This window comes from Anabas testudineus, chromosome 9 (genome assembly GCF_900324465.2).
Source record: "Anabas testudineus chromosome 9, fAnaTes1.2, whole genome shotgun sequence".
In the NCBI taxonomy this organism is placed as follows: Eukaryota; Metazoa; Chordata; class Actinopteri; order Anabantiformes; family Anabantidae; genus Anabas; species Anabas testudineus.
Genome location: NC_046618.1, coordinates 4224984 through 4275546, shown reverse-complemented (window position 1 = coordinate 4275546; position 50563 = coordinate 4224984). Strand labels below are relative to the sequence as shown.

General features: G+C 41.8%; 2 protein-coding genes across 6 annotated transcripts; both read left to right on the top strand.

Moving 5' to 3' along the window:
- Positions 1–1139: 1139 nt before the first annotated feature.
- ap3m2 (adaptor related protein complex 3 subunit mu 2) lies at positions 1140–7984 on the top strand. Its single transcript, XM_026344112.1, has 9 exons — positions 1140–1275; positions 2169–2453; positions 2573–2744; positions 3291–3428; positions 3720–3805; positions 4026–4159; positions 4308–4515; positions 4731–4875; positions 6442–7984. The coding sequence occupies exons 2-9, from the start codon at positions 2181–2183 to the stop codon at positions 6540–6542; spliced, it is 1257 nt and encodes a 418-aa protein (XP_026199897.1). The 5' UTR covers positions 1140–1275; positions 2169–2180; the 3' UTR covers positions 6543–7984.
- A 3498-nt stretch (positions 7985–11482) lies between these two features.
- On the top strand, positions 11483–45399 carry tet3 (tet methylcytosine dioxygenase 3). Of its 5 annotated transcripts, XM_026343619.1 has the most exons (11): positions 16748–17205; positions 17929–17988; positions 31367–34244; positions 36703–36793; positions 38459–38552; positions 40205–40413; positions 41375–41525; positions 41705–41794; positions 42058–42195; positions 42348–42702; positions 42963–45399. In XM_026343619.1, the coding sequence occupies exons 3-11, from the start codon at positions 31415–31417 to the stop codon at positions 44756–44758; spliced, it is 5754 nt and encodes a 1917-aa protein (XP_026199404.1). In that variant the 5' UTR covers positions 16748–17205; positions 17929–17988; positions 31367–31414; the 3' UTR covers positions 44759–45399. The 5 variants fall into 5 exon arrangements, with proteins under 5 accessions (XP_026199401.1, XP_026199404.1, XP_026199406.1 ...); XM_026343616.1 differs by lacking the exons at positions 16748–17205; positions 17929–17988 and adding an exon at positions 11483–11863; XM_026343621.1 differs by lacking the exon at positions 17929–17988.
- The last annotated feature ends 5164 nt before the right edge of the window (positions 45400–50563 follow it).

Here is a 50563-nt window from a genome sequence, read left to right as displayed (position 1 = left end):
TGGACCATGTAAAAATAAAAGCTCCTATGTCTGACAGAGTTACATATTACATCAGTTTGTTCAGCTTAGAAACTTAAGTTTCCCTGCTGCATTCAAAATGGGACTTGTTTTCATTTGTTGAAATGTGAAGTTCAATTCTATTGAATTGAATTTTATGACTATTGAAACTGCTAAATTAACTCAGTTAAATGAACTGAACTTGAGGAAATCTTAAACTTTAAACAATTAATCATACATGTATTAAGTAAAAATAATAATTAAATCCATACTAACCTTCATCATGGCTAGAAGTTATACAGAAAGTTGCCATTATAAATGGGTTCTTTGACAAAAATAGGAATTAAAGAGTTGAGTTCACTCAACTCATTAAACTAGAAATCAATAAGTTATTTCATTCAACTCTTCTTTACAAGTTGACATCCTCATCACACCAGGCTTGGTCCATACATAACTTCACTACAACAACAGGATAAATGATCACCTTTAAGTTATGCATGACTGGTTTTTATCTTTGTCACTGACCATTTTACTAGGCACGGCTATACAATCTAATGCAAACAAACAAAAACAAAATGTTTTTAATGTATTAGCAAAGGTGTGGCAATATAATTTAGATGTTACTTATTAATTGAAAATCTACGTTCTGTTTTTGATAAATGATACAGTATGACTAGATTTAACATCACAATTCTCAGATTTTCTTACACCCTTAATTCCACAGCACACAGGAAGCATTTCAACTGCTGTGTTCCCACCTTAAGATAAGATAAGATAAGATATTCTTTATTGATCCCACATTGGGGAAATTCAATTGCTACAGCAGGTCAGTGCAAAAAGAACAACAGCAATGTGCAAAAAGAATGAGAGGGTGTGCAAAAATACAAAAGTAATAAACTTTTCTTACAAGCTCTGCATGTGTTGATGTGAGTGGAGTGAGTCCACAAGATGAAATCTGATAATGGAAACAAAATGTCAGCCCGGCTCCATCCCAGAGCCAATCAGCGTCCCACTTCTACTGCTGTTTATTGTAGCTCGCTCCCTGCGGTCCAATCACACCCTAGTCACGAGTTACCTGCTTCCGTATTGTTGACCTGTGACACTGTGAAGTAGGCGGGATTCAGCGGTGTTCTCGGCTTCTCATTGGTTCGCGTTAGTCCACTAGGTTTGTCGTTTCAGGATCTGCTCCACCTAACTGGAAACAGCGACGGCTGCTCGGTCTTTCATTGTGAAAAGCAAAGGTGAAAGGCGAGACGAAAACGTAAAAGATTGTCTTTGGTAAGTCGGTTGTCATGCAAGTATCGCTCCGGTGACATATGGTGTGTTTTTCAGCCAGAACCGCGTCGTTATTTGAGTGTATTTTCATCCTGTGTACCAGGCGACAGGCTTCTCCTCTGTCATAAGACTGAGGCAGGAGGCTGTAGCATCCTGTGCAGACGAGGCCTCCACTGCTCCGCCTCGACATAGCTAGTTACTTCTCGAAATGTTTGATTTCGGGAGTCAGTCTGTGTAACTGCAGTTTGTTCAGGCTTTTTTAGGGGTCATTTCAAGTGTTAACTCGATAGCTTGGCGCATTATTAATGAAAGCTCCGGTGTCGTATTTCCCAGCCACCATAACTAACTAAGACTTAATTAACGTTAATGGTTAAACCGTCGTACTGTAGCTTTTCTCCCCTCAAGAGGAACATCCTAACTTATATGATAAATATACACGTATTGAACACTTAGACCTTAACTTTTTATAACCGAGCTCTTTGGAGCTCTGTTATCCACCATGAAATGTGTCATGTGAGTGGAGGAGGGCTCAGCCTTTCCAATAAGCTGCTGTACACCTTTATAATGTAGGTCTTGTTCAAAGATTGTGCCAGACTTTATTCAGACGTTATTGAACTGTTCAGACATTTATATTTTAGTCACGCTGAAATAACAAATAATGCAAATTATTAGCTGATACACAGATTGAGTGATCTATAGCAATTAGTGTTGTTGAATCACTGTTACTCTCTTGGATTACTCGAATAAACTAGAGCAAGCTTTCTGGTATGAGTGCATAAATCCCTGCACATCAGTTATTAATCAGTTATTTGTTTCTTGTTTCTTGTTCAATGCCGTATATTAAAATTGGTCATTTGAAATGCTTTGGTTTCCTGTTTCTCTCATTTGCCTGTCAGCCTGCAGCCAAGATGATCCACAGCCTGTTCCTTATTAACGCCTCGGGGGACATTTTCCTGGAGAAGCACTGGAAAAGCGTGGTCAGCCGCTCAGTGTGTGACTACTTCTTTGAGGCTCAGGAGCGGGCCACTGAGCCAGAGAATGTCCCACCTGTGATCCCCACACCACACCACTACCTTATCAGTGTGCTCAGGCATCGCATCTACTTTGTGGCTGTCATCCAGAGTGAGGTGCCACCACTATTCGTCATTGAGTTTCTGCACAGAGTTGTCGACACTTTCCAGGTTCAGGAACTTTCTGTCTCATTTTCACTACAGTTTTGAATAAGCTCATTCATGACTCAATATTGTGACCCATATTTAACCTCATATACCCAAGTCCTGGTTGTTTTCTATGTTCTCAGGACTATTTTGGAGTGTGCACAGAAGCTGCCATCAAGGATAATGTAGTCGTGGTCTATGAACTACTGGAAGAGATGCTGGACAATGGCTTTCCACTAGCCACAGAGTCCAACATCCTTAAAGAGCTTATTAAGCCCCCCACTATCCTCCGCACAATGGTCAACACTATCACAGGTACAACACAGCGCCCACAGTGCCTGGAAAATTTGAAATGTGTCAGACGATCCTACTGGATTGGTTAAATGTGTAAATGTAGGGTGCTGAACAAATGAGTTAACGTTGTAGTCTCTTCGGGTTTTACAGTTATTTGCATTATGACATGGTTATTACGATGCTGAGGTATTTAAGTGCAAAGCTAACGCCCATTAGCATCTTGTATACAAAACAGTTGTAGCTTGTGGACACTGCTGTTAATAACAGTAATGTGTTATGTACAGCATATACATTAGAAGTAAGTTTCTATATTGATCAGACAACACATCACTTCAAACCAAGTACTTAGAAAGCTGAGATCGCATTCAGAAAAAACAATTTACTATGACCTACTGTTGCAAAGTCCAGCGCTAAGTCACTAATGCATTCAGTCAGCGTTATAAAGAATCAGTATCAACAGTCAGTGTAAGTTATGACAGAATATAACGACTGATTTCTGCTTTCTGTCTTAGAAGCTTATGTGTAAACATCTTTGCTCTTTCACATTGGTTAATATCTGTATTCCAGGCAGCACCAATGTGGGTGAACAGCTCCCTACAGGCCAGCTGTCAGTGGTGCCATGGCGTCGCACTGGGGTCAAATACACCAACAATGAAGCCTATTTTGATGTGGTGGAAGAGATCGATGCCATCATTGATAAATCAGGTGCTGTTCTAAAAAACCTGCTCGTCTAACACTTCTCTGTGCAGTTGATTAAATATTTAGCTGATGTGTTCCACAGATCAGCTAATGCATTGACAGTAGATATCCCAGTGGATTTTTATGATTTATTTGTTTATTTGCATTAACATGAACTGAATTAATATTAGAATTTGTTCAAGAAATTGATGAGATGAAAAATATACACTGTGCATCCAAAAAAAAAAAAGTCGCTCACCCTAATATTTTGTTGGCAATTTCTCATATTAACTCTCATAACATAATATTCCTCTTCAGGCTCCACTATTACGGCAGAAATTCAGGGAGTTATTGATGCGTGTGTGAAACTGACAGGCATGCCTGACCTCACCCTATCATTTATGGTGGGTTTCCTCTTTTCTATAATTTATATGCCTTTTGTGTAGTTTTAACAAGCTCCTTTTTAACTGTATGTATTCACTGGATCCAGGCTAACATGGTGGAGTTGTTGGAACCAGTTGCTGGTTTGCTTTAAGTTAAATGCTAAATGTTCAATCTGTCATTTTTACTCACTTCATTAAACTAATCCATAAACCATCCTGACCTTTTTCCTCTCTGACCCAGAATCCTCGGCTGCTGGATGATGTTAGCTTCCATCCGTGTGTTCGGTTCAAGCGGTGGGAGGCAGAGCGGATCCTCTCCTTCATCCCTCCTGATGGAAACTTCCGGTTACTCTCCTACCACGTCAGCTCTCAGAAGTCAGTGTTTCTCAGTGACATTATGGCAGAGACATATTATTGATGTGTTTTTATTCAGTAGTTGCTTACATAGTGCCTGTGTTTTCATACAACATGATCACAAAACATCAGTAAAATAACTGTGTGTGTTGTGCTGCTTCTTCTTCAGCCTGGTAGCGATTCCAGTGTATGTTAAGCACAACATCACCTTCCGGGAGGGAAGCTCCCAGGGACGTTTTGACCTTACCCTGGGACCCAAACAGACCATGGGCAAGGCCGTGGAGTCGGTCCTAGTCAGCAGCCAGCTGCCCCGAGGTGTCCTCAATGCCAACCTCAACCCCTCCCAGGGAACATATACCTTTGACCCAGTCACAAAGGTACTGTGTACATGAACATGGGAATTTTAAATTGTGGTTAGAGACCCGTTTGAAGCTGCACATATTAATAGGCCTAAAATCACAACATCTTCTCAAGAAACCAAAATGCCACTATTTGCTGTCATTCTCTGTTGTTACTGTGTGGGTGACTTTTGCCCTAGTGATCTCAGGGAAGTGATCCACCTTACTATCTTGATGTTTTCTGTTTTGGTCAGTTGTTGACATGGGATGTTGGCAAGATCAATCCACAGAAGCTTCCCAGTCTGAAAGGCACCATGAGCCTTCAGGCTGGTGCTTCCAAACCTGACGAGAACCCCACCATCAACATCCAGTTCAAGATCCAGCAGATGGCCATTTCAGGTAAACACACCCAAACATGCTAACCACTTATCATCACACAGTCATAACTGTGTCCATGTAGGAATCCTCTCATTGCTGTACAGGTGTAATACATCTCGTCTAGGCTCTCGGTCTGGAGCAAAGGCAAAACCCACCAGAAAAGATAACATAGGGCTGTCGCAGGGCTCAACCTACACACTAAAGAGAATCTGATTACTTAGTGTGAACACCTCTGGTGAACACTATCTAATTCTGTCTTGTTCTGTGAGCACAGTGACACAGGGTCCACTAGATGGTGCTAAATGCAGTGTTATATTATTTATAATATATTATATAGCTTTCTAATGTCCACATGACATCAGAAAGCAGATATTAAATATTGATGTTTGAAAACTACATTGTAGACAATCACAGGTGAGATTAGTCCCAGTTGGTGCCTCTTATCAGAGATGTTCTGAACGCAGGATGCTCATTCTTTAACACAGTATTTTAAAAACAGATACAATAAAGTCTGTTCAAACTTGATCCTTCTGATAATTCAAGTGTTTTTAAACAAGACAATAGTAACAGCATCTAGACCACTTCTTATGGCAGGCATATTCAACATATACAAAGTATTACAGATATCTGCAGTGTATAATCTGACTAGTCAAATCTGTAATTTAAGATATTCGCAACTACATTTTGAGTAGTCACAATTCCAATTAAAGATATCTGTAATTACATTTTGACTAGTCCGAATGGCTCATTGACTAATTTAATTAATCTACAATTCAGCTTTACCTATTTGTAAATGAATTCCAGATATCTTCAATGTCATTCTGACAAGTCAAAATGCAATTACAGAAATCTTTAATTGGAATTATGACTATTCAAAATGTAGTTGCTGATATCTTCTATATTCTATCAACTGCAGTTTTGACTAGTCAGATATATTGGTATCATTTCTGATATCTGCAGAGGAATTGTGACTAATAAAAATGTAAGTGCATCTTAAAATGTCATTCTTACTGGTCAGAATGCAATTGCAGATAACTTGAATTATAAGTTTTTTTTAATTTCAACTAGTCAAAGTGCAATATTCTATATCTTTAATGTGATCAGGGATATTAAATTTAAATGGTCTGCCATACACTTGTATGGGGTTTTATTGTTTTATCATCTGATTTACTTCACCCATACAAATGCAGTGTCTCGGTTTGGCCAGCAGATGTCGCCATTTATGTCTTATTATATGTTTAACCAGTGAACCATTTCAACACAGCACTTTTATATTGATTTAGTGCTTCAGACAGCTTTGCTTTCTCCATCATTACTTCTCTCCTTCACCATTATGTTTAAGTCACTCTGCAGAGCATCAGATTTTTTCTTAAGTGTATATAGTTAGTGATCTTTGAAAACCGTACAAGGTCATTTTACTCCTTTTCAAATTTCACCAATTTCACTCTTTTATCACATGCTTTCCACTGTAAAGTGTACGAGTGATACTGATGTAGAGTGAGGTGGTGTATTAATGTTGGCATATTTTGGTGTTATAGTATTTTCTTCATGTATTAATAAGTTAATGGTGATTGTGGCCTTCAACAGGGCTGAAGGTGAATCGACTGGACATGTACGGTGAGAAGTATAAACCTTTCAAAGGCATCAAGTACATGACGAAGGCTGGAAAGTTCCAGGTCCGGACATAAAGACTGTGTGACCACTGGACCAAACCAACAAAAGACTGAAGGGAGATTTGCTGGGGGAAGGGGAGTCTCTACATTCCCTGTGTATATGCATTTCAGGATTTCCTTACTCAAATTGAAGGCTCTTGTAGCAGTTAACAATGAATAATTTCCCACAGAAATCACTTATGTAAAAGCTTAAATGTCCAACAAACAGGTCAGAAGCTTTTACTGATCCATCTCTGTCCAAGCTGAACCCAGGCCAAACCTAATTAATCCCAATGAATATGTGTCATCATACTGCATATACATACAAACACCATCTTCTCTAGTCATGCTGAGCTCAAACAAAACCCAAGCAGTTTACATGAGAACAGGCAGTGAGCAGAACAGGGATCTATCCTCCACTTTTCCACTAAGTATCTAAATGTTTATCTGGATAACTGTGTGTGTGAGCAACTAGTATTTACACTCCAAACAAGAGATTTCTCACAGTGCAGTAGTACATTGAGCTGGAGGTCTTCACGGGTCCAAAACTTTGGACCCGACACAAGCCAACCCCCATCTGACGTGAATAAATGAATATTAAAAATAGAGATGACGACTCCACAGAACTGAGTGGACCTGTGAAGACCTCCATTAAGCTAAAAGTCAAGAAACTAGTGACTGACTATGTGGAAGTGCTGTAACAGCTTATACCTGCCATTGCTCTTGCAGTCACCTGTGATGCACAGAGTCTCTGTTGTGAACTGCTGGTTACTGTATGTGTTCTCCTCCTGCTCCGTTTCTCTGATTCCCTCTTCCAGCATCTGTTTGTTTTAGCACTGGGGTCCGTACACTGACATATGAGAATGTGACACTGGAACCGTCCTTAATCTTGCACTTTTACATGTGCTGGTACTAACATTTCCTTTTCATGTATGTGACATTCCTGAAGCTGTTTGAGCTGTTTATTACCAGGAAGGTTTCCTAGGGGATTTCAGGCACACGTTTGCCTGTTTTATTCATCTTTAATTATTATTTATTAAACTAAAACTTACCCATTTTCTAAAGAAATGTCTTGTGTCCAATATTTCCCCACACTATCATTAGGTCCTGTGAATGTGGTTTACAGGATCAAAGGAGATTTCACACAGTGCTTACAGTCAGAGAAACTGTATTATGTGCATTTTAATGTCTGTTTGCATACGTCATGTAAGCATTATGAATGTCACCATGGCAACTGGACTGATCTGGATACATGAAAGGATAAAGAGTGAGTGGGATACATGCGTGCCTCTGGGCCTCTGTTGAATTCAACCCACCACCATAGTCATATCAAATCTATAGGATGTTTTATTTTTGGTATGATGGCCACGTACCTCAGAAGAAATACTGAACGTTTGCATTTTGTCTTTACCTCATTTTGTTTGTTTGTTAAACAGCCTCCAATGGAGTGTCTAAAAATAAAGGTTTGATGTGCTGTAGCCGAGTGAAAAGTCTAATTCTGAGTGTAATGAATGTGTGTTATGCTGCATCAGGTCACTTGGAAATGATTCTGTTAACTTTTGATGCATGAACGTTTGATGGAATATTCATAACAGTGTTTCACTTTAATGTGGTGAGCAGTGTCTGCGCACTGCAGTGTGGCCACGTTGTGATCCAGTCGATGTGTAATTCATTAGTGTTTTCTGTAAATGTACAACATGTCAGGGTGGCATGTTTTATCAAATATCAAACGCATAAAGGTTGTAGTCCAGGAACCACAAATAGATGCAAGGTGGGCTGAAAACCTCAGGAAACACTGTGGTTAGGATGGAACTTCATCTGAGAATTTAGATATTGAAGTCGTAATTGTGAGAAGAGTGAAACCACAAGTCGTTTCTGTTTTCTATAACTGTGCGCAGCTTGCTGGGACGTATCATGTACATGATCGTGTTTGCCACCAACTTTAGAAACTGCTTCAGTGAAACAATATGAACTGAAGATCATTTTAATAGCCTCACTGGTCATTAAGTTCCAGCTCAGAGGGAGGATTACTTCAGCATATCATGACATTGTAATAATGTTAATATTACATCATATTCAGTTGAGGTAGTTCCCCAATTGACAAAAAGTTTTTTCGCTGTCAGGTTCCTCCCAGGTCTCTTGGTTTACACTATTGAACGTACTCAAGTTCTCGTTTTCACCACCACAGACCTACAAAACAGCTTTTCAGCATTTGGAGACGACAATAATGATGATGAGGGGGTGATGAAAAGACAGCTGAGATACCTGAACTCTGTCAGCGGGGGCCGCTGCTCTCCATTCTCTGAACGGAGCGAGCCACATGTGGCCAGAGGGGATGATTTCAGACCGAAAAGCTACTGAAGCCCGTTCCTGTGATGACATCATAACATCTGGTTTAAAAGCCTAGGCATGACATCACAGGAGCCTGCATACGCCCGACTGTTGTACATCAGAGTACATCATTGAAGACGTCATGAAGGAACCACACAAGTCATCACTCATCATTTCATGGTGAGTGATGACCCAAGTGTCCCAGGGGCAACTTTGAACTATATGTTTAGTGACGTCAGCACCCCCCTCACCCCCCCACCCAGCTCCAGCTGGCAGGACTCCACTCCATAATTTACTGAGGACTTTAACCCTTCCTGAAGAGTCCTTTCTCTCTCTCTCTCTCTCTCTCTCTCTCTGTCCCCATGTGAAGCACCATCAAGCAGTCCTAGCTTTAAGTTATGTCATTAAGCCATTAGGTGTTTCCTCCCTCTCCCCTTCTGTGCACGAGTGGACAAGTGTTTTAGCTCTTTACTAACTACTTTTTCTGGTGCTAAGAGCTTGTTGTTAGCTTTTCCCACACACTTTTGATTAGTGTTTTTGTCACTGAAGAGGAGGATCGAGGCATTTAAAGACCCAGCCACCGCTGCTGCAGCTCGTCTCACGGTTTCCTCCCGCTGCACATGTTTCATAGTTGTGGGTAAACTCAACTTCAGTCTCTGTTTATCAATCTTAACATTTCATAAAACGCTGCTTGAAACTAAGCTGTTACGGATGCTACTGGTACCTGTTTTATTGGCGGAGTTTGACTTGTGTTGTGGATGTAGATCTGAACGTGTATTCACACATCGGGGAAAGTGCTGTTTTTGTCACCTGCGGCAATTAGCCGAGTGTGCTGTGTGACAGCTCTAATGCTGCAGATTACACTATCGTGCTGGAAATCTGAGGGAGCCCGCTGCTCCGGCTCTGAGAGCTTTGATCGCCGCGGGCTGCACGGACTCCCCGTCGGGAACCACGTGGACGCGGCAGCGGCTCGGAGTTAGACACAGTCCGCAGTCTGCTGCTGGATCCACACTCCCTGATGGACGACTGGAGGGCAGCAGGCAGTCAGGGCTGTGCTCTCCAAACCAGCTGTGCTCTTATATATTGAAGACACACATTTGCCTGCATGTACATTAGCATTCATCAGCGCATTACTGTTAAAGTGGACAGGTAGGGACTTCTAGTCTCATGTCATCTTCACACCTCATACTACAAATTATAAGCTACACCATGGAGCCCTCTGTGGTAAGCTTTTTAAACTTAGTTAAGATGTTTGCTAACTTCCATTATTCGCTGTTATAACGCTTTAACAATTATTTCTTGTAAAACATGGAAACACAGGCGGCACTTAGCAAGCTAAAAGTAACAAGCTAATAGTTACCGTGTAACATTTTGCGCCACACATCTTCAAGTGGCCTTTATACTTTGTCACATTGCAGTATTTTGTTATTGAGTACATGTATTTTATTTTTACTAGTTTGTTCTCCATTATCTGATAAAATGCAACAATTAGCTGTGTTGCAACAAGTCCACTTTCCCGCCTTGAAACATCCTCCCATAAATATCTGATTTCATTTTTCACATGTGTAATAATTATAAATGTACTTCCATGTGGAAGCCCACTGGGTAATGTTAAAGAAAGGTCCCCCACATGTTTACTCTAGGTAACGTGAATCCTCCATTGCACTGCTGTGTGCAGAGACATGCAGCAGCAAAGCAACACTGGGCTTCCTCAGCACAATCCACTTTATTGCTGGTTGACTGGAGCGTGCGACCACAAGACAAAGAGGACTGTCCCTGGCATCAACTCAGAACCCCCGTCTTTCATTGAGGGACACATAAGGCCCCCCAGTCTATGTGGGGTCTGCCATTAAAACACTATGTTCTCAAACTGCTCACGTAGGACTGTGTGGCTATGAGCCAACTAGATGCACAGCACTGACAGCTGTGTTTGGAAACCAGACCGTATCCAGACAGTAATCAGAGGTGCCAGACTGACTCCAGTGTAGGCCAAGGCATCTAATATTTCATTTCTTACACTGTCACTTATACCAACTATAGGCTGTAACTACATTAACATTTAGAAGTGATGATGTTTGGTCTAGTCTGATAAATGATTAAGTCCTAATGACTAATGTCTTCTTAATACCTGTTATATAATAACTGTTCAGCATGGCCATTATGATCCTAAAAAGGAAAAGGGTAGTAATACTTTTCTTCTAGTGTTCTAGTATTAATTGTATTGTCTTTGCCTTGTGCACTTCCAGACGGTGCCCACACCATGCCATGACATCCCAGGTCCGGGGAATCATCAGCCGTTCCTCAGGGTAGTTTGGAAAGATGGACTTCATGCTGGAAGTTACCTCCCAGATTCCCCTGGCCCACCTGGATGACCAAGAACACAATCTAATAATGAGGTCGTTTTTAGATCTGTCAGCCTGAAAGACAAGATGAACGGTAACTTCTTCGACAACAGACCACAGAGTGAAGGGGCTTGAAGCTTTTTTGAACTGTTAATAGAACCAGACAAACTACGGCAAGTACACCACTTAATCATTGTACATTTGGGTGGTATCTGGTGTTGATTTTAAATGCTACTTTTTAAACATAGCTGTATTTATCCACGGTTTTTAAGTCTCCGTAATTAAGAGACAGATTACACATAAGGCAAGACAGTCACAATGCCTAAACCAAGAGCATGGCCCGGTCCGCCACCTGACGACATTTATGAATTCTCCAAGGACACAGATGAAGCTCAGTCTCTCCCCATGCATAGGAAATCTTTAGAGCAGACGTCACCTCTGAGCAAATATATCGAGACAGAACACCAGCAAGGTGGGCTTTTCTCTCTGTCTCCCTTCGATGCCTCCCTTGATGCCACTGTTGACCTCCAGAAGAAAAGGAGGAAGAAATGTGGGGCCTGTGTTCCCTGTCTACGCAAAGAGAACTGCGGTTCCTGTGCAAACTGCCTAAACCGCAAGACAGGCAAGCAGATCTGCAAGCTCCGCAAATGTGAACAGCTGAAGAAGCGACAAAACGAGTGGGAGGTTAGTGATCATTACATTTCTTTTCTGGAAAAACTACAGTCTTAGGCTTTTTCTTGTTGGATTGAAATATGATATATTTGACAAAGAAATGGCAAAAAACACAGAACACAGAAAACAAAAATAACAGTTTCTCCAGTTGAAAAATAACCATTTTGAATGCTTGCTTGTGAGTGTCTCATGCCAGCATTTGTAGGTCAAAAATTCAAATAGACTTATGTCAAATATGAAGTTAAGAGGGTTTGTTGTTATGTGGACAAATATCCTAAATGCTGGTGACTGTGCAGGTAATGTTGGTTAGTTTTTTCCCAACATGAGAGACTATTTTAAGCGTTATTTGTGTACAAAGTATTTGCTTGTTCCTTTAAGCCACCTAAAACACCTACACCAGGATTTTTACCATACAAACATATACTACTTTTAGCTGGTTGTGGTATTCTAGGGCCACACTCAAGGTACTTGAGTAGCAGACCAGAATAGAATAGGGAGTGTATCCATCCATCCATCCACCCACCCATCCATTCACTTGCTGCAGTTACAGACTATTATAGCTGCTAGTGTTACCATTAGCATTCCTTATGTGTCAAGCCTCGACCCGTTTCTCTTACATAAGCAAATGGCAAATGACACAGTGTAATGTGAACGGATGTGGCAATGTATTTGAAAATGACATTTACATTTCTCCTCATGACAACGCCACTTTACCTCAGCTTTTGCAGAAACTAGCCCTCATCATAGGTCATCATATGTCAATCTCATTTTATTATGGCCTTTTAAATATATAGGAGGTTTTACACATGCTGCAGCCTGTGAAGTAACCTCAAACAGAAGTGTTGCAGTGTCATAAAGCAGCCAGTGGGCCTGTGTTCACCCACACTAATGTATGCAAAGTAGATATCTGAGCTTTGTCTTTTGTCTCTGTTAGAATAACAGAGGAGTTAACCCACAGAAAACTATCTTCACTAAAGTCAATGCAGTAAATAAATAGATGTACTTTTTCAAATGTTGCACATATCACTTAATATTCTCCTTAAGACAAACCAATGAAAAGTTTTATTCATATTGTGAGTAGGCTGTGTGTGCGGGTGTTTGCGTGGCTGAGAGACTGTGAAAGCTACCAAACAGCAGCAGTGGAGAATTCCTGCCGTTGCCTGTGCTTTGTCCTTTGACCTCTGAGGCTTAGAATTAGAGTGGGGGTTAACCTTAGGGCATCCAGTATTTGTGTGAGTGCGGGTGTGTGAAGAAAGAGAAAGAGTGCAGGTTTTTAAACTGTGCACTTGTGTTAATGGAAGTACGAACCCATTGTGTGTGACTCTGTGTTTGTATGTATACCAGTGTCTTAAACACGGGGGATGGGCTGTTGAGTCAAGAAGGAGGACGGGAAAATGCAGTAAATGGTCAGCAGTGTTGGAGGAGGACAAGGAAGACAAAAACAGAAATGGCTACTAAAGCACAACCAAAGAATGGAGACTTAACTGCATCTCCACATGCTAATAGATGAATAGAAAAAAGGCAGAGAAGAGGGAATAGAAGGAAGAAATCCTTAATAGGGTGGTCATGCATTCTGAATGACCATAATAATGACCAATGCGTGATACCAAAACACAGCTACTGTCATGTTTTTGAAGCATTCAGCATTTTGCAAATGATTTGTCTGAACACAGGCAATTGCAAAGCTGGTACAAAGGTAATGCATTTCTATCTATTCAGGTTTTCATCAATTAAAATTACCTATGAAGTTTCTATTGGCATAATTAAATAAATATATACTCAATACCTCCTCAGCACCCAGTATGTCTAGTGGTTTAGCTTAGAGGTACAGATGCCTTTGCAGACAAGAACATGTTATTGTTTTTCAGAGGAAAATGCCTGAGGTTTGGTTGCAGCAAACAGGAAGTCAGGGTTTTCATCAGCACTATTCAGGCCTGTCCTGTCCTGTCTAGTAAGATGTTTCTAATGATGTGGAATCAACACATGGAGGTCTGCACAATAACCATAGTTTTCAGTAATGAAATCAGCAAATCCAAAAACACTACACTACTCTTAAGTGGTTTATGGAATAAAACTGTTGACTATTGTCACCAATTATAAAATGAGAGACAAAACAAAAAAAAACACAGCAAGCAACTGCAATGGTCATATAAAGAATCATTAGGCAGATTCATACACATTGCAGCACAGTTAAACATTTTATTTCATGTCTTTGTCATGTGAGTGCAGCAGCTGAGAGGGAAACACTTGTTTAAACTTGTTTTCTAATTGTAATTGTAACTAATTTGCACCATTGCCTTTTTTCAGAGGCTCTCTTGTTGCTAGGGGTAATAGATGTTTACAGCCTTAGCCTTTCAAAACCTCTGACCCCAAGGGACCTCTTCCCCGAGGCAGCCAAACAATTTCCCTCTTTCCCAATTATGATTTATACGAAAACATTCTTATTAATCAACAGTCCATACTGCAATGATACAGCCAGTCAAAGCCTCCTTGTAGTTTCACTCTGCCTTTAACACTGTTAATTGAATGTACAGTTGAAACAATGTTTTTACCCTTTAGCTTTTGCCTCCACATCACGTCATCTTTTCTTACTTAGTAGTACTGAGGTTCTGTACTGTCAGTAATACTCCTAGTCTGTGCTTGAGACAGGTAAACGTACTTGTTTACATGTGTAGAATACAGACTAGGACTGTGCAGACTAGTTTAATTACTGCCAATAATTACACCAATTAGTTTAATAGCAGGCAAACTACCCTGGCACTCTCGTGGCTGGTGTGTTTCTATGTTTGAATGTGAGTGTGAGCAGGAGCGAGGTTTTATTACAGGTCCATAGGTCTGGGAAGAGACCACTATTCTATTACATGTGAGTAGATTACAGCAGCAGACGGGGCATGATTGAATGAAATGACACTCAGTGAAGGCATACGTGTGTCAAGATTATGATGCTGCTTGGGAGTAAGTGGGATTTGCACGTGTGTTGGTGATTATGTTCTGTCAGTGATTGCCATGTGTCCATTGAAGGCTGGAAACATCTGCAGGGGGAGGGAAGGTTTCCTTCAGTGAGAGATATCCTAGTTGATAGATGTTTTGTCCTTTTGATTCTGCATTTACTTAAGAGACTGGATTTATATCAGAGTGAAATATAGCAAAGCTTGTATTATTTTCTCTTCCCCCTTCTGTTATTATGTCTAGGCCTCCAATAACCTCTCCTTCCACTGTCGCACTAGTTTTTACTTGCTACACTTACACTGAAATCATTATTATTAAGTCACCAGTTGCGTGATATCATAACCACTCTCTTACTCTTGCTCACTTTACTGAAACGCTTGCGCTTAGACTACGCTGGCTGTACGTTTACTGCATCAAGTATTGTAACTACCCCGGACACCTGTAACGAAGCACACTGAAGCCAAGCAGCCGAGATCGCTGTCCAGCTTACCACAAGCACGCCCCTGCTCACACATAAACACACGCACTCACACACATTCATACACACACGTGGCCCATCTGACGTCAGCAGAGGGGATTTCCCTTGCCATATGAGAGCGTGAGACAGACACAAGAAATGCTGTGTCATCGTGTGGCTGTATCGCCTCAGCGCGCCACATTTCAGCTGCCTTTCCCTTTTCGATTCCCTCCTCTGTTTCTGTGCCTCTGTCTGCCTCTTGCTATCTGTCCGTTTTGCCTCGATCTACTTTGTCTTCGCCAGACTGCCTGAACTTTCGCTGACTTTGTCTTGTCTTTCGGAGGTTTCTAATTCAGCAGCCCTTTCACGCTCACACATCTTTGGTGTTTCCCATATCGCAACACACTGTTTGGCTGCACTGTTTTGTTTTTCTTTAATTTCCCGTTTAACAAAAGCTGATCAATGACAGTTTTTTTTAAGAGGGAACAGAAATGCATCCAGGCAGAGGTACCCGATTGCTGATTTGGACAAAACCATTTCCTCTTGGCATTTGTGGTTATGTTCAGTTCTCTGGCAAGTATGTGCGCTGATTTTTCTTTTTAAAGGGAGCACACGCTTGAGTTGATCTTTGACACAAAGTAAACATTATGAATTCAGGCTTCCAGAGTATGATAGGTATGTAATTCTCACAGAGACTGTTAAGGAAACCTAAGGCCTTGTCAGCTTTTAAATTAAAGGCTGACGTAGTGTTTCCATGTGTCTGCCTTACAGATTACTGAACACAATCATGGCTAATAGTATGTGCTATTAGAACAATATAGCAACTTAGCTTATGGCACTTGTGCAGCTTTAATGTGCACCAGCATTACTGCGCTCATTTCTCATCTTCACCTGCTTTGGGTCAGCATGTGGGCTCTGCTGTATAATTGTGCATTTTACTTGTCAGAGGGTGGCGGGGGTTGCGTGGTTGTGCTAAGAGGTTCAGTGTGTGAATGAGTGTGCGCATGCTGTGCAGTCCAGTCCAGTTATTGCAGGCAGCCGTGACACAGATGGTGCTCAGTGATACCACATACCAGAGGCATTGTTTAGGGAAGGCGAGTTCGAGAAGATAATTGACAGGCATAGAGAGAACCCATCCCCCCCTCCAACACACGCACACCTCCTGTCCACCTTCACTCAGTCTCTGTATGCAAGTCTCTCTTTTATGTTGCTGCACACTCACAAACGCACACTCACAGATTCTTTTCTTTTTTTTTTTACTTTAACCTCCTCTTTTTACTGACTCTCTCTCTTTCCCTCTCTCCTTGTCTCTCTCACCGCCCTTATGTGCTCTCCTTCAGTTTCACCCTAGCAGCAGAGCCCAGCCTGGTCTCTGATTGGTGGACAGACTGCCTTTGTGTGCTATCTCTAGTGTGACGTCTCTCCGGCAAGCTGTGTGTGTGTGTGTGTGTGTGTGTGTGTACATTTGTTCATGAGTGTATATGTTTGAAGAGGGAGAGAAGGGGGAGGGGGTGGCTGAAGGGGCATTCACATCATGTATGCAGAAGGAGACAAAAAAAAACGAGTAGGAGGAAGGAGTGATAGCGATCACAGTGTGTGTGTATGAGCGTGTGTGCGATAGACCTATTGGCATAGTACAGAGAGAGAGGGAGGGGGTTGAGCAAGAGAGTAAGCGACAGAGAGAGAGAGAGAGAGAGAGAGAACGTGCGTACGAGGGCTCATGTACAACCAGATTAAAAACACAAGATGGCTTCCTGAATGGGCTGCTGGAACACTGACGAGAGAGAACGAGAGACCGAGAAAGGAGAGTGGAGAGACAGAGAGAGAGAGAGAGAGAAGAAAGGGATAGAGGGATAGAGGTGAAGACAAGAGGGAGTCGGAGTCTTCTGATGGGGATTCGGACAACAGACGGAGGAGTACAAACCAAGGCAGCTCAGAGACTTGGAGGGTAAATATTCATCACTCTAGACTATTTTAGGAATGATGGGTGGGTGGGTAGGGGAGTGGGGGCTGGGATAAGGTTGGCGGGACTGGGGAACAGCTACAAGACAAAACATATTATTTAAAATTGAGACAGCCGGGGCTATGTAGACAGGGGGTGGGGGGGTGGTGTGTGGGGGGGTATGCTGTGCCAGAGGAGAAGCAGAAGATGCCATTGTTTTACAATAATCACATCTGCATTGATGAACCATTTCCATCTATTCCATCTTACTGTCAGCTGACCTGTCCCCTCACACTTGCGTGCATGTTTTGTCTGTTTACCTGTTTTTATAAAACTGAGTTATACAGACTTGTCTAATACATATATTAAGTAGGCTGCGCCAGGTTGGGATACAGACATTACATAAGTCTATAATTGAAATTGAATCCTTGCTTTTGCGCTCTCAGCTTTTCAGTCCCAGCAGTAGAGGGAAGTGCCGGCTCACAGTTTGAGCACAAATCAAAGAAAAGAGATTTGCATGTACAGCTGTTTTTTGATGGTTGCTGAGGAAGACAGAAATGATAAGAAAAATGCATGTAGAACATCCATATTGTACTTGGTAGTCCTACTTTCCTTAATGACAAATCAGGCCCTTGTCGCATTATTGTATTGATTGTTATCCCCCCCCGCCCCCCATCTATCTCTGTCTCCTACTCACTCCCACTTCTCTTCTGTTCAATGGCTGTAAAGGTGGAATATTTTGAAGACAACAGTCAAGGCTGTTTGGGAAACCCTGCACTGTCAGCTGAGGTAAGAGAGAGTACTGGGCGCGCTGTTGTGTGTGTGTCATCTCTGTCATCAGTGCGTAATCTCTGTCCATTTTGCTTTGATTCTCAAATGTTGGTTCATTAGCGCAGTAAGGCTCTCATGGGTTGTAAATGTGGTGGTTAGCCAAGGCAATCAACAGTCCAGTCCAGACCTGCATTTTTACACATATATTATCTTTATTGTATATGTGTGTATTTGTGTGAATCGGGTTTGTTGATCAGAAAAGGCTATCATTGACAGGATGTCATTACACCATTTACCGCTTTCTTCAGTGAAGACATAATATGGTTAAATTAGCCCAGATATTATTGAAAGGTGGAATAAAGGTGTGTTAGACACATGACAGACGTCTGTCTTCCCATCCGAGTTGCCCTGCATGGAAGGCGACTACATTAAATCAGCTGTTTCGGCTTTATGTCCAAGTGAGCCGAGCGCCTCAGTGATCAAGTGGCGGCATCTTGAGTTTAAAGTGTCCCACGCTACCCGCTGATTGGTGCCAGAGCCAGGCATGTGTAGATACAAGAGACCAAGGAGAGTAGGAGGGTGGAGGAGGAACCCTGCGCGCTGGCTCAGGAGCCAGGGGGCCGTCCTTGTTCTCCTAGGTTCTGGAGTCAAATGAGGTAAAGAGAGTAAAAGTTAGTGGGTCACGCATGCGTACGTGTTTGATTGTCGGGCGTAGTAACCTGTGGCGTGTGGCCGCTAAGAGCTGCTGTTCTGGAGCTTGCCAAGTCGGGGCACGCTTGTGTGTTTATGTGGAAAGGAAGTTTGAGCAGTGAGGTTTCCTAGAGTTTATTAAGCGCCATAACAAACGTTTGTCAGGGTTATAACAGTATAAGTGTATAAGTATATATGTGTGGAAACGACTCGGGGACATATCTCCATAACAGTCAACAGTCAATTGCAAACGTGTTGAATGGGTTTAGTTTAGTTCTACTTACATACTGATTTATGTCTAAGCTTTATTTAATCCCCATCAAGTTTCTTTATCTATAAAGGATAAGTATACGGCCATCTGCTACACAGAGAAAAAATTAATTGACCTGTCTGTTCGTGAGAGGAGCAGTTGAGCGTGTTTAACAAGTTTGTGCTCCCTGCCTTTGTGGCTTTCATGAGTTCCTGTTTGTAGAGGTCATGGTTGCTGTGTATGTCCTTGTTGAAGTGTTTGTGTCATGAACATTTTCCTGCTTACACAAAGACAAGCACTCAATAGGTTCAAGGTACTATTTTTGACATTTTAAATAAGTACTCCGACAACAAGATGTCAGAACATAAAAACATTGCGTGACAGCAGACATGGTTAGAAAGTGACTCTACAGCACTCTGAATAATTTAGTTCAGTTTTACATCACGCTGTTTGTCTGGTAGTTTTCTTTGCTGGAGGCAAAACTGAACTAGGAGGTTACCACAACAGGTCACAAGACAGACAGACAAACTTGCACGTATGTGATTTTTTTTCCACGCCCATACACAGGATTTCCTCTTTACACACTAGATGAACTTCACACGATACAGTGGTGGGAAAGAGTCAAAAGCAGAGTAGAAACACTCGAACCACCGAGTGCGTGACAGCAGATGGAACGTTTGTTAATCACATGTTTAGCCCTGCGTGGAATCCCCAGCCTCGCTCACAAGGGGTTAACACTGACCTAGTTTCCGTGGCAACACTGAATGTCTGATGACATCATTGCTTTAATTTTAGCTCAAGTCCGGCATTCAAGGTTGGTCACATGACCAACTAGCCGGCACTACATACACGTGTGTGTATTTGTGTAGTAAGTGGTTTGGTATATAGTACAGACCCGGGAAGTGGAGGGTTTGACATCATCTCTTCCATTCACCGTTTGCTTTCAGTGTATTTACCGCAGTGTTTCCACTAAGTCAGTAAAGAAATGCAGCCCAGTTAACCATATGCCATGACACACAGCTAATGATCTAATGGATACAGACACATTTATCTCATAATCTTAAGGTCATCGTGTCTCCTAGTGTATTACTCTTTGTTTGAAGATACTGGATAATAGTGACGGGTGTTTCATAATCTTTAACAGAGCTGTAGAAGGACCGACACAAGATAACAAGACTTACAAGTAATGTGTTTGCATTTTTTTAAACTGTTTCTGGTCAGTTTTTGGCATTGAATAGTGTCTGACTTCATGTTGTTATGGGCTCATGTGATTAATCCTGATTACAATGCTGGCAAAAATATAAACAGAAAAATATAAACAAAATTCTGTGTCCTGAGAAGCATTTATTTATTGTATGTCCTTAATACTACTGTTCCTTAATCCTATTATCACTAATTATATGAATTAACTTGAAGAATCTAGCCATAGGGGTTGCAAGCCAGTGACTTCTGTGCCGGTCCCAAGCCCGGATAAATAGAGAGGGTTGCGTCAGGAAGGGCATCCGGCGTAAAAATTGCCAAAATAACCATGCGAATCATTCACAAGACTTTCATACCGGATCGGTCGAGGCCCGGGTTAACAACGACCGCCACCGATGCTGTTAACCTACAGGGTGATATATGGATGTCTTAACAGAGGACATGAGGTTGGCTAGTGTTAGGGTAGAAGATGCACATGATAGAGTTAGGTGGAGAAGGATGATTCGCTGTGGCGACCCCTGATGGGAAAAGCCGAAAGAGAAGAAGAAGATATGAATTAACTTGAAGGTGAATCATTGTCTGTAAGTTAAAAGGTGACCGCTTACCCATTAACCATCCTCTACACCGCTGCATGCAAACCCAAAAAGAGCTGGTTGCTACCAGGCCCTGGGCAACTGTTGTGTCAACAGTGAACCACATGTAGTGCAGGTGCAGGTGGTTACCACTCAGCCTTCCTTCAGTGGTTGTAAATGGACATTTTTAACAATGTAACATTAAGGACTAGAGAACAACCCACATAATTTAATTCCTAGGGACATTTGAATGTTTCTACCGTAGTCACCAACAATTGCCTCACGTGCACGATCTCATTATTATACTGTATAGAGACTTGCCATGTTTTAGTTTTAATTCATGACAATCATCAGATGTCCATTTTCACACTCTTTGTCCTGATATGGTTCTTCCTATACCAATGAACATTGCTGGATTTACACTACTCTTAGCCCTGACCGGATCGATCGCATGAATGGCACGATGAGCTGTGGTTGGTGGCTTGTTGGCATTGTTAGTGGTATCTGTGTTTGATGTCGGAGGGAGGTTGTCAGCCGCCTGGTGCCGCAGTTAATAAAAAATGAATGGAAAGACAGGGGGAGGAGCCCTCAGCTGTTGCTGGAGTTCTTTAACTCTCGCCTTTCTGGCGGCTGCTCTGCTGCTCCCACTGGGCATACAGTTTATAGAATCCCGAATCCCACTGCTTCCAGACACTGCCAGGTTTTATGCAACTCAGTGCCACAGCTGTTCGGGTTTTCATCACACTGCTGAAACACGCACATGAAAATATTGATTTCTGAACATATGAATACACTGTAGGCTGATATATCCAAAACAGTGGAAGGTTGAAGTGATTATAATGTAACACAGTGTTAACAACTAGTACCTCAGGAAAGCACAGAATACTTCTTATTCAAATACTTCACATTAGAAAAACAAACTAACATCTAGTGATCCTTTTCTAGGAACCTGCCTTTAATATAAAATGATAGAAATATAATATTAATAATCTAAAATTTTGACCTCAACACTGTTTAAGGGTTTTCTGTTTTGCCACAGTCAAGTGCTGGCCCTTTAAGCCCGGCTACGCCTGACTTGAACATATGGGAAGCTAATCTTAGCCCAAGTCCTGAGAGAGACAAGGCTGGCACACAGCCACTATGCAGGACTGAGAAAGGTTTCTCTTGCTTTCTCTCTGCTTTCCTTCTCAAACCTGAGCAATATATGATTTAACCTCTAAATATTATTTCCAAAATCTCACCACATAATCGTTCAGTGATTCTCTGGTGTTAGTAATGCCTGCATTCTGTTAATGATTACGTCATTGTCCAATCAGGTTTGTCTGGTCAGCTCTTTTTCATGACTTGGCGTGTATTATGCTGTCAGGTAGTTGTGCAGTGTTCTTTGAACCATTATATGAACAAATTGAACTCAGTTATTTCCATCCATCTGTTAGCCACTCTCTTCATTTGAAAACATATTCTGTATATTGATAACATTCACCTCCTTATTTTAATGTCCCAAACCGTAAGCACAAAGAATCATCTCTTAGAAACAGCCCCCCTTCCTCTTCCTCATCGTTATTTTTTAGTGGCTCCACCCAGGCTTAAAACAGCCTCCCACCCATCACCACCTTTCCATCTTTTTTCTCTCTTCCCTCCCAAACCACTCCTCCCTTTCTCTTTGTCAGGAGTGGTAAAGGAGGGGCTTGGAGGAAGGGGGGGAGGGCTTCCCCAGCTGGGTTATTCGTGCTGACTTGCACGTGCCGAATGTCAGGAGGTATGACTCAGACTTGATACCCTACACTTGTTACTACAATCCACACCCAAACACACTACAATCTATCCTTCCTAGGAGCAGGTCAGAGGTGTGGGGGGGTGAGGGGTAGTTGTGGACGGGTGGACAGATGACAACTAAACAAAGACAAAAAGAGAAAAACAGCCAAACAGAAGAAAGTAATAGCAAGGGTATGCCTTAAATAACAAAAACAAGATGTTAAGAGTGCTTTAATCACCATATACAGAGAGATGGAATGATTGTGATATGGTAAATATGTGGCACGGTCAGTCATTCTGTGACAGGGTTGTTCATAAAATGACAAAACCAGTCTAAAAACAGACCATTGTTTACAATAATAGGTGATTGTAGTGAGATATTGGTTTGATTTATTTAGCCAGACTAAAACACTCTGTGTTGCGCCTACTCTGTTAAATCTAATGTCCTCAGTGCAGCCCTCCAGCCTCTTGTCCCTCCCACCATTAAACCCAGTGACCCTCAGTTAATGGTCCACTACTGTATGCATACTAGCATGTGAGTATGTATTGGTGCAGAGGAAAAGTCTTGTTTTTTGCAGGAGGCTCTGGAGTGTGTGTGTGTGTGTATATGATAACAAATGATGTGCTAGGTGAGAGGTGTGTGTATTGGGGGAGGGGGTGGGGGGCTGGTGTGACAGAAAGAAACAGAAAGATAAAGACACAGAGTGAAAAGAGAGGGAGAGGGGAACGGAGAGAGGGGGTTAGTAGATGGAAGCAGTGGTAGAGGGAGGTGATGTCAGCTGACAGGAAAAGATGGGAGGAGGGGAGAAGCCCCTCATGCATGTCATGACCGTGATGCTCATGCGAGTAGTTTTTTAATGGCTGCCAGAGAACTCATTTTCACCCTTACAGACACAAATCTTCTCACTGGTTAAAGATGATGAAGATGCAGAAACGCGAGGTCAAATAAGTCCTTAGTAATGCAATTTGTCCATTGAGCCTTTGAAACAATTTGTTCTTTTTGGGTTTTGTGTGTCTCACATACACAGACCTCCCACTACTGATGTGTGAGAGTTTTATGTCAGGACTTTGTTGAGAAGAAAAGCCAAAGATGACTCAGGCTTAGTCATATGCAAGTCAACCCAACACACACTGCTGAGGATGGACTTTTGTTGTCAGTCATCACTCCTACAACCAAGACCTTTCCTCTGAGCTGCTGAGAAACAGTAAGCGAGAGACAGAGAAGTGAGAGAGATGGAGAGAGAGAAAGAGAAAGATGAGGGCGTGAAACAACTCATTTGGATGATAATTTGACTACATTGTGAGATGAAGTGGTTGATGTAAGATTTGAATTGGAGTCTCTGTTATACTTTCCTTTCTCACTCTCCCCATGCCGGGCTACAGCAGATTTACAGTAAGTGTCATGGTTTCCATTTTGTTTTCACTAAAAGGTTAAGGTGCTTACATTGTTGTTGTAATTTCCATTGTCTTAAAGTCCCAGTGTCATGCGAAGTGAACACAGCTGAGTTACAAGTTAACCAGACTGTATGGCTTCCAGTTATAATGTAACCCGTCACTGTGTTGTGTTAAGAAGCTTAGAAGTAGTTCAGAAGGGGATTTCAGAACAAATCTGAATGGCAAGATTGTGTGCTGTGCTTCTGTGTACAACTTTAATAACACAGAAACATCTCATTACCAAGAACATAGTATCAGTAGTAGTGTCACTGTAATTAAGTTTGGCCTACCTACATACATTGTGTCATATATATTGTGTTTACAATATTTTGTATGCATAGCAAACAGCTGATTTAGTTTTTGTGGGGATTTCTTCTTCCATGTTGATGTTTTGGTCAAATAATAGCTCATGGTTTTACTCAGCTGTGTACGTGACCAAGTCAGAGATCATGTTTTCTTGATGTGAGTGAGCAAGTTAATGTATCTTGTTGAGTGACAGTACTGTTATCTAGGTCACAAGTTCAGCTCGTGTTTCTGTTCTGTTTTTTTTTTTTTTTGTTGGGTTAGATAATATATAACAGTGTTTTATATATATATATATGTTATTCATTTATAGCACTGATTATATTAGATTAATTTGTAATGGCTGTCAATCTGCAGAGGTCTCTTTTAGCCTAACAATTATGTTACTGTTAAACAACAAAGAACTGCCACTACTGAAAGGTATGAATTTTCTGATAACAGCACAGCAGTGAAAGATAGTACAAATGTTTAGTGTTTAGGTGGTAGGTTTTTAATATGATGGGCATGGAGAGCATGTAATTCAGGGGTTAATACGAGTCTTGAGCTAGAAATGCTGTGTCACGGCAGCTGGGGGAGCGAGCGAGCGCAAGTGAGTTGGGTGAGTGAAAGAGCATGTTTTCAAGTGTCAGTTGGTGTGTGGTGTTGGTGATAGCAGATAGTGGGCTTGTGTCAGGTGACACATGTGCCCACCCAGTGGCGGAGGCGAGCATCCTGGTGGGAGACACTGATGATGACGATGCAGCTATGTCATCGCCACATGTGTTTCCTACCTCTCTTGCTCACTGCTCTCGCTCTCACTCATTGGCACTCTCTGGTCATGTGACCTAATGCTCTACTTCTCTCCTTCCCTTAGACAGCTTAGGCTGCGCTGTGTTTCTCTTTAGGATTGGCGCTCATCTGTGTGTGTATATACGAATATGTGTGGCAACAGAGAGACTGGCAGTGTAAAATGTACAGGGCCAGAGAGCGGGTGCATCAGAAAGTGTTGGAACGGTAACTCAACAATCTGTGCTAAAAGGAGAAAAGGCTCAGGAAACAAAACAGAGAAGCATATCGAAAGAGGGAGGCAGAGGCTGACTGAGAAAGCCAGAGAGGATGAGAGATCAAGAGGGACCTAGAAAAACAGGGGAAGCCAAAGAAAGTTAATTCAGCCATAGCGCAGTGTATCCAGCACAATCTGTAGTAATACAAGAGAAAAACACTACGCAGGAGCTGACAGCGAACTGCATGGGGGAGATGGCCATGTCCCCCCCCCCACCCCCTCCTCCTGGTTAAATCTGCTTCAAAACTCCAGCACTGGTGGAGAGAAGAGAGGAGACACCACAAGGCCGGTCAGCCAAAAAGTGGGCAAGAGGAAACCAGCGATCATGACATCGTTGATGATGAAAATGGCAGTGACGCCAATGCAGAACAATGGTGAGGAGAGAAAACAAGACGACGCTATTGTAGGCTGGTGGACAGGAGAGAGCAGAAGCACTGGGACTTCGGCAAACTGTGATGAGTTGATTTCATTTGGCAACAGCCTGCCGATCCTCTTTCTATTTGTTTCCTCTTGCTCGTATTCATCATTTTCCCTCCCAATACAGAATCAATCACATGAATAACTCCTGTTTTCTCCACAGATGTCCCTCTGATTGTCTTCCCTCTCCTCAGCGTCTTCCATTCCCTTCTCTTCATCCTTCATGTCGAAATGTCATCTGTTCCTTCCCCATTGTAGCTGTCTTGCTCTTACACTTCTGCCATAATCATAATCACCATCTATGTCCTTCCTCCTTGTAAGACTGTGAGTTAATATTATGGAGGTTTGAGGAATGATCGTTCGTTAAACTCAGATTCATCTCAGAACCCTTAACACCTCGTCTGCATCCTTTGGATCTTGGAGTAAGGGCCAGTGTGACTGCCAGCAAACCAGCTCCCTCTCATCTACCATTCTTGCTCTTTCTTGTTTATGCAACCTTGCTAGAGGATCTATTATCAGCCTCGGCTGTAAGATTGAAGCTTTTTGATTCAAACGGGGAATGGACAACCGATGTGAATGTAGATGAGGAAGAAAATGGAAATCGAAGAACCATTATCAGCGGATTTTCCTTCAGCCCAGAGCTGAGCCGAATCTAAATGCTCAAACATTAAAAAAAAAATCCCCGTAAGGAAAAGCAGAAGGCATTAACAAACAACAAAACGATGCTTTTCATTTGCTCCTCGTTTTTCCTGTTGATGACATTGTGAGTTGAGATTGTGTATATTTGCTGGGTGCCGCTGATTCGCCTCTGTACTCAAAAGCAGAGAAACTTTGTCATAGCCAAAAATTGCCAATAATGGACATTTGTAGATAAACAAAACACACAACATAGCCTTATATGTATTATGATCTCATACAACAGAGCAAGTAGTGTTGCAGGGCGTGGATAGAGACAGAGAGGTTTTCTCATTGGTAAGAGCCCTGCTGCATTGTGCTGTTTCCTAGGCTGCTGCTGCTAGTTGCTATCCCTCACAGCTCTCTCTGTTTCAGCTCACTGCACACTCCTCCATTCCATCGTACGTGCCCGCTGTGGCTCAGATAATGGCCTCTTGCTCTGCAAATACTGAAGAGAGAGAGGAGAGGAGATGGAGGGAGAGGCTGCGTGAGAGGGAGGGGAATGGAGGGAGGGAGGTAGAGTGAGGGGAAGGTGGGGGCTGAAGAGAAGCTGACTGCATGTGTAGCCAAGAGAAAGAAAGAGGATATTGAAAAAGGGAAGGGAGGAGCAGACAGAGATAATGAGAAAGGAAAAAGGAGAGAACAGAAAGCGTCGGCCATAAGAAGAGGAAAGAGAATGAGAAACGTGTGTGCTGTGCTGGGGGGAGGTGTGTTTTGTGTTTGTGGCTGGCTGTGTGTGCATGTGTGAATGTATGCATGTGTATTTCTGTGCTCGCTCTGTCTGTGCGCTGCACAGGCTGGAAGAAATAAAAAGGAATACAACCCAACAAGGCCAGGCTGCTTGTGGGCTGCTCTACCGGCAAGCAAGTCTCATGCTCCTCTCTGTGTCCTCGTCAGCTTTCTGCTCTCCGACTGGCAGCTCTGTCTGGACGTCTAGGACCATGTAAGTATGTGTCGCTGGTCCTTGAGGCTTTCAGCCGGCTTCATATTGTCAGGGTCTGTGCCTAATGTTCCTGCTCGGCACAGCAGCAAACGAAGGGGTGGGGGAAGAAGGAGGAGGACAAGAGGGAGGTTGAGGGGGGTGTTGTGTATCTAGGATTTAGGTTCAGCTGTCTACTCACAAGCTGGACTTAACCCCCTCACCACCACTAGTGTCTTTACACATTTTACAGTCCTCTATCTAGTTGTTCTTTTATTTTACTCCATTTTTTGCAGCTCCAGTGTTAAGCAGCACTTGTTCAGTGGAGACTGTTACCCTGTTTAAAGGGCTGCCAGACTGAAATGACAGGTCCACCAGGTTTTGCGAGATCTGATCCGGTTAGGTGTGTTGATGTTTTTGGGATGCACTTATTAGTGTGTGTCAAACTTGTATAGTGTGTGAGTGTATGACATGGTTTGAGAAAAGACAGAGATGGTCTCCTAGAAAGATAGTTGACTCTGTCATAGTGTAAATATTTGTTAAAGCACGTGGTCTATACAGACTGAGGCACCCAGAGAGAAGGTGTAAAGCACTGCAGATGTCAGCACTGCATTTATATGCTACACCTGCATATACTGAGGAAAAAGAGCTGGTAAAGGTTCATTTAAAGCTCATATTTTATGAGGTGTTTTGTTTTGTATTCGCTATTTGCGCTGGCACACCAGTGAAGCCCTTTTGTTCGAAACATTTGACTTCAGGTTCTTTAAACCCATGTGACTTTTGTCTTTGGTAGTGTTTTGTGTATGTAACTCAGAAAAAGAGGAAAAGAGATTGTGAGTGTGACTGACAGTGCGTGATTGTGGGATAGGAGGTTGTGCAGTGTTGCAGTCACTGTTTCAACACTGCAGTTCTCATAACTGCCGCACGCAGCTACTACCCCCCTCCTTCCTCTTTCCCGTCTGATGCCACTGATAGTGCAGACATGGGGCCTCTCACGTATTGCATGCCGGCTGTTCACTGCCACCCCCAGTCCCCGTCCAACCCTACACCACCTCTCACCAATACCGCCACCACCCCCAGGGACCCCCACCAGACACCCAGTACAGAAGGTAGATTCAAAAGACCTGAGCATACTGTCTGTCCAGCAATTATCCACTTCAAAGGCTCATTTGAATATTATTCAAATGATGGGGAAGCTGGACGTCAAGCTTCCTTCTACTGTCATACACTGACGGATCTACAAACAGAAGCCATCTTCTTTTTTTCTGGGTGGAGATGATAGAATACTGGAGGGTTTACAAATATCTGAATCAAGAACTGGTTCCCATTTATGTTGGGATGTGAGACCATTAGCTTGGTTGAGGTTAATTTATGTGTAAGAAATAATTTAGATATCCATCAAGGATAGGAAAGGATTGTGCTTGAAACCTGTATTTTGATGCATAGACATTGTCCTATACAGTTAAGGCTACCATGCAGCGTGAAGCATAAAACAGGCACTTGTTTATAGTATCTTCTCTGTTTACAGTAAACACACAAGTAGAAGCCACAAAAAGTGTATTAATGGTGTGTTTGATTATTTCAATGAAACTGAAAAAATATATTAATTTAGTGACTCTATTGTTTTCTTTGCACAAGAGTCATTACACATGTTGAAATACAATGTTCAGCCACAACATGAACTCTGTCAATGATTTCCAAGCGTGCCCTTGGATTATCTTTGTTTACTGTTCCTCTCTAGACTCATTTAATTATACCCTATGAAGACCCAACCTGGACTGAATACTGTTTGTGAGTAGTATTCAAGTGAATTGCAGACAATATTTGGCTTTAACATATCAAGGTAATTCAGCTTAGAACTAATTAAGGCAAATATAACATTACATTTGTACTGTCCATGCTTCAATCAGACTAAAGTAAGCATTATATTGATATATGTAAGTGTAATTTGATCTGAGGGTCAGGTGGTTTATTTCAGTTTAACTACTAATGTGGTGTTCTAGTTTTGGCTTAGAGAGGAAGTGAGATAAATGCATGTGGCTGTACTGATCAGCTCCTGATTAGTATTACCAAATTTCTAAGAAGGTCATCTACCCTTCTGAAATGGTTGATAATAACTAAATAAGTAAGTATTTGAAATGCAAAAACACAAACAAAGGAGCCCCTTATTTATTTATGACTCTTAGCCATCATGTTTATGACTTTTAACATAGTGGATACATTTAATACAATGTTAAAATTGTTGATGAAAATTGTTGTTTTTTAGATTGAAAGAGGCCTCTATACAGTACAAGACACAGAACTCATTCCTCGGATAACTTTTGTTTCATCAAACAAAACAAAGAAATGTTTTGTTAAATTGAATAAAGTTCAACATTTAATAAAGTATGGTGAATTAAAATTAGTAGAAGGGGCAGCTTGACAAAGATTCTGCTATGATCCTAACACCTCATCTAATTGAACAGCTAACACGGGGAATGACACATTACTGTTGCTGGTGCCCTGTGCCTAGTAGGGCTTAAATCGTATATATTTTTTATACGATATAAGTTTGCAAGTTAATGTATCTATTTCCAGAGTTTTCTTTACCTAAACCAAACAAACTGCCCTCAGTACTTATCAGTTCATGATTCATTGCATGTTTAGGTACCGTAACAGTAAGATTTCTCTCTGCCAATTCTCGGCTTTTTCACTTTATCGGCTTCTCATGTCTGCATAGCATAAAGTTGATAGTGCCATAGTGGACGCTCCAATGAAATACTGTATTTGCATGTCTAGGTGGTCCAAACAGATGCTCATTCTACCTGCACATACCAATGCCTGCTCTCAGTACTTTCACTCTTTCCACCTTCTCAGACCTCTCCCATATTAGCATTTAGTTGTCATTTGAATGTTTATCCAAATAAGTGCTCATGTTCATCAAAATTCATGTATCCCAATTTCTGCCGGAAGGCTTTCACAAGTCATGCTCAAACAAGACATTCCTTCAGTCCTACAACAAAGAATTTCAGTATTTCCAGCTTAACACTTGGTCAGCAGTTCTCTTATTTACATCTTATGACTATACTTATACCAACTAAGGCATGCTTTTTTTAGTTGGCTCAAATAAGCTGAAGTCTAATGGGCTACTTAGTATGATACAATGTTTATCATATTGTCATGTCATTTTAGCTTTGCCATTTTAGGTCATGTTTTGTGTTAACATTTCTTTCATTTTACGTTTGCAACACCATAAAAGAACAACAATAATACAAATAGGAATACATAATTCATAGTTCACATAAGAGGTTGCAACAATAACTCCACAACTTTTTAATAATAATAGTAATATTACTAGGTCTATTAGATATATTTTGCTTGTAGTTTGTATTCAATACCCCACACCACTCAGTGCCATACATTCTTCTAACACCATGGGTCACATGTTTAACTCCAACTGCCTGCTTTGCATAGTCCAACTGATCTGAAGCTGAGTGTCCATTTATAAACAACAGTGAAACTATGTCACATGACCTGTGACTTGCTTGTCCAAACACTTGCCTTTTGTGAAATCACTCCACTGAAGAAATTGTTTATTCAGTTTTCCTTAGCCCCACTGACCTGACCCTGCAGCGCTGTATGTTCTGTATGTGAGGTGGAAAGGAGACACCTGAATAACAGTTGGGAAAATGGAAATTAAGTCTGGTATTACTTGATTATTAATACTCGGCCAAGTTAATCTTGAAATACAGATGATCATTTTGTGAGTACTTAATACACATGGCTTACACTGGATGATCATGCCAAAGCACTGTAGCAAGAGGTAGGAACTAATTTGTGCTCCCGTTGAACTGTACAAAAAGATTTTTGTTATTTAATGCAGATGCAGAAAATAATAGAAACTCCAGTCAGTATAATGTAATATATTTACATATATTTACATATTTCTAAATTACCATACAGTTCAACTCCTTTCTAAAACTGTTTTCCAAAAATGTTACATTGTCATATCTATAAAGGGGAGGATTTATTAAGGACTAAATTAGACTTCATTAGTTGTATTTATACTATAATGTGTTTTTTTGCATATTGGTCCCGAATTTATTCATTATTTATTATTCGTATAATCACACTTGCGTTTTTCCATGTTTGTCTTTCAGACTGTTCACGAAGTCACTTCAGTGGATGGCCTCAGAAGTGGAGGCCAGATGGAAATTGGGTCACATGACTGCCTCCAGGAAGGCGCACTAAGCCTGGAACTGGCCAATGGAGTGAATGGCTTCCCTAATGATGTTGAGGGATCTATGGAAAAAGATCAGCAGAGGGCAGGAAGTGTGCCTCCAAGGCAGTGCTGGGTGACAGGGCATGGCAAGGTCAATGACACCCAACAACAACAACAATGTTGGAACAGCAACAGTGGTACAAAGCTTGGTGAACCTATCCACCATGCAGATGTGGAGGATGCCCACAATTTGGTTGCTTTTTCTGCTATTGCTGGCTCCTTGCCTCCTTCTTCCTCATCTTCCTGCCTCCTTGTGCAGCCTAACACAGCCCAGTTGTATGAAAAGTTCACTCAGGAGATGGGTTCTGAGGGGGCTCAGGCCAGACTCTCTTCAGGGGCTCCTGAGGGAAGTGAACCTCAAGAAGATCTGAACACTCTACAGACAGCACTGAGCCAAGCCAAACATGGACACAAGCCCCCTAACTGCAACTGTGATGGGCCTGACTGTCCAGACTATCTTGAGTGGCTGGAGAAGAAGATTAAATTGGCAGCCAGCGAAGATCAAGGTGCCCACAAGATAGCTGATGCACCCACGCACTTACAGCCTCATCTACAGCAACCCCTTCAGCATCCTCAGCCCCACCCACAAGTGAATGGTGGCCACTGTCAGTCTACTTCATTCTCCCAACAACAACAACAGGGAACTCAATGCCCTCGACGAGACCAAGTGCCCAACTCCAAACCCCCAATTCCTTGTTCTCCCCAGGTGCTCTCTATAGCCAAGGAAAAGAACATCAGTCTTCAGACAGCCATTGCCATAGAAGCCCTGACCCAGTTATCGAGTACCAGTCCAAAATCTGCCGGATCTCCAGGTCAACCCCCCTACAACAGTAACCTCCATCACCATCAACATACCCAGAACCTCCCCTCTCAGCTCCTCAATGGTTCTAGCTTGATGCCATTCTCTCCTGGCACCCTTTTATCTTCCTCACGCTCTCAGTCTGTCCCTCCAGGACTGCACACCAGCGAACAAGCCCCAGTGTCTTGTGAGCACCACAGGCCCCAGTCCCAGGGCCAGCCACCCCATGCTACCCCTCTCCCATCCTCTACCTCTCCCTTCCCAGGTCAGGGAAAACCAGGCTTCAGTCCTAATCCCCAGCAGTGGCTGCAGGGCTCAGGCAGAGGGTCTGAACAAAGGAACCCATGGATGTGTATGAAGTCTGACTCCCAGTCTCACTTTGCTGCTGCACCTCATAGTAGCTCAGACCCGATGTCAGAGCTCAAACAGCTGCTTGGTGACAACACTGGCAAGTTTAGCAATGCTCTTTTCAAACATCCAGTCACACAGAAGCTCGGCTTGAACCAGAATGGGGGCATCCAGGTTCAGGATAAACCAGCACTGGCCAGGATAAAGCAAGAGCCAGACTCTGGTGAGCATTATCATCACACTGCCTCCATGAGCCATTATGCCATGGCTAATGGTCAGCAGCAGGGTCAGCACTACCCTGGCACTCCCCTGTCCCCTGGCCAAGCAACCATCAGCCACTCCACTCAGGCAGCTCTGCAACAGCATCTTCACTACAAGAGGAACCTCTTTTCTAACCACTCCTCTGGCTTTGGTGCACCAGGCCCACGTGCAGCTCTTGCTTGTCAAAACTTGAAAAAGTGGTGGCCACAGATGGAGGCAGAAGGTTTGCCACATCTGCCCATCAAACAAGAACCCAAGAAGAAAAAAAACAGCCAGGGATCTCCTGTCATAAAAATGAGTGGGATGCTTACAGACCCCCCTTTGCCGAAACCCAAACAGATAATCATCAAGAAGACAAAGCAAAAAGCCTCCATGCCAACCTTCCTGCCTCAGACACAGATCACCGTACAAAAACCACCAGTCCTCATGACGGACAGAGCCCCGGCCCTGACCAGCCTGCAAGGTTCTCTCCCCACGCTGCCCTACTCCACTCAGGCTGCTGTTGCAGGCCTGCCTGCCCCAGCCTTATCTCAGGTATTCATTTCCAACTCCTCAACAACTCCCTCTTCCAATGTTTCTGCTTTGTCAGAAAACACTCCAGCCCTCTTGGGCCCTATGCCCCCACATGTGGCTCCTATAGCCCATGGTAAGTCTGAAGGGGTGGGCAGCCTGGCCTACAGCAACACCAGCACCACCACATCTCTGACCTCCACATCTCTATCCAGCACCTCACAATTACCCAGTCTCGTCAACATAGATCCGAAGTACGAAGAACTGATCCGCCAGTTTGAGGCTGAATTTGGGGACTCAGCCCCAGACGTAGCTGCCAGTCAACCCATGGAGGGGACTGTTACAGCCCCTCAGCTGGGGAAGACCAGTCCTCAGGACCTCAGTTCCACATCATTGTCCACCTCCCAGTCAGATCCCTTAATCCTCACCAGTCAAGCCAGCTCCACACCTCATCCAGATGATCAGGGGATGGAAGTTACAAAGGACTCTGAGAGTGAAAGTGAAGCAACCTTGAAACTGGCATCTACAGAAAGACCTATGGAGGTGCAGCAGCAGGCCATTGTGGACAAGCAACAGTCCAGTGTGTTAGATCCATTCAGCGTACCATGTTCCCCGCTGCCTAAGCGCATGAAGATTGAATCGTCGGGTGATATAGCAGTACTGTCCACCACATGCTATTCTGAGGAGGACACGCCGACTAAGGAAGGTCTGCCTTCTTCTCCTTCTCTCAGAGGCTTCCTAGAATCTCCTATGCGCTACCTGGACACCCCCACCAAGAGTTTGCTAGATACTCCCTCTAAGGATCTACAAGCAGAGTTCCCTACCTGCACCTGTGTGGGTAAGTCTCTGTGCCTGTCTGAGGGAATGAGGTTACGGTCTATCCATAAACTGCATTAGCACTTTTCAGGCACATTTCAATAATGTTTGGTAAAATTTCACACAACTCACACTATCCAATCATCTCTGAATAAAGAAAAATAAGTAAGATCAGTAAGTACTGTAAACCTGAGCAGTATTAGATAGTAATTTATAATAATAATAATAATAGTATTTTTTTGCCTGATAGCAACACAAATATTTTGTAGGAAAAACACTTTGGGAATGTTTTCTCGAGTGTGGAAGAATTGTGTGTTGTTCTACCTGTTGATCCATAATGTGACTGGCCACTTTGTATTCTATGTATTGATCTACATGGGTCCACCATTGGGCTTTTCAACCGATCTGCTTGTTGAGTGTGTATAAGAATGTGTGTGTTGCTAGGGTGTGTGGCCACAACCATACAGACTGCGACAGAATGAGGCACTGAAGGCAGCGGGCAGGAACAATAGCAGTGGTGGCAGAAGGAGCCTTTTGTGTGGGTTTAGGTCTGGCAGAAAATCAGAACAGTCTTTGTTTAACACAGAGGGGTTCATTCCCATAGTTTGGGTAGTACCATGCTCAGGTTATTTGTTTACAACATAGTAGGTGAGCTTACAATGAAGTGTATAAAAATTTGTAGATCGTATTATCAAACAGATATTTAAAATAAATATAATAATAAATGTGCCTATACAGAGTTTTGTCAGCACCAACCAACAAGTAGATTAAAACAGTCTGGGTGGATTTTGATACACCCACATTTCTACAGTGTAAAAGGTTCTAAAGTCTTATTGTTTATGTTTTAAAAAGACATGTCAGTTTATGTCCATTAAGTTAAATAATAATTAAATAATGTCACAATAAATCTGAATATTACTGAAAAATCAAATAGAAAAGTTAAGAAATTACCACCATTGTTTTTGTTCAGTTACAAGGTGATAACTGTAGGATTATGAAGGGTTAATAAATAGATCCTAGGTAAGTAGATGCTTGCTGCCCCTACACACAGAAGAGGGTTCACAGCATGGGAAGGGCAGCTGCTGGGAAAAACATGCTAGCTGCGTCCTGTTATTAAGAGTAAAGACCAACAGAAATTAAAGCTTGGTTACACTGCCCTGTCAACTCCCTGTAGCATAACACCACACTGGAATGAGACTGCCTCCAATACAAGACTATGACTCCTCCGCTTCCTGCCAGGAGCCACGCCCTGGTGCCTCCCTGCACTAACAGGAGAATGTGACCTCATATTGCCTCTGAACCAGAGACACACTCAACCCTGAGTGTGTGTCCACATTTTAGACCATTAGCTAGTTGTGTAGAGCATTTAGCTCATGTGTTTTTTAGTATGAATGTGTGGTACACTAGACGTAATACAACAGACTCTTAATGTCATCTAGAGTGTACATGGAGACATTATCACTGAAGTCACTGGACATACTGTAGTTTACAATCATAGATATATGTACAACACAGTATCATGTGTCCATGACTTAAGACCTTTTTACACTATAACAATGTGGGTGTATCAAATGATTCACTAAATTCACCCAGACTCTGTTCATGTGTGTTTGTGGGAACTATGTGTTGCAATCACTTGCATATTCTCACACTTCTCAAATATGATTTAAGTACAGCTACAAAGAGGATTTTTAAAGGAGGAGTTTGTCTAAAAATACATCAGAACATGAGTTGTACCTTTAACCCTGTAATAACATGCAAAGACACAGCTTTGCTCTTCATTGAACTGTTAAATATTTGCAGCTTGAGTGAGACATTACTCAGTTCTTGAAAGCAAGATAACATTATTCTATGTTCAGAAACATTTCTAAACCTCTGTATTCTCCACTACAAAGGCTTTTTTGTACCACTGGTAATATGGATTAAAACAGAACTGTGTTAATGAAGGTGTAGAATCAACATAATGTAATGTTGGATAATCTTTCATTGCAAAATTTATTTAGGACTGTAGTTCCAAATAATTGCTTTGGTCTCATTGTCCTACAAACTTTCCAACCTTTTAAGGGCTGTGGCCAGTCTTTGCTGCTCTCTTGTCTGTTTTTCTGTTTTGTTTAAATCAAGCAAAGTTTGCCTCAGTTGCTTTTTAAGTGTAACATAAGGAAATTAAAAATGAATCAATTTCCCCAAAGGGATCAATAAAGTATGTCATTATTATTAATTATTATCATTATCATTATTATAAGGTGGTATAGGAGTAGTATTAATACAGATATTATTAATACAGATATTGACTCATAATAATGGTTGGATATCACTCATATCAGAACTCTATTGAGGTTTGCCTGTCGCAGTGTTTACAATATAACAGCAGATAAGTACAATAAGAAAGTTACCTTGACCAAACCTAATCAACGGTTTTGTTTCCCTATGTTTTGTTGGTATGTGTTGTTTCCTCACTCTGCTCTGTCTTTTTTTTCTAGAACAAATCCTGGAGAAAGATGAAGGGCCCTACTACAACCATCTAGGATCTGGACCTACTGTATCTTCCATACGAACTCTAATGGAAAACAGGTGAAAGTTTTTCTCTTCTCTTCTCTTCTCTTCTCTTCTCTTCTCTTCTCTTCTCTTCTCTTCTCTTCTCTTCTCTTCTCTTCTCTTCTCTTCTCTTCTCTTCTCCCATTTCTCTCCTCATTTCATTTCCTCTTCTATTCTCTTCCTCCTACATCGTCTTGCTTTTCTCTGCCTCTCCTACATCTCGCCCTACCTTCCTTCCTCCTCCTCACGTTTTGTCCTTAGGGAATCGGTGACCCAGAATTCAGTAGGAGGAACATATCAGCATCATCAGCATATCAGAGGCAGAGGAGCAGCAACAGCAGAGGGAGGAAAGAGGAGAGAAAGACAGAGAAAAAAGAGAGGGGAAAACAAAAGGAATGGATGAGAGAAATAAAAATTTTAGTGAAAAGTGTAATGCACTAAGATCAAGTTCATTTATTTATATTATTTATATTATATATATAATATAAATATATTTATATATATTTATATTATCTAATGAATGTGGTGAGTGTAAATAATGTAGATGCAAAGAAGAAAAAAACTAATATCTCAGTCACATTGATGGTAAAAAAAAAACTAAATCTATGAAAGACAAATCTATGAAATTTAATCTACATAGGTTTACTAGGTGTTGCAGATTTACCTCACAACATAATACTGATCAATCATTGCAAAACATTTTTGTTACTTGTAACCTCAGACTGCAAAGACAGCTTGTACTCAATGTAGTAACTCTCTGTAACAGGGTGTGCTTCAGCACTGAACTTTATACTGAAGATTGAACATTGCACTATAACAAACATTTGACTGTTATTTTCTTTAACAGGCTGGTTTTTAGTGAGACCAGTCTGTGACAAGGCCAGTCAACATTTTGAGTTTTTTCAGCGATGACATATGATTTACAAACCCATAGTCCTGACCTTTGTTGCACTCTCTGACCTTTAATGTGGTATTAAAGCCCATGCCCCTCCTACTCTCTTAGTCAGTTCAGAATGATTCCTATTCAGCAAGAACCTCTTGTATCTGCTGTAATGCCAAATCTGCTCAGGCAGTTTTCATAATTGCAGGTATTGCAAGGAGACCTGACATGAGATGTCAGGTCCACCTCAAAACAATCTCTGAGCCCTCCCTTCCATAATATACTTCCACACTCCCCACATAACAAATAAAGGTGTGCAAAAATGTATACATAAAACTACTTAGTTGGCACTAACACTTGCAATATATTTGAGAGAAGACCCTGTGCCTTGCATTGTGCAGAAGCTAGTGCGTTCTAGTTTACTCTGTTACTCTGCCATTCTTGTGTGAATATCAGCAGAGTCTTGTGAACACTCCACTCCAGCCAGAACTGTTAAGGTTTCCCTGTCTTTGTCAGAGTTGACATATGCACCTACTATACATAAAACATAAACAGGTTCAGAGCAAGGTGCTGCGCTGGGATGTTACTGGTCATTCGGGTGCATTGTGGTCCCACTGGCACTAGTTACCTTTTATAAGTAGTCATTTGGCCACAAAGATTTTTAAATATCAAACGTCATTCAACAAAGTAAATTCACTGTTTTATGCTTTCTGTGTGTTTTTATTATTAGCAATACACCATTTAGATAAATTTACAGCATAAAAATAGAAAAAAAACATAAATTGTATCTCAAACTAAATTGTTTCTCTGCTTCTGTTTAGATATGGAGAGAAGGGGGATGCCATCCGGATTGAGAAGGTGGTGTACACAGGCAAAGAGGGAAAGAGCTCGCGAGGATGTCCTATTGCTAAGTGGGTAAGTATTATTACATTACATCTGCCATGTGGCCAAAGTTTGTAAATGCATTGGAGTAGGTGACTGCAGTGGAAGGAAGTACTCATTCGGTACTGTGAAGACTTGTTCTGCTCTTGGTTTGAGTCTGATTGTACCTTTTAAAAGAATGAGTCATGAATTCTAGCAGGTCAGGCACTGAATGTGTTCAAGTGAGAGCACAGTCACAGAACAGTGACAGCAAATGAACAATAGATTTATGCAGCATGTGTGTTTGTGTATGTGTGTAGAATTAGGTGCACTGGCAAGACATTCGGCCAAGTTTGTCACCCACAGACAATGAATCAGTCGAGGGTCTCAGTCTGTAACAACGTCACATGTCACCCCTGACACAATCTGCTAATGATGTCATGAACAGTCATCAAGGGTGTGTAGGAGTGGCATGGACATAATCTGAGTCAAAGAGAGCAGACTTGCATATTTCAAAAAACATTTATGTTATATGGTTAAAAAAGTTCAAATTTTATGGCTTTAATGTTGGATATTTTTATTATTTTAATATTTTATATTCTCTAATATATTTGTCTTTATTCTTCATTAAAAATATAAACTGTGTACTTACGAGTACTTGTGTAATGTGAATTGACTCTCCAGCTAAATTGTTTTAACCTAATGTGTCTAAAGGTGAATAATGATTGATTGATAATCTGCATCGAAACAGGTATTATTATTAAATATAATTTAAAATGCAATTAAAGCATCACCTCAGCTACATTTTGAAGTATTTCAAAAGCATATTGTCTAATTTAAATTCAAATATTATTTGTCGCAAACACAATCATGCAAAATACATTATGTAGTGAAATGCGGCTGGATAGTGTTGTGGTAAGATTGCTGCCCTCCCAGCTGTGGTCTACCTCCAGTGGGGGTCCTTAGGCAAGACCTCCTTACGTGTACCCTGCCTTTGTTTTGTACCATGTACCTCACTTGTAAGTCGCTGTAGATAAAAGTGTCTACCAAATGTAAAGGCTTTTTATGGCTGTCAATGTAGAGAAGACACAAACTAGATAAGAAAGGATACAGTAGGTAAGAACAGAAGAAAAACTACACTAAAAGAAAAAACTGAAATTCAATGTTTCACTGTCAAATTCAGTGAAAATACAGAAATGACATGATTGATATATACAATATAAAATATGCAATGCACAACATTGAGTATCTTTCTAGGATCATAGAGAACTGTTCAAAGTGTGTAAAGGTTCATAAATGCTAGTGCTGGTGTGTAAAGATAAAAGTGATGGCAAAGTTGTTGCACAACTGCGATGCAATCACATGTTGATACATACGATGTACAATGCCCAGAGTAAGGTGTTCAAAGGTGTGCAAGGAGTCTAGGTAGGTTGTGTGTCGTAGAGATTGATGTTGCTACTTTTTAACATTAACATTTATTACCAGCAAATTCAGTAACTTTGGTATTAGATAATAGTAGGTTTTGTAGCATATTATGATTTTATTTATTTTAATTTAGTAAGTCTATAGTGTTTTGAAAGTCGTTATTTTTGGATGTAGCTTCAAGATAAGAGGAGTGGAACTTCTTAAGTATAAACACCCTGTGTTGGCTAATCTCCCCCACATAAGTAAAGCCTAAAGTAATGATAAACTGTGTTTCCTGTCAGGTGATTCGTCGAGGCAGTGACAAAGAGAAGCTGCTGTGTCTGGTGCGCCATCGTGCAGGCCACCACTGTGACAACGCTGTCATTATCATCCTCATTCTAGCCTGGGAAGGTGTCCCAAAGGCCCTGGCTGACAAGCTGTATCGTGAACTCAGCTACACCATCCCCAAATATGGCAACCCCACCAGCCGACGTTGTGGTCTCAATGATGAGTGAGTAGCTGCTAGGTGCTCTTTGACGCTGGTTTTCAACATATTCCTCACCAAACATGTATGCCATTAATGAAAAGATGGCTTGTTTTTGTCTTAGTCTGACACTGGCAACATCCTATTAGAGTACCAAAGCAGACACTGTGCTGTTTTACTTTAAACTGTATTAGCCTATGTACTAAATTATTTCATATGTGTGTATTATAGTGTAAGATAAAATTTATATTTGTTCTAAGAGGTTGAGATGATGTGTTGTAACATTAATGCCCCAAATGAAAATGACCCAAATTGACATTTCTCTCTGCCACAATAGGAAGTCTCACTCACCTAGACAAGGTAGAAATATACAAACCCAGTACGATAAGTAAAAGGTCATATACATGCTTAAGATACTACAAGTCTACAAGTCTACTACAAGTGCAGTATATGTACAACTTTAAATTCTTTACTCAAAATGAAGTACCAAGTATATGCTCTAACATGTACCTAAAGTAAAAATGCACAAGTCCTCCACTAAAAAAAACAAATATTTTAAACACTTGATCCTGTTATTAACATGAATATACAGTGGTAGTCCACAGTTGTCCCTGTGTGCCTTATAAACAAGGGTGGAGAATGATATACTGTATTATACTATCGATTAGAAATATTGATGCATAAATGTGTTCATGTTGCAGCAGATAAAAGTGGAGGGGATGTTGTCCAAAGTAGTACCTCATCATTTTTACTTGCATATATTTTTTATAAGAATTGTCTAATAAATGTAATAGAGTGAAAGTACAATATTTCCATCCGTATTGTAGTGTATTAAAAGTAAAGGAAACATAAAAGGCAAATACTGAGTAAATGTACTTACTTAGTGCAGTAACTTACTACCTCTGGTTTTCATGTAATATAAATCAAGCACAGGGTACACAAAATGTATACATGATACTGACAGTAAGCTCATTGTCTCCCCCTGTAGTCGTACCTGTGCATGTCAAGGCAAGGATCCTGAATCTTGTGGTGCTTCCTTCTCCTTTGGCTGCTCCTGGAGTATGTACTTTAATGGTTGTAAATACGCCCGCAGCAAAATGCCACGCAAATTCAGGCTTCAAGGAGACCACCCTGAAGAGGTACTCATAACATCAAACCACTTGTTTTATAGCATTATGCAAAAATATATCAATGCTGGTAATGAACTAGTCATGTTTTATAGTTTAATAAACTGTATAATCAGGAGTAATTTTAAACTATCGTTCAATAGTTCTGTGGCTCTGTGTTCTGACCTGTGATCCATGTTTTTTCTTGTCAGGAGGACAAAATTCGCGATAACTTCCAAAATCTGGCAACGGAGGTGGCTCCTTTGTACAAGAAGCTGGCCCCACAGGCCTACAGTAACCAGGTATGTTGTGTGGACAAAGTCTTTACTTATTAGCAACCTAGTGCCTACAGCCATTCTAACTATTCTCTCACACATAGTGAGCAGTACTGTACATCAGACCATCTGATCTTAGCAAGAATACCAAAACGCAGAAAATTATGTACTGGCATGGACTCCCCCCACTCCAAACTACTATTACAGTCTGACATAACAATGTGATAATTGCAAAAATCCTAACTGCTTCACTGTGTGTTTGTCTAACTTATCTCTGTCATCTACCTCAGTGCCAGTTTGAGTCCAGAGCTGCAGAGTGCAGACTGGGCTTGAAAGATGGCCGGCCATTCTCTGGAGTCACTGCTTGCATGGATTTCTGTGCCCACGCTCATAAGGACCAGCACAATCTCTACAATGGCTGCACAGTGGTAAGATAATTCACCACAATTTAAAATTTGGGTTTTTGGAGATGGACAAACAACATATTGTTCCTTTATGTAAATAAGCTAAAAAATGAAAAGTGCTATTTTTAGTGTTTTGGTTTTTATTTGATCTTGCTCTCTGTATCTCTCTCTGTTAGGTGTGTACCTTGACAAAGGAGGACAACCGTACAGTTGGGAAGATTCCTGAGGATGAGCAGCTCCATGTGTTGCCTCTTTACAAAGTCTCCCCGACTGATGAGTTTGGCAGTGAGGAGGCCCAGCGTCTCAAGATACAAACAGGAGCCATCCAGGTGCTTCAGGCTTTTCGCCGTGAAGTACGCAAGTTGCCAGAACCTGCCAAGTCCTGCCGACAGCGCCGACTAGAGGCGAAGAAGGCCGCCTCAGAGAAGAAGAAAAATAAAATAATGCAGCAGACAGTGGAGACACCAGAGAAAAAAGTGATTAAGGCTGAGGTCTGCATCACAGGTTCCCCATATGCCCAAGACAATAAAGGTTAGTCACTGCTTTTGTGTGTGTGTGGGTGTGTGTCACTGATGAAGTAATTTTAATGTTTTCTCTCACTATCCAGACTGGAGGCTTTGTCTAGTAGCCTGCAATGTGTTTATGCTAACCTACATCCAGTGTGTTACAGAACTGAAAACTAAATAGCTTTTCAAAATTAAATTATTATGGTATGAAATCTGATTTTATCATAATGATATGATCATTATTTGTGCTCTCTAATTTGCCTGTCCTTTGTTCCAAATGTTCAGCAATTATAAAACAAGAGGTGAAACCCAACATCAAGAAGGAGCCCTTCAACAGATCAGTAGATGGACACCCTGTTCAGGCAGCAGACTCATTCAACATCTATCCACACCCTGCCTACTATGCAAGGGGAGGCCTTACCCCAACTGGCCAGCCCTCTGCACCAGACGCAGTAAATGGTTACCACCCCAATCTGCCCCCAATGCACTATGGCTACTACAACTACCCACCCAATGCACTTTTTCCTCCGAAGCTGAGGACCTATGAGGGTCGAAATGGCTCCTTGCCCAAAGCAGGCACTAAGGTAGACAAGAAGCCTGATATTCAGGGTCTTCAGGCTAGACTGCCCCAGTCCTACCCTGGCCACCCAGAGCAAACCAACCAACCAAATCACAGTGCTTATGCCCAGCCTGTAGATTTTACCCAGTCCCGTCCTTCCTCTGTATCGTCTGAGCCCTCCAACAGAGGCACTCCGGTCATCAAACAGGAGCCTATGGATTTGCCAGTCTATGAAGGCACAGTTCCAAGTCAGGCTGGTGCTAACATAACTAGCAACAACCCCCAGTCTGCAGCCTGGCCAGGGCACAAGCTTAATGGAAGTATTGGTCCTACAAACTGGGATGGTCATTTAAACTCTAAACAAAATCCTGAAGCCTCATCAGTGAACCTGGAAAAACAGCAGTTGCACCAGCATCCCCTGCAGCGGCAGCCCTCTCCTTACCCCCAGCAGTGGACATCTTATCCTGGCTCAAGTGCCCTGATGGCTTCCCCTTCACATTCCCCATCACCGTTGCTCCAAGTACCTTCCTCTCCGTCCCCTCATCAAGGCACAGCGCTCCCAGGGAACATGCACCAAGGCTCAACATGTTCTGCCCCCTCACGCCCAAGCACCCCTCTTCCAGGTACACCACGTCCTGGCACCTCTCACTCAGGCTCCCTTACACCACAGCCAGGAATCCCTGGCTCAAGCACCCCCAGGCAGTGGAGTCCTGCACCAAGTCCTCAGCCGAATGCTTGGGCCATTGGCCATGCTGCATATAGCCCTGGTTTGAAGCACAGTAATCCTGCAGGAGCCTACGCTGACAAGATCTGGTCCAAGACTGGGGAGAGTCGGTGTTCCACTCCCCTTGGGCTCCAAGAGAAGGCCTGGAAGTCTTGTGGAGGTTCAGTGGCAGGCAGTACCCCTTCTCCTGCACCTGAGGGCCGCCTCTTCCCTGATGCCTTGCAGCAGTCAGATCAGGCCTGCTGGGACCCCAGCCGAGCTGAGAGCGATGTTGAGCACACCAAACGTTGCGAACAGGATGAGGACGAAGAGTGGTCTGACAGCGAGCATAATTTCCTGGATCCCAACATTGGTGGTGTAGCAGTAGCACCAGCCCATGGCTCCATCCTAATTGAATGTGCCCGTCGGGAACTACACGCTACCACTCCAATTAAAAGGCCTGATCGTTCCCACCCCACCCGCATTTCCCTGGTTTTCTACCAGCACAAGAACCTCAACCAGCCCATGCACGGACTGGCTCTGTGGGAGGCCAAAATGAAGTTGCTGGCAGAAAGAGCGCTGCAAAGGCAGCAGGAAGCGGCTCTCCTTGGCCTCTCCCAGGAAGAAATCAAAGCCCTTGGGAAAAAGCGCAAGTGGGGGGCTACCGTGGCAGGTGCTAGTCCAGGCCCTGGGCAATGTAAGGACAAGAGGGAGGGGCCAGTGACGCGGTTAGCCCCCACGTACCACACCACCTCTATGGTTACTGGGTCTCCCTATGCCTTCACCCGCCTCACTGGGCCCTACAGCCACTTTGTCTGAGGTCAGACAGATAGACACAAACAAACTGATAATTACAGAGTGGTGTAATGGGAGGCTGGAGAGAGCGATGAGCAGGATGAATGTCTCGCAGCTGTACCGCAGTCTGGCATCTCTCCATCCTGCCCCCTCTGCAATCCACTTGGAGGAGGGGACATTTTTATTGTTTTTTACCTCATGTCAGGCAGTGGTTTGGCTTCAGACACACTGCCTGTGGTGCTCTTCCTCTCTCTTACCTGGAGAGGAACTCCATTGCTTTCTCTTGTTTATAGAATTTTAATGATTCTAATTATTGCTATTATTATCAATATTATTATGATTGCTATTGTTACTGTCAATGTTGTTATTACAGGTATTATTATTATGAAGATTTGTTTGTTTTTATTATTGCTGTTTTCATTAATGTTATTATTAATGATGTGATTGTTTTTGGTTATATATTTTTTAAATCAATCAATCTGAGTCTTTCAGACTCAGACAGTTGCTTTCCGTGTTTGGAAAAGGTGTACCCCATTTTATGTTCTTGTCAATCTTCCAGTTGTGATAAGAAGAGAAGGCATTGTCTGCATGGCAAGAGAGCAGGTCACTACTACAGTAATCATACTACTACATATAAAAAGCCTTTCCAGTAGGCTTGTAATTGACTGTATGCAGATGTATATCTTTAATTTCGTAAGAGCGAGTCTGGGCTTCTATCATTTCAATTACTATTAACCCCAGATTCCTAAATTAAGTTGACATGACGGGTGTGTTAAAATTGGTATAGCTTACAGGATGAGTACAGAAGAGCCAGTTAAAAGTAATTGTCCTTTAACCCACATTGGAAGAAAATGTAACTGCTTCTCTTGTCAGATGACGTGTTCCTTCTCCTCTTGTGCATCTCTCCAGCTTCTGACTGGTGCTCAACTTCCAACTCTGATCGTTTTTCATTCTGCTACTCTTCATGGCACTTGATGCTGTACTTTAGGTGCTCTAGCTCAAATCTGGCTCACGTAGTATTTGCAAGTAAATGTTTTCACCAAGGTGGATTACCAGAGTGAAAAGATTGATTGCTGCAGGAAATTGGTTGAGAAAAGTGTAATGAATTGTCTGTTGATAATGTTTTCCTACGCTTGTCATGTTTTACTATATGGAAAACTGTACATTTGGTATTCCACAGTCAAAATACATATTATTTGCAGATACTATTTGACCCAGATCAGCCATTACCACAAACAAATGAAACAGGTGGCACTCTTTCATCTTCCTGTAACATTCAAGTAGGGGTGTGCACTTCCCAGTGTGAACTCTAGAGGGCAGCGGTGACTGCCATTATGTGTACAAACAAACCTTGCAAGTGCTTCAGAGCCACTGAGAAGCCAGTTGAGCCTTGCCTTGCTGCTTTAACCATCCATGACCGATAGAGGGGGCTCTTACACACTGGTTTGCTGACCGTGGATTGGCCTTACCATCAGCTAAAGGTAAAGTTGGTTTTTTGTTCCATTACGGTACAAATGTGAATGAAGTCTGGAGATATCTTTGGTTAGCCTATCCGGGGTTAGAGCAGAAGGACACAGTGTTGGGATAGCAGTGCTTTGGTGCTCCTACACATACTCTGGTGCTCTCCTACTACACTTGATTTACTGCGAAGGCCCCACTCCTTCCTCTGCATGGTGCTGTCATCTTCAAGCAGAGCGAGGAGTGTCCTTCTACAGGCACCTTGTCACCACAGAGCACCTTGTCACCACAGAGCCAGCAAATGCTGGCTGCCCAGCAATTGCAGCTCTGTCACTGGGCTCAGCCCCATATGCTTTTGAGGTGTTTTTGCAGTTTATTCTGGCAAAGTGGTTTTTGTCTCAAACAAAGTACACTGTACAGGAAGCACAGTCATTCAATGCATTTTTGGTAACCCATTCACAGAGAAAACAATTTGTACTGCGAGAAAAAGGGAGACTTAGGATATTTACTGTAGCTTCTGGGAGTTGGCTCCAAATTTAAATGCATTGAATTATTGAATCTCTCACTTTGTGCGTGCGTGCATGCATGCGTGCGTGTTTGCTGGTGTGATAGAGAAGCGGCAAAGAGAGAGAGAATTTGATAGCTTGGATAGAGTCTCGTGAGTCCCTCGTTTTAGTTTTCTCCTCATCAACCATGTTAAGACCTGTTTAACTTGCAGCATGGGTTGAAAATGAAAATGGGCGACTAAAAGAACTGGATCCAGGCGGACTCCTGGCTGCTGGGCAGTTGTTTGGGTCAAAGCCCTAGTCATCTGTGAACGACCCTGTTACCTCTCCCGAGGGTCTCCAGCTCTCTACCTCATGCTGTAGAGACACTGGCCACAATCACAACTTGCTACTGAGGGCAGAGAATCATGCATACATGTCCCTTTGTGTGCCCTAGATCTTCACACTCATTTTAATCTGCTTTTTTTTACTCTTATTTATTACTACATGGTGATGATAATGATTGTCTTTGAATTTTTTTTTCATCTTTTTTATATAGCTAATACAAATTGTACATAGAGAAGAAAAGATTTATAAAAGCACTTTTAATCTTGATTTTAATGACAAAAAGAAAGAGCCGATTATTGACAACTTGAAGCTTAGGGTTTTGTTTTTTTTTTTATTTTCTCAAGAGAGAGATAAAAATGTAAATATTAAAATATTTAGGTAAGATTATTTAACTGGTGAGGATAGTAACTAAATCACGAAAGACAAGGGGGTATATTAAAGTCTCCGACAGCCCTTAACAACAGTAAACAACACTTGGTCTCAATGTGTTGTGTGTAAATGTGTGCTTAGTAACACTGCTGTTTTGCTTTCATAAGTACTGTACCCCCTGTCAGCATGTAACTGACAGAAAACTAATTCAAACAAAACAAATTCATTATCCCAGTTATGTACGAAAACTTGCTTGACAACAGTCAACATGACTTGAGATTTCCCCGTTGTGCAGTTCTCTGACCACAACCTTCAAAACAGGGATGAATTGTAGAAATTTAGAAAAGCTTAACTGATTAACAATTGTCGAACAATTGTGTCTTTGATAGGGGTCAAAAACCCAAGACAGACACTCTCAATACAAACGAATAGCAAAGCAGATTTCACCCTAAGCCTAATATTGCAGTGTTCAATGTGGTCTGACCTTAGGACAAATTTAAACCAGAAACCTGCTATTTGCTGTGTGTTGTTTAAAGGAGAGGTTTGACATTTTGAGAAACACTTATTTGTTTACGTGCAAAGCTTTAGATGAGAGGATCAATACCATTTTCAAGTCTGTATGCTAAATATGAAGCTAGAGCCAAGAGAATTGGCTTAGATTGGCATAGTTTTGATGCTAAGCTAGGCTAACCTGCTGCTGGCCATAGTTTCATATTTAGCTGACAGACATGAAAGTGTTACTACTCTTCTCCATCAACATTTGGCGAGAAAGCCAAAAAGCAGACTTCTCTAAATGCTAAACTACTCCCATAATATCAGCAATATCAGAGTTGCACAGGAAAGCTCGACCACCAGAACCACATGAGAGGGTGGAACTTTTGGAACCTCATGGTACCTGCAGAGCCAGTCAGAGGCCAATCAGTGGTAGCTCGGGAATCTTTATCAGTTGTGTTAGACTATCAGGTAAGAGACTGCCTCCCTGCTTGTTTAGATCGTTATAATCTTATTGAATTCTCATTATAGTAAGAAATGCACTTGGCATAAAAATCACGACATCCCCGTAGAAGCCACCAGATGTTTAGTGTGTAATTATATGACACACACAACATGACTAACAATTGTTTGATTCAGGTGCTGAGACTGGGCCCATTACATTGTTTAACTTAATGCATGGCCCACATTACACACACACACACACGGACACACACTTGGCTAAGAAAGAGTGAGAATACAGTGTACATGGTCTCTTAATAACTTTGTAAATTTCAAAATGTCTCATGAGTTTAGTGGATGGTTCTCATGAGAGGCGCCACCTCCCAAACACATACTGAGATGGGGGGTTGGTCAGCTGGTGCTATGATGCTACATCTAAAATTCACTGTGTAAAAAAAAAAAAAAAAGTGAGGGATAAATGATCACCACAAATATTTTTCTGAGCTCTTCGAATGTCAAGAGAACTATACTTTTGATTATCGCAGCTTCACAGGATGAGAAGCTGCCCTGGTGCTGACTTTATGAAAAGTCTTTTGTTACAATGCTTCAAAGTGACATCTCTTTTTGAGGGCAGCGGGGTCAATCAAACAGTTGATTACATTCTCTATTAATATTCATTCCATATTGTACTTGAAGTCATTTAAACTAGGATGAGATATAGAATCATATTCTATGAAGACTGTTATCTGGGTTTCATGTTTGGTACAGCGCAAGTACCAAAGGCTATTGAAATGATCTTTTGAGTATGTTGTACATGTTCATGTTAACTGAATGCTAAGATATTTGAACAATACAAAATAGCAATTGTGTACTGCCTCCCTCTTCTTCTCCCTAGTCATACACTTCCTTTATTCAACCCTTCTCTTTATCTTAACACCTTGTATATTTTGTCTTTCTCTCACACACACACACACACACACACACACACACACACACACACACACACACACACACCTACACCTAACAATACATATGCATCTCATTTTGTGTGGCCCACTTTTAGAAGTCATCTAATTGAATGAACACTCTCCAAATTTGAGAAAGACTTGGACCCTGGCCCATACAAAAAGAAAAAAAAGAAAAGAAAAAAAAGAAAGTAAGAATATGAACCTACACAACTGGCAGCTACATTCCTTTTTGAGTTTTAGGGTTGTTCTTGGTTCTTTATTTTTCATGTCAAGGATGCAGTATGTAAAAAGTGTTTTTGTTCAGTCTCTCTCTCTTTGTAGCTGTATGGTGTATTATGTGAATACATAGTGTATGTGGTAAAAACCCCACAATATTGTTTTATGTTGCGCGATAAATAAAAAACATTGAGGTGAACATGTGTCTGGTGACTTCATTGTGTAAGCAGTCCTGATTTTGATCACAGTGGCACAGTGATGGGAGTCTGCACTTTGCTTCAGACTATGGATCATTTCACTGATTTGTGTTTTCACTTTAATTAGTAAACCCTGGGTGGTCTCAGAGAGCAAGGATCTAATTAGGTCCTTGCTAAAAAGCTCCAGATGGACGCTGACCATTTACTGTAAATGCTTGTTGTCCACTGAAAAACAGAGAGAAAATGTGGAAAATCTGACATGCAGAGGGTCGCAGTAAAGAGAGGCTATTTGCTTTTTATAATTTAAAGAGTACCACAATACAACATACTGCTATGATCTCAAAACCTTTCTGGTGAGCCATTAGTACAGTGCTTTAAACCAGGCTCAGTGAAAAACCTTTTTCAAGCTTCCTCGGCTCTGACCTTATTTCTTTCAGCTGCATTATCACGTATAGACGTCTCAACACAGGGATAGTTACTACAGGGGTTCTCAATCTAAATATGAACTTCTCTATAAAGGAGATGTTGTAATATTCTGTAGGTGTGCGTGGGAAGGCTTATAGTGCACGCTGCTATGCAATACCACAGATCGTCATTAAATGATCATCCATTTCTTTTGAAATGATTTAAATAATAATAATAATAGTTAGAAATACAATTAATTGATATGGATAGTTGAAAGTCAACATACTGTTTACAGTCCAGAATGGCGAGGCACTGAAGATGTTATATCTCACAATAGAGAACCTAACAGCTTTACTGTCACAACACTTAAATGTTGACTTTGCCATTGTATTATTTTGGAAGAGATTCATATGAAGCTATGGTGACGGTTCCATCAATAGATGCCAAACT

What these genes read in the sequence shown, in the direction of transcription:
- ap3m2 (XM_026344112.1), top strand. Translation starts at nt 2,181, where the DNA reads ATGATCCACAGCCTGTTCCTTATTAACGCCTCGGGGGACATTTTCCTG. An exon ending in GAGTTGTCGACACTTTCCAG is followed by an intron (nt 2,454 to 2,572) that starts GTTCAGGAACTT and finishes CTATGTTCTCAG; the next exon opens with GACTATTTTGGAGTGTGCAC. An exon ending in ACCTCACCCTATCATTTATG is followed by an intron (nt 3,806 to 4,025) that starts GTGGGTTTCCTC and finishes TCTCTGACCCAG; the next exon opens with AATCCTCGGCTGCTGGATGA.
- tet3 (XM_026343616.1), top strand. Translation starts at nt 11,498, where the DNA reads ATGCCTAAACCAAGAGCATGGCCCGGTCCGCCACCTGACGACATTTAT. An exon ending in CCCTACCTGCACCTGTGTGG is followed by an intron (nt 34,245 to 36,702) that starts GTAAGTCTCTGT and finishes TTTTTTTTCTAG; the next exon opens with AACAAATCCTGGAGAAAGAT. An exon ending in GATGTCCTATTGCTAAGTGG is followed by an intron (nt 38,553 to 40,204) that starts GTAAGTATTATT and finishes GTTTCCTGTCAG; the next exon opens with GTGATTCGTCGAGGCAGTGA.